Source organism: Oncorhynchus kisutch, linkage group LG1 (assembly GCF_002021735.2).
Source record: "Oncorhynchus kisutch isolate 150728-3 linkage group LG1, Okis_V2, whole genome shotgun sequence".
Classification (NCBI taxonomy): domain Eukaryota; kingdom Metazoa; phylum Chordata; class Actinopteri; order Salmoniformes; family Salmonidae; genus Oncorhynchus; species Oncorhynchus kisutch.
Genome location: NC_034174.2, coordinates 33,041,011 through 33,101,062, shown reverse-complemented (window position 1 = coordinate 33,101,062; position 60,052 = coordinate 33,041,011). Strand labels below are relative to the sequence as shown.

At 42.9% G+C, this 60,052-nt stretch overlaps 3 protein-coding genes and 1 pseudogene across 3 annotated transcripts in view; 2 read left to right on the top strand and 2 right to left on the bottom strand.

Annotated features, from left to right (window-relative positions):
* Window positions 1-16,373: 16,373 nt before the first annotated feature.
* On the top strand, window positions 16,374-21,067 carry LOC109905414 (amphoterin-induced protein 1-like). Its single transcript, XM_020502810.2, has one exon. The coding sequence runs from the start codon at window positions 16,778-16,780 to the stop codon at window positions 18,416-18,418; it is 1,641 nt and encodes a 546-aa protein (XP_020358399.2). The 5' UTR covers window positions 16,374-16,777; the 3' UTR covers window positions 18,419-21,067.
* A 2,066-nt stretch (window positions 21,068-23,133) lies between these two features.
* Window positions 23,134-33,269, bottom strand: LOC109874402 (pepsin A-like; annotated as a pseudogene).
* A 1,031-nt stretch (window positions 33,270-34,300) lies between these two features.
* Window positions 34,301-39,449, bottom strand: LOC109895922 (RNA-binding protein 15-like). Its single transcript, XM_020490034.2, has one exon. It carries the CDS (start codon window positions 39,298-39,300, stop codon window positions 36,793-36,795), a length of 2,508 nt encoding a protein of 835 aa, XP_020345623.1. The 5' UTR covers window positions 39,301-39,449; the 3' UTR covers window positions 34,301-36,792.
* Window positions 39,450-57,906: 18,457 nt separating this feature from the next.
* LOC109905491 (sodium-dependent neutral amino acid transporter SLC6A17) overlaps window positions 57,907-60,052 on the top strand; it is a 20,410-nt gene continuing 18,264 nt past the window's right edge. Inside the window, exon 1 of the mRNA XM_020502922.2 lies at window positions 57,907-58,040. The gene's annotated coding sequence lies outside the window, so the exon portion shown is untranslated. The remainder of the gene's footprint in view (window positions 58,041-60,052) is intronic.

Here is a 60,052-nt window from a genome sequence, read left to right as displayed (position 1 = left end):
CCTACGGCCTCCTCCACGTCTCCTGATGTATTGACCTGTCTCCTGGTAGCGCCTCCATGGTCTGGACACTACGCTGACAGACACAGCAAACCTTCTAGCCACAGCTCGTATTGATGTGCCATCCTGGATGAGCTGCACTACCTGAGCCACTTGTGTGGGTTGTAGACTCCATCTCATGCTACCAATAGAGTGAAAGCACCGCCAGCATTCAAAAGTGACCAAAACATCAGCCAGGAAGCATAGGAACTGAAAAGTGGTCTGTGGTCACCACCTGCAGAACCACTCCTTTATTGGGGGTGTCTTGCTAATTGCCTATAATTTCCACCTGTTGTCTATTCCATTTGCACAACAGCATGTGAAATTTATTGTCAATCAGTGTTGCTTCCTAAGTGGACAGTTTGATTTCACCGAAGTGTGATTGACTTGGAGTTACATTGTGTTATTTAAGTCTTCCCTTTATTTTTTTGAGCAGTGTATATATACACCTTTTCAGAATATGTTAGCCTACCTCCGCTTTCAATCGCTATTGTTGCTTCATTCCTTCCTCGCTTTCAACAGTTAAATGAAATACGTTTTGTTGTCCTTATCTTCATCATTCTAATGACATCATTGAATAATATAGGAATAGAATTAAATGCACAAGGCTTTCACTTCTCCTCACAAAGATTGAATGGTTATGGGTCTGCATAAATAACTGCTATAGCCTACCGGCATCGCACGTTTGCTCTTCTTTCAAACTACCCGTGAGTTATATTGGCTGCTGTATTTAACGTTCAGCAAACAAGAGCTTGCATCCCTCTTTGACTAATCTTTTGGTATAAGAAATGCAAAACAAAATAATGTCCAGCAAGCTATTCTAGTCTAGCTTTTTGTGCATGGGACTCCAAGAGTTAAGGAGTGTTTTTTTTAAGGAGAGAGGGTAGTGGAGCACAGGTGTGTGCTTATTGCGCAAGAGACGGAGGCTATAAATTAGAAGTTTATTATGCATAACCATTAATTAGCTAAATATAAGGCTAATACTGCATTGAATTTATTACCTGAAAGAGGTAGACTAGGACATCTATATATAGGGCTATATATCAAACTAGAACAGGATTATCTACGTATTTTGGATGCAAATTGACTGGAGTTGATGGAGAGAGAGAGAGAGAGACTGCAAGAGTGCACATGCACCGATTTAAAGCAATGATATTCCAGTGATCGGCTGTTTTTAAAACTCTGCAGCTGCAGTAAATAAAACAATAAGGTGACCCCGAAACCCAGATGGAGACGGGTAAATTAGACACGCATTCAGTCCTTATATTACTGTAGCAAATGTAGGCCTACCTGTCACAAGAAAAACATTTACCATGATGAGATGATAGGTCTACATGCATTGTGAACTGAGCTCCATACTGAGATGGTGTTATGAGAATTTCTTTATCAATGTTCATCAACTTCAATTAATCTACTCAGTCTGCAACCCAGAGTTTGTAAGATTCTGGTTGAATGAAACAAACAAGAGTCCCAGCTTACAATAGTCAAAATGTTTATTCACGAGAGTACTCTAAAATCAAAAATGCAAACATAGTCTTTATAACACACACAAAGAAGTTCAAATCTTAAGCTACACCTTGCTCAGACAGTCGGCGTTTTTCCACTACACAGATACATTGTTCAGTCTGCTGAATGTTTCATAATTTTCTGCAAGCCTAACAGTTTCTCCCCTCCACGGGTGGAGACAGAATGTACTGTAAGGAACACAGTAGTACAACATGTCTGTCGATAGCTCCTCTTATCATTTGTTTCCCACTTGCACCCTGCTTACAGACTAAAAAGGAACAAAAGGTCCTTGTTCTAATTCTGACTAAAACTACACACATCATCAGATTATAGTTTTATGATTCTAATAAATTTCATACAATTATATGGTTTCCGGGTGGAATATTTTTTGTCATTATCTTAACATTACCTTTAACATATAAATAATTTAGTCATTATCTTAATCATATAAATCATATGAATTTCTATTATATCAGATGGGCTGTCTCGACCAACGCAACCGGGGTTACCTCTACCCGTCCCGTTTGGAGCCAGTCCCAATGGGATGCGTCTCTCCCTTCCCAGGGAGTATGATAGGACGGCAGCACAGTGCCAGGGATTCCTGTTACAACTGGACCTCTACCTGGCCACTGTTCACCCAGCTCCCTCGGGAAGGGAGAAAGTGTCCGCCCTCGTCTCATGCCTCTCGGGGAGAGCTCTGGAGTGGGCAAACGCCATGTGGGCACCCGTCGCTTCTGGGCCATCTTCGACCATCCGCCCGAAGGTAGAGAGTTCGGGGAATGGCTCTTCCATTTGAGGCAGGGGACGAGGAGCGCCCAGGAGTTTGCCCTGAAATTCTGAACTTTGGCCGCCGGAGCAGGCTGGAACGACAGGGTCCTCATCGACCACTATCAGTGCAGCCTGCACGAGGACGTCCGACGTGAGCTGGCCTGCAGGGATGCCACCATCTCCTTTGACCAACTGGTGGATTTGTCCAACCTGCTGGTCACCCGCTGACATCCAGAGGGGGCTCTGTCGGTTTCATCTTCCAGCACCCCCGCTTCGGTGCCCATAGAGTTGGGAGGGGCTGCACGTAGGGAGGCTGGAGGAGGGGCCATCACGTGCACCATCTGTGGCCGCAGAGGGCATACTGCCGGTCGGTGCCGTGTTGGTCCCTCTGGGAGTCGAGGCAACAGGCAGGGCACTCTGGCGTCACCCCAGGTGAGTCTGCACCACACTCATCCAGAGTCCTCTGTTTGACCACCTGTTTGTACATGTTTGTTTCCCTGAGTTTTCCCCGCATTCCCAGCATAAGGTGCTCGTTGATTCAGGCACAGCTGGGAATTTTATCGACAGAGCGTTAGTCCTTAGTTTAGGGATCCCCATCATTCCTGAAGTTAGACCCTTCCCGGTTCACGCTCTGGATAGTCGATCACTAGGGTCCGGGCTAATCAGGGAGTCCACTATCTCCCTGGTCATGGAGACGCAGGGGAGTCACGAGGAGAAAATCAGTCCCTTCCTCATTGACTGTCCTGCGTTTTCCATGGTACTAGGCCTTCCCTGGGTGGCTCATCATAACCCCACCATTTCCTGGCAACAGAGGGCTCTCACGGGGTGGTCGCGAGAGTGCTCTGGGAGGTGTGTAGGGATTTCCATTGGTGCTACCACGGTGGAAAGTCCAGACCATGGCTCCACCGTGCGCTTCCCCTCAGAATATGCCGATTTGGCTCTCGCCTTCTGCGACTCAATTACCACCTCATCGATAGGGGGATTGTGCGATAAATCTCCTGGCAGACGCTGCGCTTCCCAGGAGTCACGTGTATCCCCTGTCGCAAGCAGAGACGGTGGCTATGGAGACATATGTCTCTGAAACCCTACATACATTCGGTCCTCCACTTCACCCGCCTCCTCAAGTTTCTTTTTTGTGAAGAAGAAGGATGGAGGTCTGCGCCCGTGCATTGACTATAGAGGTCTCAATCAAATCACAGTGAGGTATAGTTACCCGCTACCTCTTATCGCCACGGCGATTGAGTCAATGCATGGGGCGAGCTTCTTCACGAAACTGGATCTCAGGAGTGCGTATAACCTGGTGCGTATCCGGGGGGGAGACGAGTGGAAGACAGTGTTTAGTACCACCTCAGGGCATTATGAGTACCTCGTCATGCTGTACGGCTTGAAGAATGCTCTATCAGTTTTCCAATCCTTTGTAGACGAGATTTTCAGGGACCTGCACGGGCAGGGTGTAGTGGTGTATATCGATGACATTCTGATATACTCCGCTACAGGCGCCGAGCATGTGTCCCTGGTGTGCAGGGTACTTGGACGACTGTTGGAGCATGACCTTTACATCAAGGCTGAGAAATGCCTGTTCTTTCAGCAGGCCGTCTCCTTCCTAGAGTATCGCATTTCCACATCAGGGGTGGAGATGGAGAGTGACCGCATTGCAGCTGTGCGTAATTGGCCGACTCCCACCGCGGTAAAGGAGGTGCAGCAATTTTTAGGGTTTGCCAATTACTACTGGAGATTCATTTTGGGTTTTGGCCAGGTGGCTGCTCCCATTACCTCACTGCTGAAGGGGGGTCCTGTATGGTTGCAGTGGTAGGCTGAGGCGGACAGGACTTTTGAGCAGCTAAGAGCTCTGTTTACTTCGGCTCCCGTGCTGGCCCATCCGAATTCCTCTTTGGCCGTTCATAGTGGAGGTGGACGCATCCGAGGCTGGGATAAGAGCCGTGCTCTCACAGCGCAGGTAAACCCTGCCCCTGTGCTTTCTTCTCAAAGAAGCTCAGCCCGGCGGAGCGTAACTATGATGTGGGGGAACGGGAGCTGTTGGCTGTGGTTAAAGCGTTGAAGGCATGGAGACATTGGCTTGAGGGGGCTAAACACCCTTTCCTCATCTGGGTTGACCACCACAACCTGGAGTACATCCGGGCAGCGAGGAGACTGAATCCTCGTCGGGCAAGGTGGGCCAAGTTCTTTACCCGTTTTGTGTTTACCTTGCCCTACAGACCAGGTTCCCAGAATATGAAGGCAGACGCACTGTCCCGGCTGTATGACACAGAGGAGTGGCCCATGGATCAGGCTACCATAATCCCGGGATCTTGCCGGGGAGTGCCGGTCATGTGTGAGCTGGACGCAGACATTGAGCAGGCGTTGCGTACAGAGCCCGCTCCCCTCCAGTGTCCCGTCGGGCGTATGTACGTTCCGTCTGCTGTCCATGACCAGCTGATCTCCTGGGCCCTACTGGGCCCACATGTCACCCTCCTCTGGTCATCCGAGGATCGGTCGGACGGTGCGCTGTCTGACTGGGAAGTACTGGTGGCCCACCTTGGCAAAGGATGTGAGGGTTTATGTTTCCTCCTGCTCGGTGTGTAAGGCTCCGAGACACCTGCCCAGAGGTAAGCTACACCCCTTACCCATTCCACAACGACCTTGCTCACACTTGTCAGTGCATTTTTTTAACCGATCTTCCTCTTTCACAGGGAAGCACTACGATCCTGGTCTTGTGGATCGTTTCTCTAAGTCCTGCCGTCTCCTCCCTCTGCCCGGTCTTCCTACGGCCCTACAGACTGTGGAAGCCCTGTTTACTCACTATATCCTCAAGCACTACGGGGTGCTTGAGGATATAGTGTCTGATCGGGTTCCCCAGTTCATTTCACCTACGACAGTAATGGGTAGGTAGAGAGAGGCAACCAGGATGCGGGCAGGTTTCTGCGGTCCTATTGCCAAGACCGGCCGGGGGAGTGGGTCGGCGTTCGTGCCCTGGGCCGAGATGGCGCAGAACTTGCTTCATCATTCCTCCATGAACCTCTCCCCGTTTCATTGCGTATTGGGGTACCAGCCGGTTCTGGCGCCGTGGCATCAGGGTCAGACCGAGGCTCCTGTGGTGGATGACTGGTTCAGGCGCGCGGAGGAGACATGGGAGGCCGCCCATGTTTACATCCAGCGAGCCGCGCTACGCCAAAAGACCAGCGCAGACCGTCAGTGATGTTGATTTTGGGGTCAATTAACCATTTAGGTTAATTGTCTTGCTGGAAGATCCAATTGCGGCCAAGTTTAAAGCCTTCTGCTAGAGGCAACCAAGTTTTGGGCTAAAATGTCTGGGTACTGGGTAAAGTTGATGATGACGTTGACCTTAACAAGGGCCCAGGACCAGTGGAAGCAAAATAGCCCCATAACATCAAAAATCCACCACCATATTTTACAGTAGGTATGGGGTTTGTTTCTGCATATGCATCTTTCTTTCAACTGTAAATATGATGTAATTGCATATAATCACTGATCACTGATGTGATCTTCCTGTCTGGGTTGTGCCGTGGCAGAGATCTTTGTGGGCTATACTCGGCCTTGTCTCAGGATGGTAAGTTGGTGGTTGAAGATATCCCTCTAGTGGTGTGGGAGCTGTGCTTTGGCAAAGTGGGTGGGGCTATATCCTTCCTGTTTGGCCCTGTCCGGGGTATCATCGGATGGGGCCACAGTGTATCCTGACCTCTCCTGTCTCAGCCTCCAGTATTTATGCTGCAGTAGTTTGTGTCGGGGGGCTAGGGTCAGTTTGTTATATCTGGAGTACTTCTCCTGTCTTATTCGGTGTCCTGTGTGAATTTAAGTATGCTCTCTCTAATTCTCTATTTCTCTCTTTCTTTCTCTCTCTCTCGGAGGACCTGAGCCCTAGGACCATGCCTCAGGACTACCTGGCATGATGACTCCTGGCCGTGCTGCTGCTCCAGTTTCAACTGTTCTGTCTGCGGGTAAGGAATCCTGACCTGTTCACCAGACGTACTACCTGTCCCAGACCTATTATTTGACCATGCTGGTCATTTATGAACATTTGAACATCTTGGCCATGTTCTGTTATAATCTCCACCCGGCACAGCCAGAAGAGAACTGGCCACCCCTCATAGCCTGGTTCCTCTCTAGGTTTCTTCCTAGGTTTTGGCCTTTCTAGGGAGTTTTTCCTAGCCAACATGCTTCAACACCTGCATTGCTTGCTGTTTGGGGTTTTAGGCTGGGTTTCTGTACAGCACTTTGAGATATCAGCTGATGTACGAAGGGCTATATAAATACATTAGATTTTTATAATGTAATACAATTATATAAACCATAAATCATAACTTTTTTGTATACCATTTTATAATGGATAGGGTACTGCAGAAATAGTATCTACATCTATAATAGTACCTAAATCAAACATTTATACCATCTCCTGCTAAAACACCTTGATACCTTTGAATAGGGATGTGTGTGTGAGCAGCAGAGCACCGTTTTCTGAGTCACTTCTCATTTGGCTGATGGTGTGCTAGGCAGGGAGATGTATTACCACCCTGTTTACCTGCCTCCTTCACCGCCACCACCCCAGCCCAGCCAGTCTCATCCATCACTTACCAGAGAACGTTAGATCTTCAAGGCTGCTGCCAAAACCAACCATGGGATGGGATCAACACTCTGACACCTCTCCCTGATACCCCTCCAAAATAACACACCACCATGTCCCATTGGCTGTCAGGCTGATGTTGTGACAGTAAGAGGTGAATTCCATTACTAGGGTAACTCTTTGTTCCAAACCACAGCCTTGGTCACAAACTGGCCAGCCGATGAATTTTTTATTTATTTTATCTTTATTTTACTAGACAAATTCTTATTTTCAATGACGGCCTAGGAACAGTGGGTTAACTGCCTGTTCAGGGGCAGAACGACAGATTTGTACCTTGTCAGCTCGGGGATTCGAACTTGCAACCTTTCGGTTACCTTTCGGTTACTAGTCCAACGCTCTAACCACTAGGCTACCCTGCCGCCCCACTAAACTGATGCCCAATCTTATTCATTCTACACAGCATTTTTTTTATTTTGGAAGTTCTATTAAAATGTATTGTGTTTAATGAACCACTTCAGAGTATGTCATGAGCAGCGTAGAGGTTCCTAGAGGTCCCAAAGGTTATTGATAGATTTATTTACCTTTCCCTTGTCAGCCTGTTAATGACCATTATCTGTATAATAACTCAATGTATTGTGACTGCCATGTGACAGTGACACAGGGAGAGAGAGAGGGTCATTTTGTGTCCCGGTCTCTAGTCCTAGTATTACCCCACTGACAGTCAGTTCATTACTGCTATTAGAAGAGCCATACATCTTACGCTAATACTCAGGGAGCTGCAGCTGCATCCGAGTTGTGTCTCAGTTAGTGGGGGATGGGCAGGGTCAGGGTTTCATGTAAAATGGATACGCTGCACACATTATATCGCAATGAGACAGGAGTATAAACCTTTCACAGTACCTGACATACTCATATGTGTGTTATAATCAGATATGTGTTAGAACCTAGGCTACTCCGTTGACTTGTAAACCCAAGGAGATCCAACCCTTCCTTTTCAATTATAATAAATGTGGCACTACTCCTTCCCACAATGCAATGCGGACCTTGTGTAATGAGAGTGAGGGTGATAAATGATTCCTCCTAAAGCTCAGAACAGTGTGTACTCAACACACACATACCTCCCACATGTGAAGACTTACAAAGCACACACAATGTGGGCATGCAAACACATACAAACCAAGATTAGACAACAGAAAAAAACACAATAATTATCATTCAAAAAATACCATTATTACAGGGGAATATATTCATGTCAGATGCATAGGCTCTCTGCAAGGTTTTGTATAGCTAACCTACCATATGAATATCATTTTCTGACTCAAATAGGATTCCATTGAGATTAATCTGATGCCCAAAATATTTCAAATCAACATTTTGTGATATAAAACTGTTAAATTGCATGTATTTGAAAATATCTAAACTGGTCAATCCAACATTGATTTGTAATGCTATCATGGAAATACTTGTATTTCCTATTTAGTAATTTATGGGTTCTATGCCTTTAGTTTTCCATGTGAACCAATTTATCGGTGAATTCTCTTGCAATATATTCTATATTTGTGTAAGCATAGGTGCTTGGCACAGAATGGATTGATACCTCCTCTGTCTTACCTCACTCCACTCTGAGGGTTCACTGAAGGGACAAGAACAGAGCAGCAGGAACCACTGGCCTTGGCAGAGTCCTTGTCAACAGGAACAGAGACAAATGGCACATTCAATAATATCAGATTGATTCATATCATGACTCCATCACACACATATAAACACTTTGGGTGTGATGCTAGGAAGACAAGTAATCAATACAATTCTAGGGATGTAACGAATCACTGATACTCATCAGTCCCTGATTCAAATGTTTAAGATACAAGTGTATCAGTCCGCACCAATCCAAATGTAGCAAGATGCATCGGTCAGAAAATCGATTCAAACATTAAGAATCGCCGGTTCACAAAATTTGTTTTGCTCATTTACATTCTTTCTATCTTCCGAAAATACCTCTCATCTTTTGTGACCACTGATGTGTACTCTCCTTCAATGTCGAACTACATGTAACTGAGTTGACAGTCATTGATCTACAAGTAATTTTGCATGCCGACAACCCCAGGAAATATCTGTAGCCCAGTGGCGGTCAGTGCCGTTTAAGATGAGGAAGGATTTTTAAATTTTTAAATTTTTTATTTCACCTTTATTTAACCAGGTAGGCTAGTTGAGAACAAGTTCTCATTTGCAACTGCGACCTGGCCAAGATAAAGCATAGCAGTGTGAACAGACAACACAGAGTTACACATGGAGTAAACAATTAACAAGTCAATAACACAGTAGAAAAAAAGGGGAGTCTATATACATGGTGTGCAAAAGGCATGAGGAGGTAGGCGAATAATTAAAATTTTGCAGATTAACACTGGAGTGATAAATGATCAGATGGTCATGTACAGGTAGAGATATTGGTGTGCAAAAGAGCAGAAAAGTAAATAAATAAAAACAGTATGGGGATGAGGTAGGTGAAAATGGGTGGGCTGTTTACCAATAGACTATGTACAGCTGCAGCGATCGGTTAGCTGCTCAGATAGCAGATGTTTGAAGTTGGTGAGGGAGATAAAAGTCTCCAACTTCAGCGATTTTTGCAATTCGTTCCAGTCACAGGCAGCAGAGTACTGGAACGAAAGGCGGCCAAATGAGGTGTTGGCTTTAGGGATGATCAGTGAGATACACCTGCTGGAGCGCGTGCTACGGATGGGTGTTGCCATCGTGACCAGTGAACTGAGATAAGGCGGAGCTTTACCTAGCATGGACTTGTAGATGACCTGGAGCCAGTGGGTCTGGCGACGAATATGTAGCGAGGGCCAGCCGACTAGAGCATACAAGTCGCAGTGGTGGGTGGTATAAGGTGCTTTAGTGACAAAACGGATGGCACTGTGATAAACTGCATCCAGTTTGCTGAGTAGAGTGTTGGAAGCAATTTTGTATATGACATCGCCAAAGTCGAGGATCGGTAGGATAGTCAGTTTTACTAGGGTAAGTTTGGCGGCGTGAGTGAAGGAGGCTTTGTTGCGGAATAGAAAGCCGACTCTTGATTTGATTTTCGATTGGAGATGTTTGATATGAGTCTGGAAGGAGAGTTTACAGTCTAGCCAAACACCTAGGTACTTATAGATGTCCACATATTCAAGGTCGGAACCATACAGGGTGGTGATGCTGGTCAGGCGTGCGGGTGCAGGCAGCGAACGGTTGAAAAGCATGCATTTGGTTTTACTAGCGTTTAAGAGCAGTTGGAGGCCACGGAAGGAGTCTTGTATGGCATTGAAGCTCGTTTGGAGGTTAGATAGCACAGTGTCCAAGGACGGGCCGGAAGTATATAGAGTGGTGTCGTCTGCGTAGAGGTGGATCAGGGAATCGCCCGCAACAAGAGTAACATCATTAATATATACAGAGAAAAGAGTCGGCCCGAGAATTGAACCCTGTGGCACCCCCATAGAGACTGCCAGAGGACCGGACAGCATGCCCTCCGATTTGACACACTGAACTCTGTCTGCAAAGTAATTGGTGAACCAGGCAAGGCAGTCATCCGAAAAACCGAGGCTACTGAGTCTGCCGATAAGAATATGGTGATTGACAGAGTCGAAAGCCTTGGCAAGGTCGATGAAGACGGCTGCACAGTACTGTCTTTTATCGATGGCGGTTATGATATCGTTTAGTACCTTGAGCGTGGCTGAGGTGCACCCGTGACCGGCTCGGAAACCAGATTGCACAGCGGAGAAGGTACGGTGGGATTCGAGATGGTCAGTGACCTGTTTGTTGACTTGGCTTTCGAAGACCTTAGATAGGCAGGGCAGGATGGATATAGGTCTGTAACAGTTTGGGTCCAGGGTGTCTCCCCCTTTGAAGAGGGGGATGACTGCGGCAGCTTTCCAATCCTTGGGGATCTCAGACGATATGAATGAGAGGTTGAACAGGCTGGATGATACAAATGTTTTATGAACATGGCCTAATTTCTATTACAGCATATTGGTTGACTGTCATTCATTTTCCATTCATCAAGCTCAATGTAACATAGATATGTTTAGGCTACTACACAATACTCAATTTTTTCCTGTACCCATCATGAGGTTGCTACACCCTAAGCCTAAGTTTACAATGTAGGTGTACAGGTCGAGAGAATTTTGAGTAATCAAGGTGACAGACAATCAAATGTTAGTTTCTATTGGACAAATTCAGGTATGTTTATCCCTGTTTCATTCAGTTTAAGAAACTTTTTTCAACCAAATTGCTGCAATGTTTGTCTATGGAGATTGCCTGGCTGTGTGCTTGAATTTTTTTTTTTACACCTGTCAGCAACGGGTGTGGCTGAAATAGCCAAATCCACTCATTTGAAGGGGTATGTGTATATATAGTGTATGTATCAAATCGTCTTGAAAAGGAAAGATGCACATCTCTACTATTCTCATACTGAAAATGTGTGTGTTGTTTAGCTTATAAGGACCGACAGCAGGTTATTATTGGGCGTGGCATCCATAGAGTGCAGTAGTATGTCCGATGTAACATACTAACCCACCCACAGTCTTCACTCAAGAGCAGAGACAGACACCCTAACTGAGGTGATCCAAAGTGACCATAGGTCATCAATAACCACCTTTTTCCAGCCAATCATTTCTTTCAGGCCATGACAAGTCTAGAGACTCAAGTGTCTTAGCAATGTCCTGATGAACTGACAGTTCAGCATGTTCTCCAAGAAAATGTCAGCCATCTCCTCAAAGCCTTTCTGAGCCAGAATGTCAATGTGATATACATGGACAACTACTCCACTTCCATTATCAAATTGAGGTGACTGAAATACACTCATCATTTAGAATGCACCCCATAATACATGAGTCATATTTGGATAATGTGATGAGTACTGTAATGTGTGACTGGAGATGAGGAGGAATCAAGCTTCATGTAGGGGGAGGGAGTGAGTCTGCACCAGGATGGTGGATATTGTACACACAAGTTTCTCTCTTTCCATGTGTAGTATGCATTCACAAAGAGAGAAACAATCCACAAATCACACATGTGTTTCACAGAGGAAGGAGAAAGAAGAAGAAGCACCATGGTCTATTGTTGGATACATCCCCATCACCTGGCATTATACTTCCCTTTAACAATCAATAACATAAGTATTACCCACATATACACAGATATCATGTGGATGCACTGCGCTGCGCTACACACAAGTAAACACACACACGTAATTGGTGTGACTATTTTGCATGTGTAACAGTCAAGCCTTCCTACTGGATGATTAATGCATCATGTGATTTTGAATTGTGTATTTAAACCCCCCTGTTTTTGTGTTCCAGGTCGGCCTCTCACAGGAAGTGGTGCAGTCCAGAGGCATGATGGGGAAATGTCTGATGAGAGCACATAGCAAATGGACATTTTGCTGTATGACTAAGTCTGAGAAACGATGGAGTTAAAAGTAAAGAGAAAATTGTATATGGAAATGAAGCATTCTAACTGAATTGTGAAAACGAATTAAGATGTGTTGAAACTTGACTATTGAAAATCATGCCTTGGGGCGGCAGCGTAACCTAGTGGTTAGAGCATTGGACTAGTAACCGAAAGGTTGCAAGATCGAATCCCCGAGCTGACAAGGTACAAATCTGTCGTTCTGCTCCTGAACAAGGAAGTTAACCCACTGTTGCTAGGCCATCATTGAAAATAAGAATTTGTTCTTAAGTGACTTGCTTAGTTAAATAAAGGAAAAATAAATTGTTTTTTGTTGTCTTCACTATTCCTGCCCAGACCCTAGAATCTGTCACTTTTCCACGCTATGACACACACACCTTTCTGCTCTCGCTCCTCAATGCCTCTGCAGCAGAAAGTCATCACTGACCTTGGCTTCCATGGCAACCGGCCCTGTAGACTGTTCCCATCATTCTTCACTCTGAAAGCTCAAGTGACATCTTTTGTGCCATGTGAGCTGAGAGTTAACAGAGAGGTAGGGTCAACTCATCTCAAGTGAGACCTTTTTCCTCAGCAACATAAAATAAAAAAAATCCCCACTATAGTAAATTACCAAAGTCAGGGCAATGTACTGGATAATCCTACGTAGAGTGCCAACTGCATGCAATCTAAACCAGGGCTCTTTGGTTAATGTCACACTTCTGAATCTGCTAAACAATGAACAGTGAATCTCCGTAATTCCTCTGTGTGAAACACTCCACTCCTTGCAATCCTAAATCAACAAATTGCTTCACCAACACACATCACTCCCCCTGATACAGGGCATCTACAGTTCAAATGGATCATAATAGTGATAACCTTGCTCTTTGACAGCTCCTATACAGACAGCGAGAGCTCAGGGGGATTTAACAATGAGGAGGTCTCATCTCAAAGGCAATGGAAGCACAACTCTTTTTTTATTGGACTCTTTTTGAGGTGTTCTTCACATAAGACAAACGGGCATGTCCCACTGTACAATGGAGATAAACCTCCTCCAAGGACCCATTTTGGCTATGAACCTCACAGAATGTGAAAAAGCGTCATTTGATAATCAAATTAGCACTGGTCTGAGGACAGATATAACAGTAGTTATCCTTCAGGCTTTGAACTGAGCAGCACAATCCTCTTACTAATGCGCTTCCTCCGTTTTAATGAGGACAACTCATCTAACACGGTTTATTCAGAAGCCTTCACTGTTAGCATTAGAACAACACCACAATGACATCAATTTATGGAAATATAAGATTCTCACATCCATACAGCAAAAAGGAGGGAAAAGATATGAAATATTACCTTTGATGGGCCTCTGTACCCAGTTTTTAATATGATATCTGAAATGAGACTAGCTGCATAAATAAATGGGGGCCACCCGAGCAGTAATTCAACGATAATTACTCAATTGAAATAGCTGGCAGCTAGACTAATTTACCAATCATAAAACTGTTAGCTGACATGGGATAGTTTAGTGACTGACATAAGAGAAAAACTGCTGATGCACAACCACATTTCGAAATTGCACCTTATTCTACTATTCGGTTTCTATTTTTATTTATTTTTAATCCGAGGGTCTTCAAACGGTGGTACATGCAGCCAGTGCTTAATTCGAGCAGCATCCGGCATGAACAGGATCCGGCACATTTTGTTCCGGAACCCATGTGCCAGGATCAGTACCTCTCTTGGCATTAAAAATAATTGTCCCTGTTTGCAATGTAAAAAATATAATAAAATCAAAGTTAATTCAAGTTGCCTTCTCTGTTATTCTCCTTCCCCCTAAAAAACGTAATGTGAAAATGTGCCTGATATTCTAAGACTTGATTCGTCCTGGGCCTGCCTGGTTTTATGGTTTGCGCACCATTAGCCTGTATAGATCAATGCGTTGCCAATGCTGTGGTGAGAGAGAGAAGCGCGCCTGTATCTCACAGAACTAGTATGAGATTCACTTTCTGTGATCGCTCTCCATCTCTCTGCTTTGATAGTCATGCTCCTGTAATTCTCTTCTCTCCAGCGCTGCACTTCGTCATTTATTCCTTAGCACCCTTTTTCTAAGAGTGTATGATTCTATCTAGAACCAAAAAGGGTTATTCAGCTGCCCCCATAGAAGAACCCCTTTAGTTCCAGGTAGAACCTTTTCCACAGAGGGTTCTACATGGAACCCCAAAAAGTTCTACCTGGAACCAAAGAGGGTTCTACCTGGAACCAAAAAAAGGTTCTACCTGGAACCAAAAAGGGTTATTTTATGGGGACAGCCACAGTACCCTTCTGGAACCTTTTTTTCTGAGTGTAGATGCGGGAAGGGGGCTGGAGGTTCCGCAGCACCCTTGATAAATTGAAATATATTTGCCAAAGTTATAGAATTACTGCTGTCTGTTGAGAAATGAAATCATGTATAATACTACACCAGGAGTAGGTCTATAATTTAGCTACAGAGGAGCAATAGCTTATATTATTTTAAAATAACCTAGCTGCAGATTGTGTGTAGCCCAATCACAAGGCATGCCTACAGCCTGGAACGCGCGGCAAATCTGTCAGTGAACAGCATGTAGCCAAAACAGGCCTTTTGCAATATTTCAAATAGCCAAACATCGCGGAAAACACAGGTTTGAAAGCAAATGGATTCTGCTGAAAAGAGAAGACTAATCTGGAAAAGTAAAACGATGCGTTACAAAGTAAAACAAGAGAGAGATAAGGTTTTGGCACGAGCGCATCGGCCATCGCTGATGAGTGGACTATATTTCCTCCTCATATTGTACAATATGTGTCTCCACACACCTAGGCAAAGGCTATTGATGGAGTCAAGGTCATTTTTATTCATCTCAGATTCTCAATTTGTGAGGTATTAAAAAACATTCTGCCAAAGTCTCCAGTAATCCAAAATTGTGTAGAATTGCATTTAATGCGTTTATATAAGGCAAACATTTTCCAGGACCCTAGGCCAAAATTAATCATCCCCATGTGTGCATCTCCTGCAAGCCATTCTACTCTTCTGCTCTATGTCAGCACGCAAAAGCAATGACAAGCGTTTTTTTGTGTGTTTTTTTCATTCGTTCTGATACCTCAGAGCCCCCCAGGTCAGCTCACTTTTTGTTCACGCACCTCCCAATTTACAAATGAAGCATTGCATGCAACCCCACGGGCCGCCAGTTGCCCATCCCTGGCCTATAGGTTAGCTCAGATTATCATTCTGATTCAGTTAACATTCCTTTTTTTCTCATCACATTGCAATACCTATTTTCGAAGTTAAGAAGCCAAAATAGGCTGACTGGTATAGTACAATGGGGCCACATTTATACACACCTGTGTAAATGTTGTACCTGTTATTAGACCTACAGTCTGAAGGGAATTAAATAACCTAAAATAAATATAATTTAATACCCCTTTATCCTAATCTGTATTTAATCGTTTTATTCTACCTTCCATGATAATAATCCGTACAAATGTTGCATTGAGCTACTGGAGTGGAAACTAACGGACTTGACTCGAGGTCGGTGCTGTGTTTGTAATAGTGCATCGCGTGAGCGCCCTCCCAGTAATCAATCAGAAGGCTCTTCATCCGGCAGAAGGCTGCTGCTTCGCTCTCTCTGATACGACATAGAAGGCTTGACATCATAGGCTGTGGTCTACTCCGCTCTTAAAGAATCACTTCGAATCGCATTTTCTTATTATATGAAGTATAGCCAATTGGTAGGCTACTATTTTGCATCGACGTCCTGGGTCCACTTGCTGTACAAACCTGCGACATTTCTTAATATCGCCTTTGATTTTCTTCAGTTTACGCCTTGAGAGGGAGCGGAAGGTAAAATAATGCTTGTGGATAATTTATTTTAGGCAGAGGTCACCTGGATGTTGAACGTTTCTATAGGTTTTGAAAATAAAACTATGTTGCATGGCATCAGCTAATAGACAAGTATTTAAATTGTTTTGGCTTTATTAATAATAGATAGCCTACTCTCCTCTTTAGCAATGGGATATCGGCAGTGCTTTTTGTGGCTAATGTGGCTAGACATGTAGGATGTAATGTAGGCAGTGTATTCAATGTCGAACATGAGTTAGTGAATGAAACAAGCGTAGAAATTAGAGATCTGTTCTGAGACGCATGAAGTTCAACTCATTATGGGAACTTGTAGCGGTCCTGTGGTGCAATGCACCCTGGTAAATCTACCATGTGCGTATGGTTAAAGTGCATGGAAGATATTCTGCTCATCTATTACTGTTTAGTAGCGCATTTACTATGCTTGACAGACCACGTGTGTGAGTTATGACTGTCATGTGGTTGTTTTATGTTATTGCTAGGTGTTGGCATAATTTTTGCCAGGGGACACTACAAATATCAAGGTAAAGGGAAGCAATGTGCTGCTGACCTCCAATATATTTTCTTTCAGCACATGGCCGATTGAGGATGTATGTCATATGAAGTCTAAATTCTGCATTGTGAAGACTAAGATTCCCTATCTAAAAATACATTCAACATCCTCTACCATGCCTGCACCTGACATGGTGGATGGCAAACTCTCTGGTTCCCGCTGTGCCATAGAAGGAGTGTCTATTAAGGGGCTCTTTGCCCTTCTGGTCCTGAGTCTCCTACTGCCTTCAGGAGCAACAACCAGCTCAAAATCTGTCACCTGCCACAAAACCTGTTTGTGCGCCAGCAACATCGTTAGCTGCTCCAAGATGAACCTGACCAGCATCCCCATGGCTTTTCCTCGCTACACTGCTGTGCTGGACCTTAGCTTCAACCAAATCAGTAAACTGAAAGCTGAATGGACCCCTGTCAAGCTCAGCATGCTGCACAGCCTCCTGCTCAGCCACAACGGCCTCACCTTCCTCTCTTCCGAGGCCTTCCTATATGTCACACGGTTGCGCTACCTGGACCTTTCCTCAAATGGCCTGAAAATTCTGGAGGAGTTCATCTTCGAGCCCCTGGAGCACCTGGAGGTGCTTCTGCTTTACAACAACTACATCTCCCAGATTGACCGCACTGCCTTCTCCAGCCTCAACAGCCTGCAGAAGCTCTACCTCAGTCAGAACCAGATCCAACGCTTCCCCCTGGAGCTGGTCAAAGAGAGGAATCGGCTGGAGAAGCTCACTCTGTTGGACGTGTCCACCAATCGGCTCAAACTGCTGCCCATACAGGAGCTCCAGGTCCTGCCTGCCTGGATCAAGAATGGCCTCTACTTCCACAACAACCCGCTGCCCTGCAGCTGTGAGCTGTACAGCATGCTGGCCCGCTGGCACCGCCAGGAGCTCAGCTCTGCCACTGATTTCAGAGACGACCACACCTGCCTCCTCCCAGGCACACAGAAGGAGAAGGCACTCACCCTGGAGCTGAACAAGGTTCATCTGAATTGCAGCGCAGTGACCATTTTAGACGAGGAGGCCTACCTTGAGCAGTTCGTAAGACTGGGCTGTGACACTAGGCAGAGGTACATGCTGAAGAGCTGGGTCCTTCCAGGCAATGTACAGTTGTCTTCTGGTAACCAGAGTTCCAGGGTCCTCAGCGACGGCAGCCTGCAGGTCGGCCCCATCACGCTAGAGGACTCTGGGATCTACACCTGTTACGCAGTGGGGGAATCCTTCAACGAAACCCTGTATGTGACTGTGTTAGTGCACAATGCCACTCAGGCTGGAGGGCAGGAGGGCATGAAGACGGCCTACACCACATTGGTGGGCTGTCTGGCCAGTGCGATGATGGTGCTCATCTACCTCTACCTCACACCCTGCAGCTGCATCTGCTGCCCGGGCCAGGGCCTGGACAAGAGAGCCCCGGGGGACAGCCTTCACTCCTCCATCCTTAGCGTCTCTCCCACCCATGAGGACACAGGCCCGGAGGGGGGCGGAGGTGGAGGGGGTGCCTTTGACAAGCCTCCCTTTAACAGGCATGTCACCTACCTGGACCCAAAGGGCCTGCTGGAGCAGAATGGGCGACTGAGCCCATGTGGGGAGGAGGATGAGGGGTGGCAGGAGGAGGACAGAGGGAGGCAGGAACAGAGAAGGAAGTCAGACGCAGAGTCTCTGAGCTCTGTGTACTCGGACACCCCTATTGTTGTGTGAGATGGTGTTTCGGTTCAACTGGAGGATCTTCCACATAAAAACACTGGTGGGAGGGTGGAGGATGGGTGACTCAGCTGCCTCAGTAGGACTGTAACTTGCTCATGAAGCAGGAGGAGGCTATCCATTTTCCATATGTAGAAATTCAATAGGGTAAGTAGCTTTACGTAGTGGGATTACACTATCTTGTCTTTTTATAAAACAATAACTTTCAACCAAATGAGCATTAATTCTCACTAATTGATTCTGTAGCAATTTATGTGTTCATCAAATGCTTCATTCCTTTGTGTTAGAATACCAATATTGTTGATTCTTTCCAGTGACAAGGGGCACAAATACGTTATGAGTTGTAGCTGAATTTATGCAACCAACAGAAGCAGCATTGAAGTGTATTCACTTGAATAGACTCAACATTGCTCCAATACATCTGTGCTGCTGTGACGCCTGGATTACCAGGCTAATAATAGTCTCTGTCACTTAGTCATTATTGAGGGGGGGATGCTAATGGGACAGTGTGGGACAGAAAGGATATTTGTTAGCAGCCAGGCCTAGTCCTACCAAAGGGAGTTGCTGTGAAAATCCACTGAGTACTTCTGGGCATGGGTTCAAGTCCCTAAGCAAACGGACAAATGCAGACTGGGCGATTGTCTTATAAACATGGTAGAAATAGCAGCCAGTAGTACAGCTAATATGCTAGCCTACCTAGCACCCCTGCCACAGTTGAGCATGGGATGGAAACACAACTCTTAGCACTGGAACAACAGATATTCTGCTGTCATTCTTGTATTGCTAAACAGACACAACTAAGATTTAGGACTGATGTAGGAGGTATAATATAAACAAAAGTCATTGATATTATGCCAGCACCATGAGCTCAGAAAAAATGGTCAAGAAGCAGTCAGATGCTAATGTTACCCAGCTGAAAATCAGGTTTGAGCTCAATGAAGTTTGAGCTCTTGTTTTGTACCTGAACCTTTGTTTAGTCACTCAGTCCAGTTGCATGCTATGGGGGTTTCTTAACACACTTCATTAGATATTACCTAACCTTGACTAACTGCTTTTCAACCTGAGAATCTCTGGCCCTCTTAACTTGAAACCAGGTGCCATCGTAATATCAGTACCTTGATGGAGGAACTTACTGCGCTGCTGTTATAGAGGGACATCTCTGAAGACAGACTCCCACCTCTTAAGACCAAATACTCAAACCTATAGTATAAGCTGAAAGGCCCATTATTAACTCACAGTAAAACAGTTACTGAACACACACAACAAAACATGTGCCACTAACATTTTCAGAAGCAAGACTTTCTTAAGCTATCCATTAATGTCTATGTTTCTGCCTGCTCAGGGTCATATAGTTTCATATGTATGTGTATATACATTATCTAACTATCTATTAATCAGATGTTTAATAGTATGTATCCCTACAGTTTACATTATTATATAAAGATGTTGCAAGATACTGTATGTGCTTTTGCATACTAGCAGAGGAGTTGTAAATTAAAGACAGATAATGTTATATAAGAATATTATCATAACCTATAATCTTGTTATGCTTTGAAGACCCTTACATTGACATGGTCATTTCTGGTAGAAGCTATTGGACCTCTGGCTCTTCTGTATAAAGACTGCATTATAATCTCCTGAAGAAAAATGTATCATCTCTGACCAAGCAATGATTGGTTAAAATATTTCAAGCGTAACCGGGTGTGTAATCTCTTATACACTCACAAAGGGAATCAGCTGAGTAATTGTTATCTGTTTATATACGTATGTAAAAGTATTCTGTGTCTTTGTGGTAGCCATTTCTTGTGATGTTCTGCGTTTGCCTACTCTACGTCTGTGTTACTTACTACTTACTGCTTATGAATTGTTGGGTCAAGTACAAAGACATTAATCTGTAATGACAGACTTTTGTCAGAATCTCTCTGCTATGCTCTCAAATGCCTTCCTGTTCATCCACTGTACTTGTCAACTGTATTCACAACCTCAAACTTCCAAAACATGAAGTGTGATGATACTGTGTTTTTCTTGGAAAGAAGCACTCAAGAGACACATAACTAAGTAAAAATACTTTGAATTACTTATTACAGTGCCTAGTGGAAGTCTACACACCCCTTGCACAGTCTTCACATTTTTCTGCCTTAAAATTGTATAAAAAACCCCAGATTAAATTAGATGTTTTTCCTATCGATCTATACAATGTGCTCCACATTATAGAACATTTATAGAACATTTTCCAAATGACTAAGAAATACAAAATGTTGTATTGATTGCGTATGTCCTAACACCCCAGAGGTAATACTTGGTGGAAGCACCTATAGCAGCCTTTACAGCTGTGAATAATTTGGAATCATATTCTTCCAATTTTGCACAACTCTTAGGGCAACATGCAGCAACATGTGAAGACTGTGCAAGGGATGTGTAGACTTTCACTAGCGACTGTGTAAGTACTGTTTTTGGTAAGTAGTTTATCTGTACTTTACTATTTACTATTGTACTTTACTACTTTACTATTTATATTTTTGATTACTTTGACTCCACTACATTCATAAAGAAAATATCTACTTTTTACTCCCATATAAAAATGCTTAATTTATAAATGAGTGTTGGAGTCTGCCCCTGGCAATCCGCAAATAAAAATAAAGAAAATCATGTTTTCAGGTTTGCTTAATATAATATTTGAAATTATTTATAGTATTTACTTTTACTTTTGATATTTAAGTATATTTTAGCAATTAGATGTACTTTTAAACCAAAAACGTACTCAAGTATTTTACTGGGTGACTAACTTTTACTTGAGTCCTTTTCTATTAAGGTATCTTTACTTTTACTCAAGTATGACAAATGGGTACTTTTCCCACTACTGTCAATATCTGATCGCCTAGAATTGATGCTTTATTTACAGCCCTCCTTGCGATATTGTGAAGCGAGTGTCCAGTGTTAGTGAAGCATGATATTCAGGCCTGCTCACGGGGCCAAATGGCATGCCACTCCACTGGCTTCTTTTTCTACAGCAAATTACCCTAATGACATGTACTGTGATCACTAGGGGGTGAAATGTTAGAACTCACAGGATCACTGAGGTGAAAACTCAGTTCACTGGAGAAGTAGTCCGTTTACTTTCTTCAGGCACCATTTGATGCAGGCTTTTTATTCTCCCTCTTTTGGACCATTTACCTTTGGCACTGTCTTGTGGCTGTAGGTGCACACCATCACATCCCTTTTGCCATTTACAGGTAACTTAATTACAGGTAAACTGAGGGAAGGACAGTGTTTTTCTGTGTGGGTTTGTGTTTATCACCAATCTGAATTACTGTACTCGATGTCATTATGGATTAAGTGTCAATATCTGCAGAAGTAAAGGTATATTTCCATCTAGATTCTATAATATGAAGGCATGTGTGCCAGAACCCGCTAATGTAATACTGCTAAAGTGTAAATGAAGACTTCTACTATATTAATGATTCAAGAGGACTGGAGAGGGAAGTCTAAAGACCCTGGGTTCATTCCAAAAGGCTATATTAGTCACTACCTTTGACGAGGGCCCATTTGCCTCTGGTTAGGGAATAGGGTGCCATTTGGGACATAATCCCTGATTTAGCAACGCTGACCAAAAGCAAAATCATCCAGGTTTTGTAATGAAGTGACAGGTTTGATTAAACTGGGTGATATGTCAGCAGATGCTAGATGCTTAGGTCCCATGTGGTTCAGTTGGTAGAGCATGGCTCTTTCAATGCCATGGTTGTGGGTTCAAATCCAATGGGGGACCAGTATGAAAATGTACTATAGTAAGTTGCACTGGATGAGAGTGTTTGACAAATGTTAAGATCCCTGTACATTTTTACTTCAACTAGGTCTACGGCCTTGCAGTAACATACTGTACAATATGTATTGTCACTAATAGGAAGTATTGAGGTGTGGTAATGACACATTTCCAGCTAGTAGATATTCAAGCATAGTTTATAATTAGAACCAATCAACCCGCAGCAGAAATGTAAGAACGACCTGAATCTAAGATGACTGTATTTAGACCAGGCACAGATGGCATGGTGCATGCAGTCAGTGCCTGCTGATGCTCAATGATTGGCATGTAGTTGTGTGTGTGTATGTAGACTGAATTCAGAAGATGACTCATCCTTTCTCTGTAAGCCCCCTCCTGATTTAATGAAATGACTGCCGATAATATAGTGTATTTGTGAGTCTATGGGTTTTCATGCCATCTAGTGGACTGTAATTGTGAATGATTTAGCTGAATTTAGGATTTAGCTGAACATGCAGTCTTGCCCATAATCAACCTGGTTAATCTGAACGAGAATCCATGTCAATAGTCAAACTACCACATTTGCAAAACAGCACAATAGACTTAATAAATCACAAATCTGATACAGGTTCACTTTGTTTTATTCGCATAATTGGAATAATCGCACAGTAGTGGAGCTTGTTCACTTTTCATTACCTGTCTGCAGTTCACTTCAGATGTAAACAGAACTGGAATAATGATGGTCGGTCCTGGTGAATCTTTCAGAGTCAGATGCAGACAGGCATGGTCTCAGTGTGGTGTTGGGGCACCAGCGTGGTTGTCAGCATCCACATATTTAGCAGATGTTATCGCAGGTGCAGCGAAATGCTTGTGTTTCTAGCTCCAACAGTGCAGTAATATCTAACAATACAAAACAATACACACAAATCCCCCAAAATTAAGAAATTAAGAAATATCAGAACGATTCAGCCTGGGCCACACAGTTCTGGTCTCTGTTAAAGATTGTGTAAAACTGCCTCATGAAGACCTCACCCAGGATCCACTGATCATTGTCCCAAGCAAAACCAGTACTACAACTGGAGCCATACTGGAGAGAGAAGAAAGCGGAGTATAACTGCAGGTGGAAAAGTAGCCTGGACAGCCGCTAGTGGGCGCTATTGTCCACTATCATCTAGACTTAATGTGCCCAGACGGTGATACACTCGTGTCCCCTAGCGACAGGTTCGTACAGAAACACATCCTCCATTCAGGCTGCAACGGCGTCGGGTTTCCTCCTTTTCTCGATTTAATGGTCTGTGGGTGGAAGGAAAAAAATCAGAAAATATGCACTTTTTAAATTATTATAATAATTTTTTTACTTTTACCCCTTTTTCTCCCCAATTTCGTGGTATCCAATTGAGAGGCGAAGGTCAAGCCGTGCGTCCTCTGAAACACATCCGAACCAAGCCGCATTGCTTCTTGGCACAATGCCCACTTATCCCAGAAGCCAGCCGCACTAATGTGTCGGAGGAAACACCGTACACCTGGCAACTGTGTCAGCGTGCACTGCGCCCGGCCCGACACAGGAGTTGCTAAAGCACGATGGGACAAGGACATCCCTGCCGGCCAAACCCTCCCCTGACCCAGACGACACTGGGTCAATGGGTCTCTCGGTCGCGGGAGAATCTCTAGCGGCACAGCTAGCACTGCGATGCAGTGCCTTAGACCACTGCGCCATTCGGGAGGCCAATATGCATAATATTTTTCACCACCAACTTCTGGATGTTGCACACCGTGTGGGTCTGTTGTTTACCCCTGCCTGAACATGGTCAGCAACATCAGGAAGTAACATTAGCCACTCCACATGGTGGTGGGGAAAAAAGTATTAAGGAGGAAACCGACATCTTTGCAGCCTGAACAGAGGATGTTTTATGTATGAACCGGTCGCCAGGGGACACATAGCAGCAGGGCTAGTGGAAAAGTTTCTCTCTGATCTTAACAATGTTGAGTCCTTACATTGCAACAAGGAATAGACATTTCAGTAATAGCATTGGCATATTGTGGTGATTTTAAATTGAGTGACCGGAGTTATGGGCGGGCCTTAGAGGGCCTGGCCCACCCTACCGTATCTCCTTGTCTGTCCAAATAAAATACTGAAATATTGGTCATTTATTTGACAGAGACAAACAATCTGATGCTGTCTGGACCAAAAGATTATGGCATGTCATACTACTTCTGGCCAGACAGCATCAGACTATGTACATAGGCTACATACAGCAGAGAGGAAGAGGCGAAGCGAGAGGGCACACTCTAGCCAAAATCTGTCCAGTATAAGCCCAATGCGTTTCTATCGAATAATATGCAGGCCGAAGCTTGTCGCCTTCCTTTCCGCCTTTGAGACAAAGACTTCCATTTTTAGAGCGGAGACATGAGCATCTTATCATTATATAACGATCTCTGGTTTCAGCCTCTTGCGTTTTGGAAAGGAAAGTGGCAGGTGCACAGTGCACTTTTAGGATACTGGATTTCGCCAAAATTATCCAACTACTCCTGTCTAAATAAAATCATTCAAAATACTTCCCCAGGGAACATAACTTAGCCACAGTCGATCATTATTATTTTTTATTTTTTTAAATAGCTGTGTATTATTTTAAAACACAAGTGTGTTTGGGAAGCCCGCCAACTGAGTAGTGCACTTGGCAATAGGTCTAGTTTATTGAGTTGCGGCTGTTAGTGAAAAGCGTCTAAAATATGTGTGAATATAATGTGTCTTGAGTATGATCTTAAAATGTTGCATCAAGGAGAAAGGTAGAGGGTTGTGGCGAAAATATGGTGCATCCATTTGGCAATGTCTGATTATCTTAACTTGTACACCACTCATTTTTTTCTTCGCCTCATACAAGCCAAGGAAAAATTAAGGAAATGTACCGTTTTATTTATGTCCATTCCTCAGTATTTGGAAGATCTAAATATCATGATTGATTATCCCATATATCTAGTGGAAACGTCAGAAGCTCACTGGTACAGGAACCTCTGACATGCTGACCACACTGCTCAAGTCGGGTGTGCGTGCGTTGCAAAAATAAATGTGCACATACATGTTATTCAGTCATTGCACCCACATGTCAACGATCACCTGTGTAGCCAGGTGCTAAAATAGAACTTGGTTCTATTTGTGACTCTTGACCCTCTGCAAGTCCTGCCTCTCCCATGTCCTCCTCAACGGTTTTTAGCAACATATACCCACATGGGTGATTGAAAGATTAATTGAGGTCCACACTCCAGTCCAGTTGGTAGTGGTAATGCACCTTACAGTTGGTTTCCAACTTCCATATAAAGTCCAAAGAAGAAGAAGAAAAAGCCTGAAGGAGGAGAGATTAGTAGAAAGAAACTCAGTTTACCATTTTATCTGTGGATTAATTGTCGGAGTAGAGGACCAGGTAAAATAACAACCCAATGTTTATATCCCAGGACAATTTAGCTGGCAACAGCAAGCCTGCTAGTTAAATTGCCATAAATGTTCAAAACTTTTTGACCTGTCCCCAAGTTGGTTCAGAGTTCGTTTTGATATTTCAACCTGCTTGTCCTGATTGCATCCGGTCTGGGTGGACAAAATCAACATGCGCAGGAGAGGTCTGGTCAGCATGTCTATTTTAACTCGGGAAGTCAATTAAGAACAAATTCTTATTTACAATGACGGCCTACCCCAGCCAAACCCAGACGACGCTGGGCCAGTCCCTATGGGACTCCCAATCACGGCCGGATGTGATACAGCCTGGACTCGAACCAGGAAGAGTTCCTCTTGCACTGAGATGCAGTGCCTTAGACTGCTGCGCCACTCTGGAACATTGTAAGGCAATGTTCCCTCAACTGCATGCGGGCGAGCAGCTCCACTCAGACTGCCAACCAGAAGAAATATGAGCTGGTGCAGAGAAGCACGAGACTGAACCTCACTCAACTTTCTACAGTATTCTCTTTTAGTTAACACTATAAACGTTTTGCTCTACTGTGGGAATTGTGATCGAATCAATGCAATATTAGCCACTTTCAACATAATATACCGAAACAAAATGAACTATGCAAGATTTAGTATGCAAAACTAACTGTGCAAGAGATTTTCTTGTAAGCATTGGAGTAGGATTCTATTGCATTGACAGGCACCACTCAGGCCCATACTTTACACAGACCAGTGAGCCATAACCAATCACAGCTGCAGTAGGCCTATATGCAAATAGCCATTGCCATATATGGATCTGTGCCATTCACTTTGAAGTGGGATGTTTAGGCTACAGTATGATCGGTAGCCAGTAGATGCTCTTGAGATCAAAGGGAGAGCTGCATGTAGCCACGTTTGCACACATTTGTTCATATTCTTAGCTAATTAGTGAGTTATTAACCCAGTTATAGCTCATTTCTAGTCAACAATGTGGTTGCTTCCTACAAGAGCACAAAATGTGTGCATTTCTCGCCATCTTGGAAAAGTAATCAGATAAAGAGCCTTTTAATGTCGCAAAAGGGATGTGTTGTATTTTGAGAAAGTCTTGAATAAACTCAGTAGCCAATAGGCAGAGCGTAGCATCATTTGTCTGATTCTCTGTAATAATTGTATGGGAATAATAATAAATGTTATTTTGTAAAGTGGTTTCTTGCATCAAACAACATTTTCAGTCACCTCCTCGTCTGAAGGACAAGTGGATAAACAGGTTGTCAAGCACTGCATGTATTTTTTTCTTCAAGTCTCATGGAATGTAGACATTGAACAACACACATTGGCTAATACTGTAGGTTGAGGGCAGGGGCTAGTGCTCTCGCCATAGTTTAATTTGAACTTTTAGATTTTTATCATTTTACTTCAGATTTTTATGATTAACAATGTGACAAAGATTTTGAGAAACGAAAACGTTATTATTGAAATGAAACTTTTACGCAAAAATGTGCATATAAAAATAATAACTGGCATGCAGATCAGTAGAAATGGAAGGATAAATTTTACGCTTCCCTAAACTTGAAACTCACAAACTGCCTATGGTTTTTAAGCTACTGTTACAGGCATAAAAAACTGTAAACGGGCTAGCACGTGCACACATAGGAGGTCCCGTGAAAAAACTTTCCCCCCTATGGAAATCAAAGGCCCATCCAAATGATTCGTTCCGGCGCCAGGTCTGTACCAAAGTGTGGCTTAAGCTTTCTTATTGAGCATCGCTCAATATATGCTCAAACGGAACATTACACTACATTTTAGCGATACTTACTATGGAAAAATAGGCAGATGCTAGGAGAGTGAAGCTGAATCCATTGATGTTAAAGGTCATCTCAGGCATGTCACGATACTCTGTAAAGTAGTAAGGAAATGTATCCTAGTAATTTGCTGAAATTTGCTGAGCCACTTACATTAGTACCATAAATGGGTTTTTCAGTTATTATACATATGAAAAACATAACACAAATATCCATCACAAAACTGTGTTCATTTATAAGATTGAGATCCAGTGAAACCTGCCTGTATGCTCCCACCCAGCCATTGACATCCCTGGGAGGCCCGATGATCTCAGTGGTGCCAGAGTCAACCATAGCTTGGCAGCCAGCTGCACACGCCACAGTATTCCCATTGTACTGCAACAGACAGAGCACATATTTATTTACTAGGCAAGTCCGTTAAGAACAAACTCTTATTTACAATGACGGCCTAGGAACAGTGGGATAATTGCCTTGTTCAGGGGCAGAACGACAGATTATTATCTTGTCAGCTCGGGGATTCAATCCACCAACCTTTCAGTTACTGGCCTAACACTCTAACCACTAGGCTACCTGCCACTTTAAGACAAATAGCGTCACTATTCTATAGAGTCATCAACAACAAAAGTATGCATAACACCAGTGACTGATCATCCTTAATGAGTTTGAATTTGGTTGGTGTCTTCTGTGGGACAATGATAATCTTTTATTCTGTTACACATAAACTCATTCATTAGCCGTCCACAATATTACCTGTCTACTTCATACTGCCAGTAGGTTGAGAGATGGGGATCCATTGGATGCTTCCTGTGAAGTAGGAGGGGTCGGTTCCTCCCAGGATTAACAAACTGCCATCTACAACCCAGTCCTCCAGGGAAATCTCACTTGGTCAGTTAGATGGAGAACAGGTCTTGGGGGGATCTTGCCATGTTTCCAAATGTTGTCAAATACAGGAGTGCCTCCCTTAATTGACAGCTGCTTGGGAAAGACCAGACTCATAATCCCATCCCATGGTAATGTCTGCATGAGTGTCCTCCACCAGACTCCGGCCAAAGATATGGTGTCACAGATCTGGGGAAAAAGCAGTCACACACATCTACTCAAAATGCTGTTGGTGACATTTTAAGAATGAGAAGTACAAGCCTCTCTCAACAGCATAAATTGAGGGGATTGAATGTGATGTGGCTGTATTTGTTACGGAGAAGCCATTGTTTGGAGGATATATTGGCACGGGTGTTCATTGAGGGCCAATATATCCTCCAAACACCGGCTTCTCGGGCATTATCACTTTTATACAACCAGTTACCATATTCAAATAATTATTTACATATTTTAATAAAAAATGTTGATACATTTATTCATACAATTTCCTCCTTCCACAAGATATAACCGCGACACAAATCTTGTGTTGGTCCCCAAACCGGCTGGACTTTCGTTCAATTGGTTCGGTTGCCAGAGAAGCAACCCAGTACTTCAGTATTTTTGTTTTGTATTTATGGACGCGACCCAGTCGTTCGTTCTAAATGTTCCATTGCCATACTAGCTGGCAACAGTCTTATCCCTTGCATGCTAGCCAACTGTGACTAACTTACAGTCACGTCAAACAGTGCAAACAGAATGACAGCAAAGTAGCTGCATTTGCGTTTGTTTAAGCTGTTTTCTAGTGACATTTATTTGGATACATCCATAACAATGAGCTGATGATGCGCGATTTCGACTGGCGTAGAAAACGTGCTCTCGTCAGGACACCTATTCGGAGGAGCAAGCCAACCACACAGCTAACACAATCACTTCAAACTGAAGCTGGAAAGACAGCAAACTAGCTGCACTTCGTTTCGTTTTAGCTGTTTTCGATTGATAGTTCTTTGTATATATCCATAAAAAAATTATGATTCATGATTTCGACTGGCTGAGAAAAGCTGCCTGCCTGTCTGTCTCATCCCGACAAGTTCATTACTATGCGACATCTGGAGATCGAATTTGAATGTTGAAACAAAGTTGTCTGTCTCTCTGACATTTGCAAGGTTTATACAAATCTCCGCTGTTGAAAACGAAATGTTAGTCTAAAAGAAATGTGAGATAATGTCTAGATGCAATTTATAGTGGAGGTCAGGCAGCCAGTTTATAATAGCAATAAGGCGTCTCGGGTCTTTGTGGTATATGGCCAATATAGTTTATAATTTATATATTTATAATTAAGCAATAATGCCAGAGGTGTGGTATATGGCAAGACAAAATATTTAAGTCCCTTTGAATGAGGTATGGTAGTGGGTGCCAGGCGCACAGGTTTGAGTGTTTCAAGAACTGCAACTCTGTTGGGTTTTTCAGTCTCAACAGTTTCCTGTGTGAATCAAGAATGGTTCACCATCCAAAGGACACCCAGCCAACATGACAACTGTGGGAATCTTCAGAGTCAAGATGGGCCTTTCGAGACCTTGTATAGTCCATGCCCCGGTGAATTGAGGCTGGTCTGAGGGCAAAAGGGGATGCAACTCAATATTAGGAAGGTGTTCCTATTGTTTTGTACACTCAGCGTGAATTATTTGAAGTGGCAAGTGTTTCTATTTGTGTACTGTTGTCAACTGCATGAGAAAGACAAGCATACAATAAATCTACATCTGCACTAATAAAATGCATATACAGTACATGTAGGTCACACCTTGTTACAGGTTAATAATAAGTCACATAGATTAACTGGAACAGTATGTCATGACTCAGCATTTCCCACAAAGATTTCTATAAAATGGGGCTGTTGACTTTTCAGAATGTGAGCATGTAACATATGAGTGTGTTTTATTTTAATGGCTTCAATTACCCATATTATTTATGAATGGCCATTTGATACAAAGAATAGTGACTTTAATGACTGCAAATAAAGGTCTGAGCGTACTTTCCGCATACTTGAGTCTGATGGGAATGGTTCGCGTCTCACCAATTTGATTCGATTATCACTAGATTAGTGTTTTTAAACACGATGTCAGTAATAACGTTTCTGATATTTCACATGAATCTGAATAAGATCTAAGTGACGTAGGTAATTGTCAAACTTCTTTAGACAACTCTGCCCTTGTAGAGAAATGCTAATTCTTATGTAGGTGACCAAACTATTGTTAAGGGGGGGCTACCACTCAGAGTTGAGCCTGTGGGGTCCCCTACAGGATAGCTCCCGCATTACACTAATGGCCAAAACCAGCGCACACACACATGATCTCCTTTGTCTCTGAACGTTGAATGCCCGAAGAGGATTCTACGATGACGGACAGACTACTGAGCCAATGGCGGAAGACTACAGACTACACCCCAGCTGAACCAATCCAAAGATCCGATCTTCCAGAATCAACCTACTTTCTTTTCTATATAATAGTGGTGTACTGATTGTAACGGCCTCTTCTTCGTCTGCGCTTCCGTACGAACCAGCGGGAGAGCCGTAATTACGCTGTTCTAGATATCTTCACTCTGAATAAACTGTAGCTTGTCATACAATTTACCACCTTGTCTGAATCGATCCTTGACCGACTCGTCCGTCTACATATCCAATTGCTAACACCCTCTAAAGGACAAAGTCAGACATCATCATAATGTACACTGTCTTATAATTTTGTAAAATTGTATTTAATGCCAATAAAACTGTAATAACTTTAGATCATTCAACCTCATCTTCAAATGTACAAAAGTAAAAAAAGAGAACACACTAATAAAAAACAACAGCCATGTTTAAAATAAGACTTTATTTAAATTTTAAATTTTTACAAATTGTTTTAATTGAAACGTAATGTGGTATGTACAAATTACAATTAGCTCAAATAGTAAATAATGACTCTGGCTAAATGCACATTAAATGGTAAACACTGACAGCATTAGAACATGTACTCACCAACGTGTGGATCCCTTGTCAGATGAATTCCTTGTTTAATACTGTATCAACCAGATGTTTGTTAATTAGATAAAACATTAAGGTAAAACTTTGACCCGTGTAGTTTTACAGTTCTGTTTTCAGGTTGTATGACTCTTCCAGAGCAGAACGTTTAATGGAGCAAGCTTCTTTATTTCCTCCTTTTCTGAATGTTGCTCTTGTGAAACTCAAACGTGAATAATCCCTGTTCACTCCTTTCATGAGGAATACAAAAGGAGGTCATAATACAGCAGTATGGGTTTAATGTGTATTTACTACAGTGCATGATGTAGTACCTGCTGCAAACGGTTTCCTGGAGGATTAATCGATGAGCTGAGGACTGAAACCGGGCCACGTCCTTAACACAAAGACAAGACTGGCCAGAGAAACAACAAACACATGTACATTAAACCATTTGAACATGTCATACAAACATCGATATCCCCTGAAATTGTACTGGAGAAAAATTAACTTAATATCACATATCATAAGGATATGTTCTAAATAAACCAAAGCCTTCAGTATCAAACATATTAACTAAGCGTTATAATTTAGTAGAAAAAAAGCTGATTAAATCTTCTAGAATCGTATTGTGAATGGTTAAACGACCGCATTTGCTGTTCAAAGCCCCCTGGGACTAGTGATGGCTAAGAGAAAGTCACTACTTACCTCTTCATAATGCAAAGGCAACATTATCTACTGTGAAATAAGTAATTCATCAAAACCCATTCAATATCATCAGTGAAGAAGGGCGCTGCATGATCTGACAACATAACACAACTACTGATGATCAATACTCATGGCATATTTATACATCTATCCTTTCTGCTATTCTCAACTGGAGGTGGGGGCATGAGTCCGCTGCTGTTCTTCCATTTGTGTCTAATCTGTCAAATGCAACTGTGAGATTATTTCATGTGTCCCTGCCATTTTATGCAGTTGTACAAGCAGTATTGATCATATCAGGCATACTACCAGGTCATCAGGCACCTGTTATCAGATATTTCCATCACTAAGATTTCTGCTAAACTGAATGTTATGCTCATGCTGCAGACATAAAAAGCTGATGTTTTCAAGAGCGTGTCACTCCCCCACTCATTATAAGCAGGGAACAGACTATCCTACCCATTCATATCATTAAACAAAATGGATCCCGTCTCCCCTGATAATGTGCAGTTCTAATTTTAACTAACATTTGTTCTCTACCAGTTGTTCTTCCTGCATGCTGTTAAATAGCACATCTGAATACTTTACCATTTTTTTAAACAATATAGCCTGAGGATATTATTAGATATGTGTATGATTTTAGGAATAGTCGTGACCTAACTATTTATCTATCACTCCCGTTACACTTGACGGAGTAAAACGTCATACTCAATTTAACTTACCGGTACGTGACATACACATCAGAGGGACTTCTATTGGTTAAGCAATATCTTGAATCTAAATTTGCCTGTGACAAAACAGCATGCAGGGAGAAAAAACTATTGACAACACACTGTTAATGAATTGTATAAAGACCTATGGACATTTTGAAAGTGTAACAAAATGATCATGGAGCAATAGACTTCAATAAATTGTAACCAGTGCTATTATACTGATGGCATTGCTTTAAGGAGATGTCTATACCCGTTTATGTGCAATATATACAAGTGTATGGTATTACATTTATTATGAACCAGGTATCATTAATTGAGCGGTTTATCTGCTTGCCTCATATATAGAATGCATCTAAGTACACAATACCAGATTAAGTGATTTTCAGGTGTTCATAACAAGGGATCAGACTGTTCTTTGTTTATACGTACCAAAGTATGTCGTTCAGGCTGGCAGCAATCTTTACCTGAGCAGGGACAGGTGTCTGTGGGGGGAAGGGAGGTGCCCACTCCTGTCATAGACAGGCAGAGCTCAAAACCTCTGAGAAGCCTTGTGTTGCCGTCCAGGGTGTGGCACACAGTGGGTCTCTCGAAAGGCAGGATTTGCATTTCCTACCAAAGTTTACATACCAAATCCGCAACTATGCTAGTCAGGCCTGGAATCCTGGCACTAAGCCGACTGTTAACTGGGCAGTGCCTCCTGTGGATTCTGGATCCCTGATGGCAGCCCAATGACAGTCTCTTCATTTTGATTTCATATTCACTTAGAATAAACTCTAGAACTAAATAAATTCAAATCATCGATACCTGCACAGGGCGGGAGGTTCCTTTCACTGGGAGTGGCACATGGTGGTTTGTGGAAAGCCTGGGTGCCGAGTCACTCCATCCCATGGTGGGGTAGCAATGTAAACTGACCCTAACACAGTAAAATATTATTCCTGCAGGCTTCAACGCAGGGATAGCAAAGCAACTGGCAAATACACAAATAATTAAAACTATGGCTCCTTGTTAAGCTGGAACAGATCTTGAGGCATTACCCTCCTAGCTCTGCAGGGTTGTTTTCGTCAGTAGAGTTGAGTGGACAGGACAGGCACTCCAACTGTGTGTTGTTGGCCAAAGTGACACACAGCAGGAGGTGAGGTGGGCAGAGCAGTGGAACACCCGGGACAACTGGATCAGTGGCCCAAGGTGATGACAACAGCGCCACCATCAGAGCAGCAGCCAGCAAGAGGTGAGCCTCTCTCCAGCCCCCGTTGTAACAGCTCACTGGAAAACAGCTTCATCACCTACGGCTACGAGGACCAGAGATGACACAGGAGTAGGGCCCCACTCCCACTTCAACGGGACACTAGGGACATCTCAGCAAAGGCACAGTAATGATGGCCAGGTAAAAGGTGTGGGGGGGGGGGGATTTGGGCATTAACAGCTGGAACATCAGCAACTCTTCAAAAAGCGGTGTTAACAATGATGGTGAGCAATGATGTCAACACAAAGATTTGAGCTCTTTCCCTTGCTCTCAACACTTTTCTTTTTCCTTTCTGGTCTGGAAAGGTGCTCCCATTTTTCACACAGGCAGGGCCAGAGTTAAGTGCAAAAGACAATTCCTTCGCAACACAACAGAAAAGGTCACAAAAGTCGTCTTCCAAGGCAGAAACATTTGTTTTCCCACGAAAGAGAACATTTATTGATACCGAAACAAAATCTATGAAGTGCAAGCTGCACTTTGTGTTTTTTGACAACTACGTCTTAGGCGCATGTGCAATTGCGGTTTCCATTTTTTCTCCAAAAATCAGGTGGACACAGCACAAAGCATATTTTCCATTTAAAACACGGGAAATGGCATCACAAAGCATTAACACAACGAGCAGTAAATTCTGAGGAAATGCACAAAGGGCCACTGTGCAAAGGACCCTTGCCCCTGTGCATTCTGGAGTATTTTTGCGTATGGTGTTTTCCAGTGTCCAACGGTGGTATGGTGGTGTTATCCACTCTGGTATTCCTTGCTCAAATCTGAAGTGTCCATAACATACATACAGTAATAATTTTATACAAGAAATTTCACTTAAAATACATTTTTAAATAAAATGTCTTTTTTTATATATGTAAAAATGCCAATACACATTGAATTCTAAGTAGAAGCAGAAGGCTATGGCATTAACAACACTACTGGTGAGTTCCCCAAGTATAAAGTCGGCAATTAATGTAAAGGCCAAATTGAAAATGAACAATTATGTAAATTAACTTCCACTGTAGTATTTGGAGAGATTTTGATACATATGCTTAATGCCAGTCAACAAACTTATCCTTAGTTTAACCCTAAACAGAATTTAAGTACACTGTTGAACTAAACCAATTGTTAAAATCTATATATGTTTTAGGGACATACATACTCTTGGTCCTTGAGAGCAAATAGAAAGGTATCCTGTTTCAAAAGTGAGTCATACATTTGACATAACTGATTGAACTGATTGGATAAATTCCATTTAGATAAACTACTTTCCTTCTCACCTTGTTGACGCACGTTTGTGGAACTGAAAAGACTATGTGAAATGGCTCCACCTAGCTTTCTGGAAGGCTAGGCAGTCTCTAAATGGTTTCCAGACAGTTCTCTCAGAACCAAAAGGGGAAGTCATCAAGGGACACATATTACTGCCATGAGGGGCCATCGTCATTTGGTTTAGAAGCTTTATTTCCCTCTTTACTATGTATAGTAAAATACTAACTTAACTCAAACATTTAACTGTGGGGATGATTGTTGGAAATAACATTACTCATAATATAAAAAACAGGATAACGTCCTGACCTCAAGGACCTCAGTGGCACAGGAAAATAGTGGTAGTTCTTATTTAGTCAAAAAATAATACCCTCTATGGAATTTGTGTGGCATCATCTCTATTGAATGAACCCAAGGATCATAGACCTGTTGACAATCAAAACCATTCTGGATTTACGCTAATAGAGTCAATATTTGGATATTGCCTAATTAATAGGCACTTTTAAATTAGACCACTCAAAAGAAACTTATGAGCCTTGTTTTTTGTGTTTTTTTTTACTATTAGTCTATATAGTCAACAGGGCAATGCAACACTTGTAAAACAAACTCTGATATCCTAGATTCTCTTATAATGTATCACACAAAATATTGTTTCCAAAATTGAAAATTCAAACTAAACTGTGAGTGCTATTGGTGCCAAGCAAAGATACACTGACAGCAGTCGGTGGTGATACAGTAGGTGAAAATGTGAGCACTTTGGCGATTAGAAATCGTCCCAACTATGGATCAAATAAGTAAGACCTTATCAAACAGCAATGTTTGATTTGAAAATATTCCAGGTAGAGTTTTATGTAAATAACTGAATTTCAAAAACTTTTACATTGGCTGCTTGATAGAGACTGGTATATTCTTATTGATCAATAAAAGCAATGCCAATTTTACTAATAAATTATTGATAATGCAATGGAAAACTGTATCATCTTACAACTACACACCTTCACAGGGGGTCTTAAAATATGGCATGGCTTATCTATTACCAGTCTGACTAAGTGTAAGAAATTCAAATGAGGAGATAATTAAGTGTAGTTCAGATTTTTTTTCAGGTCTCAGATTAATCTTTACATGCTTTTATGTTCTACTGCAATGAATAGCAAACAAGACTTGACACCAGATAAATGATTGTTTGCAAATACAATTTTTTCCAAATAAAAAGGCAATAACCAATGTAGTTGTGATTCACAAAAATGCATAAATTACTCTACAGATGAATGATTTACAGATTAGTTGCGCAAATAGAGGAAGGTGAGTCTACTTTGACTTAACCAATTTCAATTAAATGTATCCACTTCTTGTGATTTAAATTGTTCACATTAAAAGTAGACCACCAATAGAATGTAATACAGGCTACATGCTAATGCATGCTATGCTGAGTTGACAACTTAAAATATCTGAAAGGCTTGTTATTTTTGATTACCAAATTACTCTTAGTATAGCATTGTGTTCTGCCAAGAAGTTCTACTTGTAGCAAGACAGAAAGCTATCAACCCCACCCTGTTCCGTTTCAATGACAGCTAAATCCCATAACACATTGTGGGTGTGAATGTGCTACCAATGCATCACACATGAATGATTCTCATTTTATGAGGCTCCTCGGACAATGACCATCACCAGGTAGTCCTCTTCGGTTTTGGCAAGGGCTTTAGCTGAGGCATCCATGAACTGCTGGGAAAAATCACAGGGCGGGAAAGCGTGAAGAACTCCTGCGCCGTCCTTGTCACGGGTGCCACCCACAGGCAGGCTGATGACGCCGGCTGCTTGCTTCTGCTTCAGGTAGGAGACCAGGTTCTTTAGAGGCCTCTCGGTGGAGCTTCCCACATCCTGCGGCCCCTCCTCACAGCTCCCGGGCACAGCCAAGAGGACAGAATAGCCGCTGGGGCCTGCAGTCTTGATGCGACGGGACACCTCATCCAGCTTGGGCTGGTCCAGACGCAGGCGCTGGGTGATCTTTAGCTGGGACACCTGACCACCAGTGGAGCTCTCCACCAGTAGTCTGGCTGCCACAGCTAAGTCCCCCTCTAGCAGGTGCATGGAGGTGGGGAAGCTGCTGTTCTTCAGCAGGAGCACGCCATGCCAGGCCTGACACAGCTTCTGCCCCCCGGCCCCCTGCTTAGACTGCAGGCTGGACATGGAAGAGGAGGGGTGATCAGAGCGGTCCTCCCCCTTTACAGGGCTTGTGCATGAGTCACTGGCTTTGCGTTTGCGGTCCCGTTCTGGTAAGGCTGGGCTGTCTGTCCGCAGCCGCTTGTCCCCAGGGCCACGGCCTAGGCTGGCCCGCTGCTCTCTGACGGGAGAGGGTCTATCGGAGCGCGGGGGGCTGTAGCGCCCCCCGTCCCGGCTGCTGCCACCAGGGCTGCGCTCCAGAGAGGCGCCGTGACGACGACGCCCATGTTCACTGCTGTTTGGTGAGCGGTCCGGGCGACGCCCATCCTCTAAGAGGCGACGTTTTCGGGCCTGGTCTCGGCTCTGCAGCTCCCGTTCCAGAGACCAGGGTTCACGTGAACGCCTCTCCAGGTGCTCCACGGGTTCAAAAGCTGCCCCTCGCACCCTCTCGCAGACTGCTGGGCCAGCCCAGTCTGCGTTGTACAGTTCCCTTTCCCTGAAGCGGAGTGGGGGGCTCCTCTCTCTGATTCTGATGGCCTCGAGGGTGGGCCGGTGGACAAATGAGTCTGCCACTAGGTCAAAGTGAGGCGGCAGAGGGAGAGGCTGCAGGTACTGTTGCTGGTAGCGGAGCTCTGTGTCAGCAAAATCCACCCTAAGTCTCCTCTCAGGACCACCCAGAGGAAAGCCACGCATGTGGGAGCAGGCGGCCTGGGCAGCGTCCAGGCTCTCATACTGGATGTAGGCCCACGTGTCCCCCTTCCTGTAGTCTATAGTCCTGATGGTGCCGAAGCGGTCAAACTCCCTAGCCAGAGCAGCAAGGGGGACCCAGGGGCCAAGACCCCCCACCCACAGCCTAGTTGTGGGTGTCGCTTTGCCATAGCCAATTTTAATAGGGTTGTGACACACCACTTTTCCTGACATTGTGATCTTAGCACGGTGAGCCATGTCCAGGTTCTCGAACTTTAGGAATCCATAGGTGCTGTTCTGTCCGCGAGCGGATGTCCGCTTGATGTCCACCTCTGTGATCAACCCAAACCTGTCAAACACCCTCCTCAAGTCATTCTCTGTCACTGAGACATCGAGGTTGCCAAGAAACAACGTCCTGTTGGCCCGCTGATCATCTTCAGGGGAGAGGAGGTCCTCCTCACAGAAAGCTGCACAGTCAGGGATGAAGGGTGGCCGGGCCCTGGCTTCATAGATAGAAAATTCCCTCTCTCTTTCCAGTTCTCTAGGGAGGGAGGGGGGAGGGGGGAGGCGGCCCAAAGCTAGCTGCTGCAGTCGGAAATCTCTATATCCTAGCCCCGTTGGTGAAAGGGGTCTTTGGACATGCAAATGTCTGTGTCCTGCAACTGCTGCATATGGATCTTTTTCGATGGGGGATCGGCTCCTCCTCCGGTTCATGTACACCGCGTCAATTTTTAGAGGGCGGTCATAGAGTACCAACTTGCCGCGTGCGTGCTTGGCCGCCTTAGCATCGTCGGGCCTTCTGAAATTCACAAATGCCACCCTTTCGTCGTTAACTCGGCTTATTTTGACACTCACGTCCCCAAATTTCTTAAATTCGTGAAATAATCCATCTTCAATGTCTTCGTCGCTCAACTGAGAGCCCAGCTCGCTAATTTTTAGAGTCTTGTACTCACTTTCGTTACTCGGAAGAGGCCGCGGTTCCCCGCGAGAATTGGTCCTTGTCGTGGGGTCCAGAGCAATGCTAATGTGTAGCTTGCTACTCGAACCAGTTGTATTAGCATATCCATGGCTACTCCCAGTTCGATTTGACACATGTCCGTCTAAATCTCGACAGTCTCTCTTTTCAGACGGTAAACTCCGTTTTACCGAACCACCACTTTTCACAGAACTATTCCCGTTGCTGCCTGCCGCCGAGAGTGTTCCCATTTTCTTACTTGTTGGGTGGCTTCCTCCCCGGTCTCGAATATCGTCCAGAATCCGCGAGCGCTTTTTAACGGGCGACCGCTCCTTGCCTTTCATTTTTAGACTGCAGTTACCGCCTTGAAAACGATATATTCTATTCTTACTACTGTTTTTGTCTCTAACTTAAGTAAGTAAAATGTGCTTTAAATTCAACTCGTAGGCGACATATCCGCCATGTTGAAGAGCAGCATTAAAAGTCCCGCCCAGCTTTGGTGATTGGTGGAATGCGGCTCGCGTAGAGAAGAACGATTGGTTCCACACATGTCACTCAACATAGTATGGGTGCGGTTCTGGGCCTAAAATACAGTGAGGAAGGTCAGTAACCTCTACTTTCTTAGGCTTTATGTCTGAGACACGTGCATGTTGATATTATAGTAGGCCTATCCTTTTTGGATCAGAGGGAAATGCAACAAGCTAAAAATAAGATTGTGCCATAGAAACTCCAACACATTTTTGTATTGTTTAGTGAACATTTTTAAAATTAGGCTGAGAATGTAGACTAAGGCATATGGTAGGAAATAAGAAAAAAAATGTGTGCTTTAAAAATAAAAACTGATAAGATGAATAAAAGTAGTAACAAAACATTACAATGAGACTCAGCTTATAGATTGTTTTATGTCTTCATAGTGATCTGCTCTATACTGATGTAAATTCTTTGAGAGAGTGTGAAAGAGAGACACATCATGTACAATATCAATCAAAGTCATGAAAGACATGGGGGAGAGCGAGGTGGAACTGGTTAGTGGTAGAGGAGTTGATTTCTGGGGCCTACTTAGGTAGAACCTCTCTGGTTATGCCCCAAATCCTCTATATAGTGAACTATTTTTAACCAGGGGCAATAGAGCTCTGGTCAAAAATAGTGCACTATGTGGGAATAGGGTGCCATTTGGGACACAACCTCTCTGTCTGTACGGCTGCAGCCAAAGTCACTGGCACCAGTACTGGTGCACTGCCAGAGAGACATCGGAGGAGTGATGAGGAGCAGCTGGTAGAGAAGAGGAAACCTATTCATAACAGAGTCATATGCCCTCATTACAGCCAGACAGATGCCTCAATTACAGCAACAGTTGAACCAGGAGGATAGAGTAGGCACTATAGCTACAGTACAGGCCTTTGGAGATACCGTATCTACCCCCTTTCATTCATTTGTGCAAATTTGTCAACTTTAAGTTTATTATTGTAAAATGTCTGGTTCACATACAAATACAATTGCATTACTCCTTTTGCCGTGAGCAACCTGTTGCCAGGTGGATGTGAGAAGCACAATAACCACTAGGGGGCAGAGGGGTTCCTCTGATAAAGTGCTATGGACACTGAGGGCGTCGGCCTCCTTGTAATTTCTTTCTCACTTCCTGTGACACACCTCAAGGTCCAATGAAGGACAAACATACACAGGCTAAACCAGGTTACCATCCAACCTTTTTTATCCATGTAAAGTGCATGCCATGGGAAGTAGGGATCTCTTTGTGTCGATGAAACGAATTATGTGAGAAATGCCGTTGGCAACGCTTTTATGCACAAATATTGATATAATAACCATCAAATCAAAGTAAAATTGTGGTTACCCAAAGACATGTTGTGTGGTCCTCCCAGTACAATTTGTCAAAAGCAAAAAGTTTATTATGCTACAGATGAAACAATTTATGATCAACTTAACAGGGTGGTGCAAGGTGATGAGCTTGATGCTACTTTCCAATAAATATCAAGGGTTTTTATTCTGGTGACATAATCATTAAAGCTTGGCTGCTGTTAGACAAACATAATCTTATGTTTTTGTGCATGATAATCTCATCTTGTAGATTTGCGCTCTAGCCACCAGCGTGCAGATACAGTACTGTATCTGCTGTTGGCTAGAACGCACCTGCTAATACCATAATGGGCACACTTCCTATATAACCCCCCAAATTTTGGGGGGGAAACCATATGTAGAGTTCAAAATGCGATGGAAACCCATTTAACTTGTATTTTTATTTGGTAATTTAACCACAAAAGGTATTTTTATATGTCAATTTGATGGAAACATCTCTGTTAGGAAAATGCGCATAAAACAATTGTTTTTACGTGGATTTTAAATGAACAAATTTACGGTATCACCAGGATCAATGGTAAATTCATGTAATAGGTTTAGCAAAATTCACATAAAGTTCCTGGTTTTTATTAGTTCATATCAATTTAAAGAAATTTTGCCAATTTATTCATGACCAAATTTAGCTAACATTAGATAGTTAATCCAGAGATTCTTACCTTTGTTTTGATTCGGCAGTCTCATTAAATTTTTGGAGGGTAAATAGAGGCAAATATATTGACAAAAGCCACTTTCGCCAAGAGAGATTTACACAGTTATCAAACCGTTACGCCAGGGTAAGCCTAAAATAAATTATGATGAACTTCACAGGGTAGTGAAAGTGCAAGGTGATGAGCTTGATGCTCCTTTCCAATAAATAATCTCACTCTTTTGTCCATAATAATCTCATCATGTTGGCAAAGACAGTAGTCTGAAGATAGGCTAAAACTGCTTATCCAATAGAAATCCCAGATCACACTTGTAGGCAGGGGCGCAACTTCCACTGAGGACGAGGGGGACATGTCCCCCCCACATTCTGAAATTGCATTTTTGTCCCCCAAATTTTATCATTGGAATGTGATACAAAACACTGCAACGGTGTGCTTTAAGACCATGCAGACGCCTCCGAGCAATCAGGTAGGCTGTTCGGAGAGTTTATCCGACTGGATTTAGGACCACACAGACACCACAGAGTGGGCTGACAGGCTGTGTGAAGTCAAAGCTTCTGGAAGGCTGGCTGGACAAGCACAGGTGAGTTGAACATAGTGTTGAGCTCTTTCACTGAGTTGTAAAAGAAAGCAGAACTGAAACTGGCTACTCTTTAGTTGACTGATGTAGCTGGCAAGTTAACTGCTGTTTAACTTATCAGAAAAAATACAATATGAGTGTTTATTCACTGCCCTGAGCTAGTATTGTAACTGACATGTAACGTTAGCAAATGTTTCATCCCGTGAGTAGCCTCCACAGCCAGTTCAGCTCTAGCCTCTAGTTATCTGTCAGATAGCGATATGAGGTGGCTATTATTACTATCTAACAGAAGTTGTTTGTATGGAAATGTTTTGTAGCCTTTGTTTTGTCACGCTTCAGAAGTAAATGAACTTGGCAAGCTTTTGCCAGTTGATGTACCATTAGAGAGAGAGCTGGCCAAAAGTTGGCTTACACATTAGCTATTATTTTTTGCCTCAAACTAGAATTGAATCAAACAATAAAACCATCAGCCAAATGATTGAAGAATCATATTTTTTCAGTGCAATGTGAGTTGTATTAGTCAGTATGTCAATTTAATGTTATTAATCTGTCAGTTTCCCTAGATAATTCCCTACTTTTCACACTGACACTGTAATAAACAGCTCTAAAATTACAGGCTTCGCTGTCATGGTGCAAAGTAGAGGTCTGCACAGGACCGATTTCTTCATCCAGCTCCCGCCCTTAGACACAGCTTTTCATACCTCACTCTGCCAGCACCTGCTGGCTTTCTTTCCGATGGTTCCAAACCCAACCGCAGTCCCGCAATGTTATTTTAGGCATATGGCGGCAGGCAGCCTAGTAGTTAGAGCTTTGGACTAGCAACCGAAAGGTTACAAGATCGATTCCCCGAGCTGACAAGGTAAAAATCTTTCGTTCTCCCCCTGAACATGGCAGTTAACCCACTGTTCCTAGGCTGTCATTGAAAATAAGAATTTGTTCTTAACTGACTTGGCCAGTTAAATAAATAAATAAAATATGTGATGCAGCTCACTTGCCAGCCAGGGTCCCAGCAATTTTCTGCCCTATAGGCAATATCAAATGTGCAAAAATAACTTAAGAAATAGGTTAAATTACCATAGATTCTCACATGGCCCTTATATTAGGCTATATGTATTACTGGGCTATATCAGCTAACATGCTAGCTGTAGTTTGAAGAGAGCAGAGTTGGAGAGACTTACACGTTCTCTTAATCTATTTTTATAACCTACCTTTTTGGAGAGGGAAGATTTTCAGACAGAAAATTATGGGTGATCAACATTTAAACCTATTTCTAGGCAATGTAGTAAACTATATTGTGCCTTTTCCTTTTCAATGATTCAATTTTACGACTAACGTTGGTTGAGCGCCACACATACTAGGCGCACTTGAACTCTAACACCCAACTAGGAGAGGTAGGCAGAAGTTGACACAGCGAATTCTGAGTGTGTGACTATGCAAAAAAACACATGTTTTTAATACAATAGGTACGGTAACACATACAAAGCAGAAGGAGGAACGTTTCAAAATAATCTGTGGGACAACAAAAATATTATAATCTGTCTGACACCCGCTCCCGCCTGCAGCTTGAAAAATGCTGACTGTGCCGCAATGATCTCTGGTATCCTGCAGAAATGCAGCCCTCTAGTGCAGTCAGTACACAACACTATGCTCATCATGTCTTAGCAGGATTAGATGGTGACAGGGGTCCCAAGAGGGTCAGACAGCCAGGGAAGACCAATTTATGGAGCTCAGGTGAACTTTGCAGTATATTCAGTGAATGATGCAAAGTTCCATCTTGAATTGATGGGTAGACCTACAGTAGCTACAGGACAGCAGCTTAAGTTTAAAGCTACGGTCTAGGATCTGGGAATACTGGTCATTTCAATTATTGAACCATTGATTTGATTCTTGGATAATATAGTGTATAAATGTACACCAAGGTCATTCTTTGTCATGCCTAATTTTAGGAGGATCAGATGGTGACAGGGGCCTCAACAGGGTCAGGCAGCTAGGGAAGACCAGTCTGTGACAGAGGTGAGGGGAATTTATGCAGATACAACACTTTATTCTCTTTGTCCAGCAAACACAGGACAAGCCAGATGTTTTTTAAGGCAGTCTGACAAACCTTCAAAGTTGATTTCCAAAACTGTATCAAGGGTTGATAGAGGCTTTTCCCAATGACACAAAACACGTAAAACAAACATTTGAGGAAGACCTGGGAGACGCTATTGACGAGGATGAATGGATACAGATAAAGTGCCTTCAGAAAGTATCCAAACCCCTTGACTTTTTCCACATTTTGTTACGTTACAGTCTTATTCTAAAATTGATTGAATTAATAAAAATCTTCAGCAATCTACATACCATACCCCATAATGACCAAGCAAAAACAGGTTTTTAGAAATGTTTGCTAATTTATTAAATCTAAAAAACAGAAACACCTTATTTACATAAGTATTCAGACCCTTTGCTATGAGACTCGAAACTGAGCTCATGTGCATCCTGTTTCCATTGATCATCCTTGAGATGTTTCTACAACTTGATTGGAGTCCACCTCTTGTAAATTCAATTGATTGGACATGATTTGGAAAGGCACACACCTGTCTATATAAGGTCAAACCACGAGGTTGAAGGAATTGTCTGTAGAGCGCCGAAACATGATTGTGTCGAGGCACAGATCTGGGGAAGGGTACCAAAACATTTCCGCAGAATTAAAGCCCCAAGAACACAGTGGCCTCCATCATTCTTAAATGGAAGAAGTTTGGAACCACCAAGACTCTTCCTAGAGCTGGCTGGCCAGACAAACTGAGCAATTGGGGGAGAAGGACCATGGTCAGGGAGGTGAACAAGAACCTGATGGTCACCCTGACAGAGCTCTAGAGATTCTCTGTGGAGATGAAATCAATTTCCAGAAGGACAACCATCTCTGTAGCACTCCACCAATCAGGCATTTATGGTAGAGCAGCCAGACGGAAGCCCCTCTTCAGTAAAAGGTACACGACAGCCCGCTTGGAGTTTGCCAAAAGGCACCTAAACACTCTCAGAGCATGAGAAACAAGATTCTCTGTTCTAAGGAAACCAATATTGAACTCTTTGGCCTGAATGCCAAGTGTCACGTCTGGAGGAAACCTGGCACCATCCCTACAGTGAAGCACGATGGTGGCAGAATCATGCTGTGGGGATATTTTTCAGTGTCAGGGACTGAGAGACTAGTCAGGATTAAGGTGAAGATGAACAGAACAAAATACAGAGAGATCATTGATGAAAACCTGCTCCAGAGCTTTCATAACCTCAGACTGGGTCCAACAGGACAACAACCCTAAGCACACAGCCAAGGCAACGCAGGAGTGGCTTCGGGGACAAGTCTCTGAATGTCCTTGAGTGGCCCAGCTAGATCCAGGACTTAAACCTGATCAAACTTCTCTGGAGAGACCTGAAAATAGCTGTGCAGCAATGCTCCCCATCCAACCTGCCAGAGCTTGAGAGGATCTGCAGAGAAGAATGGGAAAAACTCCCCAAATGCAGGTGTGCCAAGCTTGTAGCGTCATACCCAAGAAAACTTGAGGCTGTAATCGCTGCCGAAGGTGCTCCAACAAAGTACTGAATAAAGGGTCTGAATACTTATGTAAATGTGATATTTCCATTAGAATATATATATTAGCAAAAATGATTAAAAACCTGTTTTTGCTTTATCATTCTGGGGCATTGTGTAGATTGATGATGGGGGAAAAAACAATTTAATCAATTTTAGAATAAGGCAGTAACATATCAACATGTGGAAAAAGTCACTATGTTAGAATGCCCAGTCATGTTCATATAATCTCAGACATAAATTGCTGCAGTTTAAGACCATCCATAGAACATGCTATATGCCAGTGAAACAGAATATCATGCACTCAGAAATTGTATTATTCTGTTGGATGTGTAATGGAAAAAAGGGGACATTTTTGGATGGGTTAGTCATATTGAACAGAGAGATTTATGTCTGAATGCAGGCATACATTTAAAATATACCACACTCCCATTCCATGAATTAAACTTTGAATTTCCAGCGCCATCACCCAATGTCACAGGACACCATCACCCACTTACCTCAAGGTGCATCAATTTACTCTGTCCCTATGCTCAATTTACCCATACCTGGGGTAAGTTGTGCCAGAAGACCACTTTTTTGGGACAAGCTATGTTGTCAAAACTGTTGTGTTGACATGAATTTAGATTATTTCCAGGGATACACAACATTGTTAGAATTTTTTTTTCAATTTACCCCATTCTCCCCTACAGTATGAATGAGCACAGGCCTCTTGTAAAACAGGCTGACTGGATTGCAATGAATTTGCTTTCCTCTAGTAAGATGCCAAATCAAAGAGGATTACTGTTGGTCAAAACGCTGTCGATAAGCATCCCATTGATCATTTCTTTAGCAAAACAAATAAAATAAAATCAGAGTATTTTAACAATTAGACATGACCTGTGTTTTAGGGTTAAATCAATGATTTCTTATAGGTAACAAATATGTGTCTTGTACTCTACTTCAACTGATTTGAGTTCTGGGAAATGCAGTCTTTTCCCTGGACAGGTTATCCCAACCCATATCTAATGACACAACAATAAAATCGGTATATTTGGATTTTCACATCAACAAATAACCTTAAATTCATTACATTTTCATCTCTCTAAGATAACCAATACTTACATATCAATACATAGGCGGCAGGTAGCCTAGCGGTTATTGTTGGGCCAGTAATCGAAAGGTCGCCGGTTTGAATACCCGAGCCGACAAGCTGAAAAATCTGTCAATGTGCCATTGAGCAAGGCACTTAACCCTAATATGCTCCAGGGGCACCGTACTACTATGGCTGACCCTGTAAAAACAACACATTTCACAGCAGCTATCCGGTGTGTGATAATAAAGCATTATTTTATTGTATTTTTCCATTTTCTTTCTCTATAATGTTCTTAATAACGTATATGTATAATGTCCCATAAAATAGTCTGTACTCTTCATTTAAAAAAGGGGGTTGCGACCCTGAACTTGAATGGCATTGCTCTAGAGGATTAATTATTTTTGATGGTCCAGATTATAATTGTCTGTAGTGGGGTGGGGTGAGGGGGGAGAGTGTGATTTTAAGCGGTCTCCATTAGTACCATTATTAAGTTTGCAGGGGCGCAGATGCTGAAACACTTAAAGTTGAAGTCGGTAGTTTACACACACATACAGTTTAAGTCAGAAGTTTACATACACATACTGTAGGTTGGAGTCATTAAAACTTGTTTTTCAACCACTCCACAAATTTCTTGTTAACAAACTATAGTTTTGGCAAGTCAGTTAGGACATCAACTTTGTGCATGACACAAATCATTTTCCCAACAATTGTTTACAGACAGATTATTTCACTTATAACTCACTGTATCACAATTCCAGTGAGTCAGAAGTTTACATACACTATGTTGACTGTGCCTTTAAACAGCTTGGGAAATTCCAGAAAATTATGTCATGGGTTTAGAAGCATCTGATAGGCTAAATTACATAATTTGAGTCAATTAGAGGTGTTTCCAAACGCCTGAAGGTACCACATTCGTCTGTACAAACAATAGTATGCAAGTATAAACACTATGGGACCATGCAGCCGTGGTACCGCTCAGGAAGGAGACGCGTTCTGTCTCCTAGAGATGAACGTACTTTGGTGCAAAAAGTACAAATCCATCCCAGAACAACAGCAAAGGACCTTTTGAAGATGCTGGAGGAAACAGGTACAAAAGTATCTATGTCCACAGTAAAACGAGTCCTATATCGACATAACCTGAAATGCCGCTCAGCAAGGAAGAAGCCACTGCTCCAGAACCGCCATAAAAAAAGCCAGACTACGGTTTGCAACTGCACATGGGGACAAAGATCATACTTTTTGGAGAAATGTCCTCTGATGAAGCAAAAATAGAACTGTTTGGCCATAATGACCATCGTTATGTTTGGAGGAAAAAGGGGGAGGCTTGCAAGCTGAAGAACACCATCCCAACCGTAAAGCACGGGGGTGGCAGCATCATGTTGCGGGGGTGCTTTGCTGGAGGAGGGACTAGTGCACTTCACAAAATAGATGGCATCATGAGGAGGAAAAGTATGTGGATATATTGAAGCAACATCTCAAGACATCAGTCAGGAAGTTAAAGCTTGGTCGCAAATGGGTCTTCCAAATGGACAATGACCCCAAGCACACTTCCAAAGTTGTGGCAAAATGGCTTAAGGACAACAAAGTCAAGGTATTGGAGTTAGAGGTCGACTGATTATGATTTTTCAACGCCGATACCGATTGTTGGAGGACCAAAAAAAAGCCAATACCGATTAATCGTCTGATTTTCTACATTTATTTGTAATAATGACAATTACAACAATACTGAATGAACACTTATTTTAACTTAATATAATACATCAATAAAATCAATATTGCCTCAAATAAATAATGAAACATGTTAAATTTGGTATAAATAATGGCAAAACAAAGTGTTGGAGAAGAAAGTAAAAGTGCAATATGTGCCATGTAAGAAAGCTAACGTTTAAGTTCCTTGCTCAGAACATGAGAACATATGAAAGCTGGTGGTTCCTTTTAACATGAGTCTTCAATATTCCCAGGTAAGAAGTTTTAGGTTGTAATTATTATAGGAATTATAGGACTATTTCTCTCTACCATTTGTATTTCATCAACCTTTGACTATTGGATGTTCTTATAGGCACTTTGGTATTGCCAGTGTAACAGTATAGCTTCTGTCCCTCTCCTCGCTCCTCCTTGGGCTCGAACCAGGAACACAACGACAACAGCCACCCTCGAAGCAGCGTTACCGATGCAGAGCAAGGGGAATAACTACTCCAAGTCTCAGAGCGAGTGACGTTTGACACGCTATTAGCGCGCATCCCGCTAACTAGCTAGCCATTTCACATCGGTTACACGAGCCTAATCTCGGGAGTTGATAGGCTTGAAGTCATGAACAGCGCAATGCTTGACGCACAACGAACAGCTGCTGGCAAAACGCATGAAAGTGCTGTTTGAATGAATGCTTACGAGCCTGCTGCTGCCTACCACCGCTCAGTCAGACTGCTCTATCAAATCATAGACTTAGTTATAACATAATTACACACATAAATATTAATATGGTCGAATCCGGAAACTATCATCTCGAAAACAAGACGTTTATTCTTTCAGTGAAATACGGAACCGTAGGGGTGGCATCCATTAGTCTAAATATTCCTATTACATTGCACAACCTTCAATGTTATGTCATAATTGCGTAAAATTCTGCCAAATTAATTACGGTCTTTGTTAGGAAGAAATGGTCTTCACATAGTTCGCAACGAGCCAGGCGGCCTAAACTGCTGCATATACCCTGACTCTGCTTGCACAGAATGCAAGAGAAGTGACACAATTTTCCTAGTTAAAAGAAAGTCATGTTATCAGGCAATATTAACTAAATATGCAGGTTTAAAAATATATACTTGTGTATTGATTTTAAGAAAGGCATTGATGTTTAAGGTACACATTGGTGCAATGACTGTGCTTTTTTCGCAAATGCGCTTGTTAAATCACCCGTTTGGCGAAGTAGGCTGTGATTCAATGATAAATTAACAGGCACCACATCGATTATATGCAACCGTCGACCTCGGTCGATTTTCTGGTCTGATGAAACCAAGATTGAACTCTTTGGCCTGAATGCCAAGTGTCACTTCTTGAGAAAACCTGGCACCATCCCTACGGTGAAGCATAGTGGTGACAGCATGATGCATGCTGTGGGGATGTTTTTCAGCGGCAGGGACTGGGAGACTAGTCAGGATCGAGGGAAAGATGAACGGATCAAAGTACAGAGAGATCCTTGATGAAAACCTGCTTCAGAGCACTCAGGACCTCAGGACCTCACCTTCCAACAGGACAATGACCCTAACCACACAGCCAAGAATTTGCAGGAGTGGCTTCGGGACAAGTCTCTGAATGTCCTTGAGTGGCCCAGTCAGATCCCTGACTTGAACCGGATCGAACATCTCTGGAGAAACCTTATTATATTTGTGGGGTATTATGGGGTATTGTGTTAGACTAGCCAGCTAGTTATTTTGTTCCAACAGACCTTGTTTTGTGAAAAATTTGCCTGATGTAGATCGCCCAGATTTAGATTGCTCAGTGCAGTAACAAATTAGAAGGTCAGAGACCTGACAGTGTGGTGCCAGGATAACAACAGCTCCCTCAATGTGATCAAGACAAAATAGATGATCGTGGACTACAGGAAAAGGAGGGCCGAGTATGCCCCTATTCTCATCGACTGGTCTGTAGGGGAGCAGGTTGAGTGTCCACATCACCAACGAACTATCATGGTCCAAACACACCAAGACAGTCGTGAAAAGACCACGACAATGCCTGAAAAGATTTGGCATGTGGCCTCAGATCCTCAAAAAGTTCTACAGCTGTACCATCGAGAACATCCTGATGGGTTGCATCCCCACCTGGTATGGCAACTGCTCGGTCTCCGACCGCAAGGCACTACAGAGGGTAGTGCGTACGGCCCAGTACATCACTGGGGCCAAGCTTCCTGCCATCCAGGACCTCTATACCAGGTGGTGTCACACTGTTGGATGAAGAGATTGAATGCCAATTAAATGCTCAGAGAAAATGCAGTTTCCCTCAAGCAATACAATGTGGCACTGATGCCCTGATAAACAAAATGTCTATTTGTTTTCCCATGTACATCACATTGATAGTCCTAGTAGCTGTGTGATATCTGGCTGCATCATGGGAATTTTTTAAAGAGATTATGGTGTAAAAAAAATAGGGAGAGGACAGTGTTGTTGCTATCTGGACTCTACAAACCCATCTCTGGGAGACCATCTGGTGGAGCTCTTCTATAGGCTGTCACATGGCCTGACAAGCCCTGCATGGCAATCTACGGCCCAGCGTTAATATGGGCTTAGCGCTCTATATAAAGAATGTATGAGAGGGAAATTTGCCTGTTTTAAATCTCCTCCCGTCATCCAGGCAATCACTCTTCTCAAAGGGAGCAACCACAGCAGCCAGCGATCACTGGTGAAATGAGGCACACAACACTTACAGGTGAAATGTCACCTAACTGGAGTTGGAACTATGGGATGTTTTTACTGTCAGTGGCACCCATGAGGCTACATTTGATTATTACTCTGATGTTTGAAAGATGATGCTGGATTAAGGCCTGTCCTTTTCAGAACAAAAACAAGTCTGTGTCAAATAAGGAGCACTACAGCATCAAATCAATATTTCATGGTGTTACATCAATTTTTTTGCAATATGACTTTACATGCATTTTGAATGCACTGAATTTGAAATATTGTTATGCTCTACTGCTCTATTACTCCCCTATATGACATGCGCTGGCTTGAGCAGGGGGACCTTGCGTGCGCTTCAGGATTTTAATCCATGACGGCGTAGTGTGTTACTAATGGTTTTCTTTGAGACTGTGGTCCCAGCTCTCTTCAGGTGATTGACCAGGTCTTGTGGTTCTGGGCTGATCCCTCACCTTCCTCATGATCATTGATGCCCCATTGATGCCCCACGAGGTGAGTTCTTGCATGGAGTCCCAGACCGAGGGTGATTGACCATCTTGAACTTCTTCCATTTTCTAATAATTGCGCCAACAGTTGCCTTCTCACCAAGCTGCTTGCCTATTGTCCTGTAGCCCATCCCAGCCTTGTGCAGGTCTACAATTTTATCCCTGATGTCCTTACACAGCTCTCTGGTCTTTGCCATTGTGGAGAGGCTGGAGTCTGTTTGATTGAGTGTGTGGACAGGTGTCTTTTATACAGGTAACGAGTTCAAACAGGTGCAGTTAATACAGGTAATGAGTGGAGAACAGGAGGGCTTCTTAAAGAAAAATGAACAGGTCTGTGAGAGCCGGAATTCTTACTGGTTGGTAGGTGATCAAATACTTATGTCATGCAATAAAATGCAAATTAATTACTTAAAAATCATACAATGTGATTTTCTGGATTTTTGTTTTAGATTCCGCCTCTCACAGTTGAAGTGTACCTATGATAAAAATTACAGACCTCTACATGCTTTGTAAGTAGGAAAACCTGCAGAATCGGCAGTGTATCAAATACTTGTTCTCCCCACTCCCCAAGTCCAAGAAAGACATGAAAATAACAATCTACTGGTAAAGACTTGTCTCTTTCATCTGCTCATACACATGTGCTCTGTTCAGATATGGCTACAACATCACTATGGACAGCACCTGCAACAAGGTGACACACACTGACTTGTGTAATTAGACATCAGAAAATCTCATAAGGATCAGTGAGGATCAAAAACACAATTGAATGAGTTTCTATTCCTGTCCATGGCGACAGGGTCAAAACATGCCCTGACCTCTTGCACCCTAGCCCACCGACAGATTCCCTGCACTCCCTTTACATAGTGCACTAATATCCCTATACCAGAACTCCATCAAAACAATGCCTTATGATAATAAAACTGATAAATACAATGGCTGGCATCCCAAATGTTCTTAGCAAGTTGCTTCAAAATACTACTTTGATCAAATAATGTTGATTTGTATTGGTTGTTTGATTGATTGATTGGATGGTTGGTCGGATGTCTAAACTTTATACCCTTGGTAAAACACCTATAGACCATTTGAATACACTGCAGACGGATGATCTAATCTCCAGTGTAATTACAGTAGAGTAACAGGCAAGTGTCACTCTGTGTAATGGGCTGTAACGTCTGAACGATTACTCATACATGAAAGATCGTTGCTGGCGGACACATCTGTCTGTCGCAGCATGGCTACTGTTTCTCACTCAAGCTCCTGAAGCACTCCTTGTGGAAATATAGGACTACAAGCTTTATATTGCTTATCATAACATATTGCATAGGCCTGTATCACATTCAGACATACAGTAGCATCAGCCCAGCACTAATTCAGGATGGCGTTACACAAAAAACCCGGACCACTTTCTCCCCTGTCTGAACACCTGCACAACACCAGTGGAGCTCTGGCCAAAAGGCTGGGAAACAGAAATGTATGAGAGAAGAAGAAATTGGAAAAGAGTAGGGTAGACAGGAAGTTAGAGACCTGTGTGTTCTTTCAGACATGGAACAAGGTCTACTACGGCAGCATAAGGAATGACCATGTCATTCAGTGTGTTGAAAACAACCTTTTTTTTATCATGCACAACAGTATCAATTTGTCAATGGTGACTTAAGAGCATCTACTACTCGTATCATTGAGGGTCCTCGAACATCAATGTATTGATTGCACACTGCCATCTCCTCTTGTTGTGGTTAAATCATTTTGATCAAAAGGGTCTTCGCATCTCAGTAAGTGCTCCTCAGAAAAGATAGCAAGTACTCATTTTACTCATGTGAATCATATAAACATGATAGTACTATGAATATGTGGCTGTTTATGTTATTTGTTCTGTGAGTAGCTAAGTGCAAAGGATAGGACTGCGGGAGAACTTTAGTCTTTGTAGAAGAGGATATATAACGCAGCTTTTATTGCAGCTTTTCTCTTCAGCTTTTATTGCAGCTTTTCAGCCGAAAGTGACCCAGACAACGCAACACAAGGTGAGAGAGGGGGGGAAGGAGAGAGGGATGGAGGAGGAATATAAATGAGACTCCAGTGAAGGAAAAGTACTGGAGGGATGCGCTGACGCAGATGCAGAATGTGCCGGTGCACGTGAGAGGAAGTGTGTGAGGAGAAACACAAAACGAAAAGAAAAAACATAGGGCTGGTAGTGAACGAGAGCACTTTAGATTGAAAAAAAATGTGAGGATCCAGACAACTGAAGGTGAATGGTTGTGTCAGGAAAGGGGTGGAAACGTGTGGGGCTGAATCCCAGGAGGAATGATCTGACGTCAGCTAAGGAGAGGCTTTAAATAAAAAGATTTCAGGAGAAATAGAGAACTGAAGACAAGAGGAGAGAGAGGTACTTTGCAATCTATTATAAGACAAGCGACATAGAGGAGAGAGATTCTACTGGACTAATGATAATGTGGTGATGAGAATGAAAATATAGGGAGAGAGAAAGGGAAGATAAGGGCAAGATCTGAAGAAAAAGACAGGACAGAATGACTTAAAACATTACAAAGATAGACAATGACTGATGATACATTGAAAAAAGATAGGATGAAGGAAAGGATTTGTGTGATTCACTGGAAATGAGAAGGTAGACCACTAAGGCTGGTACCCAAGCAGCTCTAAACCGTATGGGACTGGTGGGTCACATGCTAAATAGAGAGGGCAGCAGCACAGCTGTGCCAACAGTCCCACAGGTCCCCAGGGCAGCTGGCACAGAGGAATCACTGCAACCCAAATACAACCCAATGTTCACTGACATTATCTTACTGGCTGGATGCAGCAAATTACATTGAGATGACTCAGATATTAGGTGGGCTAATTGTTGGGGCTCAGATGCAGACCATTCAGATGGGTTAATTCAGTCCTTTATTTTTATTCTCTGGGGAAATGTGAAGCTCTGTTACACAAACTTAAATGTGATCAATCATTAATTCTCATGCCTGAATGAAACCAAATTTTGGGGTGTTACAGGAACTTCACAGCTTGAACTTTGGTGACCGGTTTGGACCATGGGGAGGTGACTGTAGACCAGATTCTCAATGAAGGATGAGTGTCCTACAAAACCGTGACAAATCTACCGCAGTGTACAATGGGATGCAATAACTTGGCTCTGTCATCTGAACAATGTTTGGCTGCCCTTTTTTATGTCTCTGGGGTTGCTTTTGGGAACCGGCCTTCCCTACAGCAGGGGGTGTCAGCTGCATGTGAGAAATAAGAAAGGAGCATTCGTAGGAGAAGGTATATCCACTTTGATTGGCGAGTCACAAGAGTGCGTTGGTGGCAAGCATACCTCCCATCCACCATCCACACTCATGCAACCTGCCTAGGGGAAGGGGAGGAGAAAGAAGAGGCAGGCATGGTTGGAAAAAGGGAGGAGATGAAGTGGAGGAAGCATGGAGAGGAGGGGGCATCCAAATGTTATCACTTTGCAAACTGCTTTACCCATGCAGAGCAACTTTATACAGATGAAGGCTCTCAACGTAAATGTACACAGTTGGTTGCGTTCTGAGAACAACGTAGGATAAAAATAATAAGTTATTATTCTATTCTATCATATTCTATTATCATTTTGTGGTCTCATGGGAAACCTGTAACTTGAAAGGGAGATTATGCTATGTGGCATTTAATAACAACCAAAGAGAAGAGGAAAACCAACATTATTTGCCACAGGTTCAGGCTCAGGAGCAAGGGTGTTGGTTTTATAATGCATCTTCCACCAGCAGCAGCATACCACCCAGCATCTCACTGATGGCGTACTTCTGGATGTGGTGTTGGAGGGCCAGTAGGGGGCACTATTCCCTCTGGTCTAAGATCCCAGGGCATTAAAAGGGACATTGCCCTGCGCAGGGTGGTTAAACGGGTGTCCTGACTCTCTGTAATCATTAAAAATCCCATGGCACTAATTGTGATCTGGCCCCATTCCATCATGGCCACCTAATCATCCCCCTCATTGCTAATTGACATATATCATACCTTCTTCACCTGTTAGCTGGTGAGTGTTAGGGCACAAAATTGGTTGTGATTTTCCTGTGTTATTATGATATTTCCAAACTACGAGGACAAAATAACACTGAAATTGTGAAAATGATGACAATGCCCTTTTTTGTGTAATAGCTGTTTGGAAAAGAAATCCTGAAATTTCAGCCTGTTCATGTGGGATAGAGCTTTTGGCCCAGATCATGACATCACAATCTAATCTAAATATATTAACAGTTGTATCAACACACCCATATGTTCAGACAGCATTTCAATGGCAAAAGGAGGTTCAGGGAAATAAATTATTAAAAAGTATATTTGGAGTTATTTTCATGAAATAAACAAACACAGTGATTTATTAGACATATGGTGATGATTTATTAAAACGACTGCATGGGGGTTTTAAGAGGAATGAGTTACAGAAGAGAGACAGCTAAACCCAAATACCTATACTTGGATCCTAAATAGTAGGCCGTTTGAGTATGCGAAAACATGTAGTTTTATCAAATGTGAAATATTGAAAATCTAGTATACTTTAAATGCCCAGATGTCATACTCATTTTCGCATTTACTCTAATAGAATTCGCTGAACCTTATTGAAGAAGATAATCGTATTTTCACACCCACGTGTGTTCGACAACAGAAGATAATCAGAATAGAGGACACACTCGACAAAAATGTCATGTAAGGGAACGGCAGGGAACAAGCACGATTCCGCATTCAATGACAGCTCAGTATGGATGAGTAGTATGTTGATATCAGTTGCTTAATGCATACGTTTGTACTTAACAGTACATTCTAAATAGTATGAAATACGATTAGTACACAGTAGTTTAAGTAAGTAGTAGGAAAGCCATATTTCGGCCACAGCCGCTGTCTGTGGTATGATCTTGAGGTTGTTGAGGTAAATGATGTCAGAAGCCATCTCTGGGAAAGTGTGTCATGGCAGGCCAGATATTGAAATAAAATGTACACTGGATACCTACTACCAGATTGTTACTGAAGTCCAAATCCCATGCCACCAGACTGCATGTGCTTCTAGGCAGGGGCGCAACTTTGGTTTTAGTGGGTGGGATATAATTATTTTTTATTTATCCAGTCAGATAAACACTCCAAACAGCCTACCTGACCGCTCAGAGGCATCTGCATGGTCCTAAAGCACACCAAGCCTCATTCCAATGATAACAATGGGGGGGACAAAAAATGCAATTTCAGAATGCCAGTGAGTGTTGCGCCTCTAGGTATCCAGCACAGGCATAGGGTGTATTGTAGGCTACTTTCTACAAAGGTTGTGTTTCTCTGCATAAAATGAGTGGATCTATAGGTCACTTGTACAAACATGAAATCAATTTAACTTAGATAGAAAGTAAGATATTGTTAGAATACCCAGTAGTAGATGAAACAACCGTGGTAAAGAGGCATTGCTGATGAAAATAATAAAGATCATTTTATATGCAGTCATGTGGCAAGGGAAGGACAAAATAATCTATTGGGTCAGAATGAAAAATGGCCCAATGACACTATCTACCTCCTCTACCCCGTGGTTTTAAAGAATAGTCTGCTGGAAGGCGCATGATTTATGGTCACCTGTGCATCAGTTGGCTGGAGCCACAGAGAAGTGTCGCCTGTGTCTCGATGTCTCAATAAACATTGACCACCACTCTTCCAATAAATGGACCATGTGATGTCTGGGATTTTTTCCATAGTGTCAAAAAGGGATTAACAAATAACAACATAGTCCTATGTGATTAAGGGGTTGCCTATTATTGGTGGTTCGTAGAATATACTAATATCAAAATGTATTATAGCCTAGAATACATACATTTTAAACTGGTCATAATTATTTTGCCTACAATGAACACATGTATCTCGTTATCAATTATCTGTGTTTTATTGCATATGTCTCCATAGGTGCTGACAATGCTATTTTTATGAATTGAATTGCCATGAATTTTATCAATCGGAAAAGCATGGTAGTAAGTGACGCAGACATATGCGTCAGACTAATACCAACATATTTCTTGACCATTCTATTTCCAAAGATTTTAGGGGGACTCGGTTTAATACATTCACCTTTACTCCAGATAAATAAATACAAAATACACCTTGGACCACAAGGTCTAAATTAAGCACAGGCTTCCTATGTTAAACGCCACGGTTATTAGATTACGATTATTAGCATGGTGATAATTTGGCAATGTGATCATGTACACTCTTGCGTCACTATGCACTCGCCTGCTCGCCACCCTGCTTGCATGTCAATTGTTAGCCAAAACTGCACGTGATTCGTTCCCTCTCATCCTCTCGCGCTCATACACTGGGTACCACCAGACTAGGTCGAAATTGTCACGGAGCAGATGTATTTGCCCCATGCTGGTGTGTTCGAATTGTTTTTACATTGTAAAAACTGGATATAGGTTATTTCTTCGAAATATTTAAGGTGAGTAATGCGTTATTGACTTGACATGTTTATACAATCGCCAGGTCCCTGGCGACATCCATCTGTCCAGATGTACCCATCATTAGTCACTAGGCTCGTACGTGTCTCACCTTGTCCATTTGTTTTAATTATTGTTGACATTTGTTTTTAATTTGTTTTAGCTGTATATCCGAGCTGTTCAATAGGGACTGCTTTGCGATACTAAACTATTGGAGAAACAAAGAAGGGACAATTGTTGGAGTGATTTTGCCCCTGTATTGTAATGATAGCAAGGAGTGATTTTGCCCCTGTATTGTAATGATAGCAAGGAGTGATTTTTAGTGACACTTGAGAAAACTATTGCTAAGGAACTTACAGGGGTGAACTTGTGTGATCTCATCGTGTTTATTATGTTGGGTGAGAGTTGTCCTGGATGATGACATTAAATAGTCATGCTGTCATGAATCACTGGGTTCTGTGACCTTGAGTGCTATTTTTTACAATCGTCTGGCCAATAATTGTAAGATAATTGCTTACTCAATGGAATAATAGTATATTTGCATAATTTGTTTTAGTTTAAAATGCCAAGCAGACAGAATGACTGATGTTCAGTCCCGGTCTATTGTCGTAGATGTGAGGGATGACAGGTGTTAGAGCGCTGATCAGATTGATCACCTTTTAGAGCGCTTTCCTATCTGTACTTGGCTGTCGCTTGAGCTTTGTTTTACGACCACAACCTTCAAGTCTCCAGGGCAGTATTTCAGATTGTAGAGTTAGTTGTAGGTGTTTGAACTTGTTTAATTATGTAAAAGGGACCTTTTTGGGGAATTAAAACATCCATGCCTTGGAAGAAAATGTAGTGGTATTTTTATTGTTTATAATCAAATGGCCTTCATAGGCTACATTGATCCCCATCTGCTAACAAGCATTCTAAAAGACACACACACACACACACACACACACACACACACACACACACACACACACACACACACACACACACACACACACACACACACACACACACACATCCACACATAGATATCTCTACAATACATAAACTTTTTTTCCCTCTCTCTCTCTCTCTCTCTCTCTCTCTCTCTCTCTCCTCTCTCTCTCTCTCTCTCTCTCTCTCTCTCTCTCTCTCTCTCTCTCTCTCTCTCTCTCTCTCTCTCTCTTCTCTCTCTCTCTCTCTCTCTCTCTCTCTCTCTCTCTCTCTCTCTCTCTCTCTCTCGCTCTCTCTCTCTCTCTCTCTCTCTCTCTCTCTCTCTCTCTCTCTCTCTCTCTCTCTCTCTCTCTCTCTCTCTCTCTCGCTCTCTCTCTCTCTCTCTCTCTCTCTCTCTCTCTCTCTCTCTCTCTCTCTCTCTCTCTCTCTCTCTCTCTCTCTCTCTCTCTCTCTCTCTCTCTCTCTCTCTCTCTCTCTCTCTCTCTCTCTCTCTCTCTCTCTCTCTCTCTCTCTCTCTCTCTCTCTCTCTCCATCCTCTCTCTCTCTCTCTCTCTCTCTCTCTCTCTCTCTCTCTCTCTCCTCTCTCTCTCTCTCTTCTCTCTCTCTCTCTCTCTCTCTCTCTCCTCCTCTCTCTCTTCTCTCTCTTCTCGCTCTCTCTCTCCTCTTTCCCCTTCTCTCTCGTCTCTCTCTCTCTACCTCTCTCTCTGCTCTCTCTCTCTCCTCTCTCTCTCTCTCTCTCTGCATCTCCTCTCTCTCTCTCTCTCTCTCTGTGCTCCTCTCTCTCTCTCTCTCTCGTGTCTCTCTCCTCTGCTCTCTCGCTCTCTCTCCTCTCTCTTCTCTCTCTCTCTCTGCTCTCCTCTCCCCTCTCTTCTCTCTCTCGTGCTCCTCCTCTCTCTCTCTCTCTCTCTCTCTCTCTCTCTCTCTCTCTACTTCGCTCTCTCTCTCTCCTCTCTCTCCTCTCTCTCTCTCTCTCATCTCTCCTCTCTCTCTTCTCTCTCTCTCCCTCTCTCTCTCTCCCTCTCGCTCTCCTCTCTCTCTCTCTCTCTCTCTCTCTCTCTCTCTCTCTCTCTCTCTCTCTCTCTCTCTC

What these genes read in the sequence shown, in the direction of transcription:
- LOC109905414 (XM_020502810.2), top strand. Translation starts at nt 16,778, where the DNA reads ATGAAGTCTAAATTCTGCATTGTGAAGACTAAGATTCCCTATCTAAAA.
- LOC109895922 (XM_020490034.2), bottom strand. Translation starts at nt 39,300, where the DNA reads ATGAAAGGCAAGGAGCGGTCGCCCGTTAAAAAGCGCTCGCGGATTCTG.